This window comes from Miscanthus floridulus, chromosome 1, assembly GCF_019320115.1.
Source record: "Miscanthus floridulus cultivar M001 chromosome 1, ASM1932011v1, whole genome shotgun sequence".
NCBI lineage: Eukaryota > Viridiplantae > Streptophyta > Magnoliopsida > Poales > Poaceae > Miscanthus > Miscanthus floridulus.
The window spans coordinates 91,053,043-91,124,635 of NC_089580.1; the positions used below are offsets into that span (position 1 = coordinate 91,053,043).

The window sequence follows — 71,593 nt, forward strand, 5'->3', positions numbered from 1 at the left end:
CCAATACAAACAAAACTGTGGGTCCATACCTTGAACCGTCAGTGTAAATTCATTTTCACTTGTTGTTTTCTTAAATTTATCGTCAGTAAAAATACATGATTTCTACTGACGGTAGCCTTAAGAAAACAGTCAGTAAAAATATATTTATAGTGGCGGTTTTATAACCTAACGCCACTACAAATAATTTGAAACAAGCGCCGAACATAAAAAAAAATTAAGTACTAAAATTCGATTTTTTCAAATGACCTTGGATGAAGAAATGACTAAAATAAACGTTGTAGATCTCGTAAAGTTATAGAACTTTGTTGTTTACAACTTTTTTATTTGAAATCATTTTATGTTTCAAAAAATTATTTAAAATTTATTTTTTAAATAGTTAAGAACTCTGATATCCTTTTTAATCTCTAGCTAAAACTTGTAATTAGTCTTTCTCTCTCATATTAACTTTAAATTACTTGATTTTTTCCTAAAATTTTATAAAATCATGCTCTATCAATTTATTGTGTTCTTACATCTAATATTTCGATCATCTTTTCTTTTTAACATTTCAAAATTTGAGTTTCAAAAATAACAACTTCAAACAACATTTTGAAACATCAAATGATTTCAGCTAAAGAAGTCATTAACATAAAAGTTGTAGAACTCATTAAGATCTATAACTTTTATTTTGGTTATTTTTTAATCCGACAAAACAGTAGTAAACATTGTTCACAAATGATATATCTTTTGTATAGTTTCTTAAACTATGCGAGAGATTCATGAATTTGTAAACGATGTATACTATCATTTTGTCGGATGAAGAAATAACAAAAATAAAAGTAGTAGACCTTGATGAGTTCTACAACTTTGTTGTTGATGACTTTTGTAGCTCAAATCATTTGCGGTTAAAAAATCTTGTTTGAAGTTGTTATTTTTTGAAATTCAAAATTTATTTTTTTCAAACCAAGTCACATGAAAAGATGACCAAAATAAAAGTTGTAGATCTCAATGAGCTCTAGAACTTTGTAGTTAACGACTTTTTCATTTGAAATCATTTTATTACGGAAAATTACATTTAAATTTTTTAAATTTGAATTTTAAATTTTTTAAAGGACCTCGGATTAAGAAACAACAAAAACGAAAGTTGTAGAACTTAAAAAGTTATACAACTTTGTAGTTGACAACCTTTTCATTTAAAATCATTCTATCAAGGAAAACTATGTTTGAATTTCTAAAATTTGAAATTTGAATTTTTCAAACGACCTCGGATGGAGAAACAACCAAAACAAAAGTCGTAGATCTCGAAAAGTTATGCAACTTTGTACTCCCTCCGTTTCTTAATATAAGCCATATAGTTTTTAGTACCAATATTAACGCACGGCTTGGGGAAGAATGTGAGACCGAGGGAAAAAAAGAAAATTAGGTCATTTTTTCTCTCCCAATCAGATTGCTTCCTAAATCTAGGAGATTAGTTGGGGCATGTGCTATGTACGGTGAGAAGATTTCCAAACTAATCGGCGTGGGAACTGATACATACCTATATTTTGAAATTTTCTTTAGAAATCTATATGGCTTATACTAAGGAACGGAGGGAGTAGTTGACAACTTTTAAATTTGAATTCATTTAAGGTCTCAAACAATCAATTTAAACTCGGTTGAGCATAATACGACGAGAAAAAAAATCCATTATAGACACATGTGAGTGTAAGGTGCAGTGGTTAGGGCAGTATCGCGCGAGGAAGAGGTCGCAGGTTCGAATCCAACCAGCTGCGAAGCGCGCGAAAAATCGTTTCTAGTGGCGGTAGCTTAAGAAAACATCCAGTAAAAATGTATTTATAGTGACGGTTTTATTAAAAAACAATCCGTGTAAATCATTTGCAGTGACGGTTCTCTAAAAGACGTTCGTGAAATTTACGATTTCCACTAGCCTTTGGCACTTGCGGTGAATAAAAATACCAGTAAAAATAGGTTTAGAACCGCCGGTACTAATATTCAATGTACTGGAGCAAGCTGCTGCTGAGCTTTGCCGCGGACAATTCTTTTCATCGCGGACATCCTGCGTGAGGAGGCGATGGAAATGGGCTTCAGCGTCACTCGTCGCAAGGTGGGCGGCGGCTCAGGTGGCCCTCGCGGGAAGGCGGGCAACAGGTTCGACGGTGTGTTGAGTCGGGCAGCCCGTGGCCCTTCCGGCAAGGCGAGCAGTAGCTCCGGCATCCTGCGCGGCGCAGAGAGCAGTGCCTCCTATCGAAGACTGCACAGACCTATCGTGGCGGCTCCATGAAGATTACCCAAACAAATATTTAACAGACGGAAGATACTACAGTCGTATTCTAGTGCACAGGATATACACCTGAAAACGAATTACTGGTGAATAAAATTACAAAGCTGTCAAACAGGGACTAAGAGTCCTTTTCTAATAAAAGAATATTCCATGTTGGTAAAAGAAGTCGTTTTGAACAACGACACGGTCTCCAAAACATAACTTTGACTTGTTATTTTTATAGAATTATTTATTAAAAAGCGATATATGTATATTTATATGAAAGTATTTTTCAAGACAAATCTATCCATATGGTTTTCATATTTCTAAAATCAATAACTTAAAAGTTATTCATGATTTATATTCTCAATGTTTGACTTAAACCTCGTCCAAAACGACTTCTTTTACCAACTCGAAGGGAGTATAACATTCGGGTCTCCAGCATTCATAAATGAATGACTGTGTAATCATTTACAACAAACTCATGGTGCTTAGACAATACTTTACCATATAATGATACCAAGTTAAGGTGAAGAACAAAGAAACAAGACTTAAGTCCCTACCTTAATCTGACTTTACTATCGAAACCTGTTGCACAATTCCAACATTATGGCCTCCAGCAAACAAAAATGCCTTCCCCTAGTGAAGAGTGAAGACCACATGCAAAATACCTTGTACAAGAGGTTGACCGCCCAAGAGGCTAGAGTTACATAAACCCATCGGTCATAAACCCATCGGTCATTGACGTTACATAAACCCATCGGTCATAAACCCATCGGTCATTGACGTTACATAAACCCATCGGTCATTGACGTTACATAAACCCACAGCAAGCGACGCCTCCAAGGAGAAAAACGGCGAAAGATGTTGACGTCACTTGCCTTAAACTGTGAGTCAAGGTTTTCACCTAGAGATAAGTGGATATGAGGGTTGTGGAGTTTCATGACAACACCTCCAAGAAGGGAAATGACATCAAATGACATCGCCATTGTTGAGACCGATAGGACTGTCGACGGTAAAAAAGTCATAGTTTTACACTTCGAAAACACCGCTAACATACCTCGGAATAAAAGGAAATGAGCATATTTTATTAAATAACAAGTTTCACATGTATGTAATTGGAGTGTTTCTCAACAGGACTTAGCTATTTTGAGAAATTGGGGCCACCCTAGGGTGTCAGCCAACCACCCATGTGGGCCCCACTACCCCAATCCTACCGGAAGTGAAGAAACATACTCTCAAGTGTCCTCAATCATTGGATGCAATGTGTGTTTTCTTTGGACGACGCACATGCATCTCACATGGATTAAAGGGCCCATCAAAGCAACTTCTCACAACACCAAGTGACCAAGCACGGTGGAAAACATCCCATGAAAGGTGGACGACCCCCCCCCCCCCCATGGTCGCCCATCGCCTTTGACCATCCTCCATGCAAACAAGCACACCTACGAGAGACTTTTTTTTGTCTATAATCTCTAAATTTACTATAATTATTGAGGATTCCTAGTATATAATATGCAACCTTATGGCTTCTTTGAATACCCCCAATCCCCCATGATGATTGGGAGGGGAAATAAACTAATTTCCCTCTTAATCCCCTTTAATCCTCTATTTGGCCCCTTGTCTCCGCCCCTGTGGCCATCTATGACCTCATGGTTGTGCTGCTCCCTGGTGGCCCTTTGAGGCTGCTGCTGCTTGAGCCTTGAGCTGGCCATATAGAGGAACAAGGAGATACCAGTTACTAGCCTTGGTCTACGAGGCTAGGCCTGTGGATCCCTGGCATGACCGAAACTTCATTGGCTTTGTAGAGGGAAGGGAGGCAACCCAGTGTGGATTTGGATGATAGTTCCATGGTTGAGGTGATTGGGGACGTGTAACGTAGGAAGTCGAGTAGCATGTGGGAAGAGACCACACGCGCGAGAACACTGAGCGAAGCATGTGAATAGCGGAGGACCAGGCGGATATTGCAACCTCGCTTTCTCTGGCGACCGAAAACTGGAGGATATACACAACTAGAGGTACAATAGAATTCTGGTTACAGAAGTTGTTGGACCATGATTTCTTTCTCAAAGTCTTCAAACCAGGTAGTGCGAGACAGGGGCGGACACACTAGGGGGGGCTGCCGCGTCTATAGCCCCCTTGGGCCTAATTAACGGGGACTAGGTACTCAGAGCCTAGCCCAAAAACTCCAGTAACCTAGCTTCAGCCCCCGCTGCTCGCGACTGTGAGTCACCCCGAAGCCCTGCACCCCCGCCCCTCTACGGTCGGCTTCCTCTCTCTGCCTAGCACCCTCCGCCGACCAGCTGCCCGCCTGCCCCCATGCCGACGCGCCCCTGCCTCAGCCCTCCGGAGTCCGGCCTCCATGGCTCCTCCTTTGGCCCAGCGCCCCAACCTGCATCTGCTGAGGCCCAGCGGGCAGGGGGAAGTGTCTGTGAGTTCCCGATGAAGTGGTGGAAATTGAAGGACTCCCTCTCCTAACCTGATCTTTCTTATATTAAGCATCCCATCAAAATCTTGGATGAAAAAGAGAGAGTCACTAGGAACAAAGTGGTGAAATTCTGTAAGGTCCAATGTCAAAATCATTCAGAGGACGAAGCAACTTAGGGAACATGAGAGTTATATTCTGGAGCATTATCCCTATCTCCTCTCTAGTTCACCAAGGTAAATATGTAAATTGAAATTTATTTCTTATCTCTTTCCCACACTAGGCACACACATAAATCTCGGGATGAGATTTTGTTTAAGGGGGTAGAGCTGTAACACCCTCGGTGTTACACCCTAAACAAACCACTAAACCCCGTCATGAGCATCATGTTTATGTGATAATGCATGTGATAGAATGTGTAGACAAACTTCTTGTAACTTAAAATGATCAATAAAAATGTTAAACGAATGTTGATTCCATAACTCATATGTATCAAGTGGGGTTTAAAACTAATTTTTATTGAACAAAAATGCTATAGAATATATATGTGGCGCTTAAATAAAGTTTGGAATATGAACTTTGTGGATGACAATGAAATACTTGCTGTAAAAAAATAACATTGCTAGCCAACATTTATAATAGCCTAGAAATACAACTTGGAATCAAATTCAGCTCATAGACTTAGAAGATTTTTAAGTATATAGATAGCTAGACAATGTCATGTTTGGCAATTTATTTTGCGAAACCTGGGTTAAGAAAAGGTGGTATGTTTTAGCTCGGTTTGGTAGCCTCATATGCCATCTTCAGCATGGTGAAGATGGTTTAGGTCCAGAAGCAACCGTTTAGTTGTTATAAGCGTTTTAAATTTCATGCACGGCACGTCCTTGGGTTAGTTCACCAGGTGAATGCGGTCACCACGCCTCGGGGGTGCGACGTCGCCATGCCGGCTCGCTCTATGTGCGCACGTGTTCGGCTGCTCTGGCCTAGCTATGGCATGGCCGCCACTAGCCTCTGGCATGTGGAACCGCTGCTGCTGCTTGCGCAACCAAGCGGTACTGCCATCGGCCTCGCCGCGCTACCGTACTATCGATCCGCCCCACGCCACAACGCAGCTGCTGCCGGTGCCGTCGCCTCGCCGTCATGTCCGTGCCTCCCTCTACACCTCTGCGCCGCTGCCGGCCTAGTTTGATGCCGCCACTGCCACGCGAATGTGGTGGAGCTCACCGTCGTCTTGCCATTTATGGCGCTGCGTCGCGCTGGTCCATAGTGCCTATGCGTGGGCCTCCACGATCACGCAGACCGCATCTCGCCAAGGCGAGGCTGAGCCGAGCCCACCTGCCATGCCCCATCTCTCTCTTTCTCTCTTTCTCCCTCTGTTGTCACCATCGAGCCGCGCCATCAAATTACCTAGTGAGCGATCACCTCCATCCAATTCAGTGCATCCATGGTTTCAACATCACGTCCTCTCACTACTCAACCCCAGCCTGCCTTGAACCATGCAAGGCCAAGCTCCAATTTGGAGTTTTTCCGACCACCGTGCCATTAAGGCCGCGCTCGGCCATGGTCGAGGGCAACCCTCCTACCGCCCATCCCAAACGAATTTACCTGCACCACTAGCATCGCCTTGACTCCCTCTCCACCCTACGTGCCTTAGCCGAACTGCTACCGCCTCCCCGTCGTCGCTGACATGACCGTGCCGCCACGGTGCGCTGTCGCACGGCTTAGCCACATGTGGCCACGGTAGCCTCCTAATGCTTGCGTGCTAACCAATTAGGTCTGTAGCTGCCCCAGCTCCCCAGAACAGTGGCACCACTGTTGCGGATGGCCGCGCACCGCTGCAGCCTTCCCCTAGCAAGACATATCACCCGCACCGCCGCTTAGCGTAGCTGCTCGGGTCAGAGATGTCAACCGGCCCGTTAGGTGGGCCGGTGCATGTCCTAGGTGGCCGGCGCGGCCGCGCTATGTCGCCGTCGTCACGCCGCCATGCGTTGAGTCGCCGGGGGTGCGCGTGGGGGAGTTTCAGGAAAGTCAGGGGCTTAAGTTTGAAGATTTGAGAGAGGGGAAAATAGTATTGGGGCTTAGGTGTGATTCAGAAGAAAATCAGGGACTCTTTTACAAAAATGCCAGCACGTGCGGGCTTCCCCGCCGTGGGCCGGCGTCGTGTGTGCCGCGGAAGCGGGCCGCTGTGCGCGCCGTGTCGCTTGGGCCGCGCGTATGGGCCGCGCGGGAGATTCGCTTTTCATTTTCATATGGAATTAGAAATAGTTTTCTAATTTAATTTTTGAGCTGATCTTTGGTAATTAATATAAAATCATGTAGGGTTCCTAAAATTATGCTCTATCTGTTGGTGTATTTAGTTCATGTTTATATGTGTTGACATTAGGGGCTATTAAATCATTTGAGGATGCTTAATAATATTAAGTTAATTATTGTAGGAATTTTTATGGTAAATTGGTGATAGCTTTAGTCCTGAAATTTTTACAGTAGCTTCATTATATTATTATGTGCTCACTGTAATTTTTGTAGCTTTAGAATAGACTAAGCATTAGGGTACTTAAATGCTCTTTGTTTCAATATACAATAAATCGTTAGTAGAAATAAAGATATATCCTTTATTTGTAAAGCTAGGTATTTGTTAGTTGAACCCAACACTTTGCTTGGTAAAGATGATAGTTAGTTTACTACCTTAGTCATTAGAGCTAGCTTAGTAGCTTAGTATGCGTATTCTTAGTTTAAGAGTTGTTGTTGCCGAAATGCTAAGTATTGCATCATCATCGCATGCTTGTAGAGAATAAGTTGGTGGAGATAGTGACCGCAGACGATCGTGAGTTCGAGGAGATCGTCGAGGAGTACGAGGAGGAGATTCTCGTGCAGCAGGAGGTCCCGGAGCCACCACCTGACTGACTCGGCTGACACCGCGTCTACCCAAGGCAAGCCCCGATGCATAACCCTTATATTTGATAATCACTGGATATATATATGTGATATGCATTTACGTTACAGGAATTTTATGGAAACCACATGCATAGATATATCTGTCCTATGAGTCTTACTAGTGCAAGTTCGAGTAGCTACTATGCTTAGGTTTTCGGTAGCGTGAGTAACCTGTCGTTACTCACAATAGGTGATTATTATAATTACTCTCATGATAAAAATGATGAAAGGAAAATGGAGACCGGATAGGGATATGGTAGGGGTATTGGTGGGTGTAATGAGTTGTGTCCCGCGGCCACGGGGTTTAGCTTGGTTATACTGTTTTCTCCTGTTCGTGTCGATTGAGGACCGTTTGTTGTTGTGGATGGTAGTCAGGCTACAGACTTATTATCTTGAGCACATACTTGCTTATGGGAGTGGGAAAGCTCGTTACACTTGTCGTGGGTTCCGGCTCTTTCCGAAACGACTGATTGGAGACGGGGAAAGGTGGAGGTCTAAGCACCATATTGAGACCGGGTCTCAAGGGTGGGGGCTTGGAGTCCAAGTTTGGACGGAGACCTGGACCCCGTGACAGGAGTAGAATGGGTTGATCTTGTTTGTGCCGGGGTACAAACGGGGCATGTGTTTCGAGGTACCCAGTTGTGAAACATTGGTTCGCGAATCGCCGTTTCTGTGAGACGGTACGACTTGGCTATGGTCTAGCACCATAGTAAGAATTGGAAGATGAAATATGGTGAAATGATTCTGACTACTTAACCCTTGCTTTAAAGTAGAACATGTGCTTACCAAGAATGGTTAGCTAGTGAAGTAATCATGACTGCTAATAATACGTGACTGTAAGGATGAACTATTAGTAATGCTTTCCACAAACAAAAAGAGAACAACAAACCCATATTGCCTATCATATCCTTGAGAGTTGGAGAACTATTCCCACTAATCGGATAAGTCTTGCGAGTACATTGTGTACTTAGGGTTTATTTTATCCTTGTTGTAGGTGCAGCTTGAGGAGTGACTCTTGTGTGGATGATTCTTCTGATGGGCACAGATGGATTCTTGTATTGTTTTCGCTAGACGTTTATTTTCATTCCGCTGTTTAATTATCGCACTCTGAACTCTGGTATTGTAATAAATAATTTCTAAGAAATCTTGTTGTATGAAATGGACTAAGTTTTGTAAGCTCGTATTCATTATTGGATTTTGGATGTAAAACGTGAATTGTTTTGAGTTCTCCCTTGAGGTGTGCTCGACGGAACTGTCCGAGGTAGCTCACTTTCGAGGTGTTTAGTGTCTAGTGGAAGACGAGCGCTTCCGAAAACGTGTTATTTCGGACGGTTCTGCCGCACCAGCTCCTCTCTGGCTCTCTCTCCTATCTCCTTACTCCTTAGTGAGGTAATGTACTGGGATACTAGTGATTCAGTTTTCTAGCGATTTCACTTTGCAATATTTCATATTGTATAGGGCATAATAATAGACTACAATGAAATTTGTTTTGAAGCGCTTTCAATGGCTAGTATGATTTCTAGCCTTTTATTATTTAGCGCCCTTGGTCTATAAGAAAACGCTCGTCTAAGTAGTGCTGGGCACGTCGCGAGGAAGCCGGACGATCTGAGCAAGGCAGACGAGGCAAAGTGGAGTTGGTCCCCAAAGCATGCGTCGTGGACAGAAGCAAGCCACACGCAGGTTCGTGACCGGGCCTTCTCTCGCAAGTACTAGTGGTGGGAACGCTGGGGAATTGGAAAATTAAATTGCTGGAGGCATGTGGCGCGAAACATCAACGTGTCAAAATTGGGTCGCTGTCTGCTTTTGGGCTGATGGAGGAGGTCTTCGTGGACCTGCTCTAGATGATCTCTTCGTATGTTTTGTAGCGCCTGCTAGGTGGTTGCAAATAAATAAGGTTGAGAAGAAGCCATGCATTCTTCGCAGTCCTTAATTTAATTTTGTTCCATGCATGTGTTCTTTCATATACGGAGTAGAGTAGAATTATATAACTCATGATGCTTTTTTTTTTCTGATGATATTTGTGACTGTAGACGTATACTCGTATACACCTTGTCAACGGCAGGACATTGTATAATATAATCAAATGTCTCGGCTTTTTCCCGAATCAGAGACGCACATAAACATACATTACATGTATGCACACTCACCGCTTCAATCCTAGGACAAATAGAGAAAATTACGAACACATGTTTTAATTTAAAATTTAAATTCGATGAGGAGGTAGGAACCCAACCAGCCGATCTGCACTCAATTTGAAGATCTAGATTATTCTCTCTCTTTTAAGATGCTTATTCTTAGACTCTATTCAAACTTGAAAGATTTCAAGTAAATCACTGTTCAATGCTTCTTGGAAAATAAAAGGAATCTTTTTTTTTTGTGTGTGGTGGAAGTAAGGTAATTACTTCAAATCAACATAATCGGGATCTACCGGAATGAGAAACCATATACTCCCTCTGTCCCGGTATGAATGACGTTCTAGCACTGCATTGAAGTGTCCAGGTTCAGATATTTATCCATGCATGTGGACATAGCCACGATCTTGGTTTAGAGAATCTTTATTACACCTCGTTGAAGACTAAAACGACTTGGAGTATGTCTTTTCATCTCTACGCTTTTTCTGTTTAATTCAAAACACATAACAACAAACAATCCACCTATAACTATGTCTAGTAATAACAAATAGAGTATATATGTTCTGGCTACTACGCAACATACAGAGTTTACATCTACGGAGATCTCCATTTCCCCACCGCCTGAGTTCAGCTTCTTCAGCACAGCATCCTCTAGCTAGCTAACGCCGAGGGTTTCTGAGATCACAGCGCGAGCGTGAGATGGTCGCGTGGGTCACCGGGCCGGCGGTACGGCTCCGCGCGGGCGGCGACCCTGCCCTTGCGCTTCTCCATGAACCGCTGCAACGACGCCTTCCTGGCCACGGGTAGGTCGGCGACCACCGAGGAGAGCGGCGGCTGCTCCGTGCCTCCCCGCCGCGCCGCCGCCGCGGCGAGCCGCAGCAGGTCGGCCGCCTTGTCCGCCGTGACATCGTCGAGCACCAGCGCCCGCCCGCCGTACACGATGGTCAGCTGCGCCGCCGCCGTTTCCGGCTCCTCCTCCTGGTCCACATCGGCGCCCGGCATGAGGGGCAGGGGCCGCACCGCCGGCGGCCGCGCGCGCGTCCTCTCGGCCTCCGCCGCCTTGACGTACTGGCTCAGCGCGCCGCACGCCGCCGCGAACCGGCTGGTCGTCGTCGTCGCAGCTGTGTTGTTTCCTGTGCCTCCTGAAGGTGCTGCCGCCGCCGCCATTGCAGGCGATGACCTGCTCTCGAGAATGGAGGAGAAGGAGGATTGATGGAAATTTTGTTCTGGCTTGGACCTTGGTTAGCTGGTCTGAGAGGTCTTGTTTTTATAGCTAGGATAGGAAGGAAGAAACGTACGAGGAGTGTGGGTGGGTCGTCGGCACGAAAAACACGTGAAAGCTGTGGCAGGCAACGAGGTGGGAGCACAACGACCGGGCCAGCCGGTTGACGGCGCCCGGCGCAAGTGGTCGTGCCTGAGGCATGAGGCGGTGAGGTGGGGACTTGCAAATTGCCATGCCATTGCCATCGAACTGGTTGGTGTGAAAATGGATTTGGATACTTATCTAATCATAATACATGAATATTACTATTTGCTACTTTATCGTAAATTGTACTCCCTCCGTTTCAAATTATAACGCTTTGACTTTTTTGGTTCATCTATTTTACCATGTGTCTAGACATATTATTATATCTAGATGCATAACAAAATGAATATAAAAAAAAGTCAAAGCGACTCATAATTTGGATCGGAGAGAGTACATCATTTTGTTTTTTAATATAGATATATAGTATTATATTTATATTTTGGTATACAGTCGAAGCTATGTATTTATGAAAAAACGACTTACAATTTAGAATATATATCTTTTATCGAATACACATTCAGATCTAATAAATATCTTCTGATACTGATACAAATCAGGTAACATAAATTGGATTTGCATTCAAATATTCATTTAACGGTAAACAAGTTATTTAATTAGACATTTGAAAGTTAAGTATGCTAAACTATATACATATAAACTATAACAAAAATATATTGTTAGTGATAGTAATTATATAAATATAATTCAGTTGTGTGGGGCAAATGCTCTAGCTCCGGCACTGCAAGATCACAAACCTGCCTCTTTCCCATATAGAATCACATACTACTGTAGAAACGAATTTAGCAACGTCTATCTCTAGAAAATTGATTTTTAGAGACGCTGGGCTTTCTAGACGTCTCTAGAAATGCTCTTTAAATTTAGAAGTGGATGGCAGGCCAAACCGTCTATACAAATGAATATTAGAGACGGTTGACAATTTAGGATGTCTCTAAAAATAGGTACCGCATAGCAAAGTTCATAACTTTTACAAATCAAGTTTGATGAAGACAAACTTTATATCAAAGTTGTAGTACATGAAGAGATCTACAACTTTAAAGTTGACTACTTTTCCATTTCAAATCGTTTAAGGTCTGAAATTTATGTTTTAAGTTTTCAAATTTTGAAATTTATTTTTAAAAAATTTCCATACTACCTCGGATGGAGAAATCACCTAAACCAAAGTTGTAGTACTTGAAAACATATGAAACTTTGTAGTTAACTACTTTCTTATTTGGAATTCTGTTTTAAGGCCAATGCAACACTACCCGTTGCAGCGCAGGCCACCGAGGACCGTTGCCAACCTGGCCATTGCAAAGAGGCATCCCAACCGCAGCTCCTTCGTAGACGACCTTACTCGGTCACCCCCCAGATGCCGAATCACCTCCGAGACGTGCATGCAAGCTAGTCGGCGCATGTCCGCCAGCGCAAGGATGACCAGTCGCTGAGCAACCCCCTTGGCACACCAAAAGAAAATCGTTGTTGGAATCTAGACCTTTGCTAACACCCTCATAGGGTGAGTGTCAAGCTAAGGCACCTAGACCCACATAGTAGAGAGGGGTGGGAGTAAGAGATACAGTTTTGGTGAGTGGGAGAACCATCTAGTTCTTGTCCCTTGAGCTATATTATAGAGGAGGTGGGAGGAGGCAAACTTCCTCCCTACCCTTTTGATTTACAAATTACATGGAGGTCCATGCCCCCTTATTGATTGGGCCTTGACCCTTTTCACATGGAAGAAGTAGGCCGTAGGCTTAGCCACCCTTATCCCCAACAATGGCCTCGACACCGAGAGAAAGCCGTCCCATTCCTACACAACCAACATTTATGTCTTGGTCTGTTGCGGCACCAATAGCACCGCACTGCAGCACACCACCTATCGGTGCAGAAAGTGACCAACACGTAAATATTTATAGTTTTGTTGTATGTTGTGATCGGATGTGGCCTAGCACTCAATGACATAGGGTTTACACTATTTCAGGCAACGTGCCCTACGTCTAGTTTGAGTCGGTCGATGACTTTATTTCTGAGCCCAGGTGCTCGAAGTTTGCTGTGGGGTTACAAACGGAAGGAAGAAAGATGGGGGGTGCAAGAGGTCCGATCGGACTTTGGTCTGAAGGGCCGAGAGTGATGGGAGCTCCGCTATGTGCTAAGTGTTTGAACGTTTGTTGTTCGTTCGGATCCTTATTTGTTCGGATGGTGTGTGTTGTTCGAGTTGTTGTGGACTGATTCTCCCCCTTTGGGAGAAAGTGCATCCCCTTTTATAGATGAAGAGCATAGCCTTATGTCGACAAAAGATGCTCAACAGTCCTCCGAGGGGTATCCCATGAAGGTAGATTGATTGGTGGATGTGCGCGTAATCAGGAACCGGATGGTGACACAAGGTGCAGAGACAACGATTTAGACAGGTTTAGGCCATCTGATCGACGTAATACCCTACGTCATATGTCTTTGGTGTATTGTATGATATGTATGTAGCTGTCGACTAGGGGTTCCTGCCTCTCCTTATATACTTTGGAGGGGTAGGGTTATAAGGAAAGTATCCTATTTGGTACTATACAATATTTTATGGTGCACGTCGACCAATGCCGTGCATGCCTTGATCTTGTGGGCTGGGCCACCTCTAAAGGTGCGGCCCATGTCTTGTCTGGTGGATATCGAGGGCCATACCCCCATAGCTAGTCCCTGAGCCTGATAGTAGGTGACGTAGTCAAGTGGTGCCAGGGTGAGAAAGTAGAAGAAAGGCAGAAGACCGGCCGAGCAGGCAACCAGTCCACGAGTAGAGCCCTGAATTGAAAAGCACACATTCACCGCAAGGTGAAGTGTGCCCACTTAGTCTCTGATCCTGCTGGAAGATAAAGAATGAATCTTGTAGCAGGGTTAAAGAAAAAGAAGTCTAAAAGCTTGACGACATCGTCTGACATGCGCGTATCAAGACCCCAGACGTGATGCCCAAGATCAGCACCCTAATTCAAACAGCATGGAGCAGCTTGATAGCACACCGATGAGGCATACCAAGATCTAACCATCAAGGGAGTCCCCAGCATAGCTGGCGACATCCGACCACCGAGGAATTCTCGGCGTAGCTGGCGATGTCCGAGCACCGAGGAGTCCCCGGCGTAGCTAGCGATGTCTGAGCACCAAGGAGTCCTCGGCGTAGATGGCGATGTCTAAGCACCGAGGAGCCCCCGATGTAGCTGGTGAGGTCCGAGCACCGAGGAGTCCCCGGCGTAGCTGGCGACGTCTGAGCATCGAGGAGTCCCCGACATAGCTGGCGATATTCGAGCACCGAGGAGTGTCCGACGTAGCTGGTGATGTTCGAGCACCGAGGAGTCCCTGGCGTAGCTGGCAATGTCCGGGCACCAAGGAGTCCTGGGCATAGCTGGCGACGTCCGAGCACCGAGGAGTCCCCGGTGTAGCTGGCGATGTCCGAGCATCGAAGAGTTCCCGATGTAGCTAGCGATGTCCAAGCACTAAGGAGTCCCCGGCGTAGCTGGCGATGTCCGAGCACCGAGGAGTCCCCGGTGTAGCTAGCGATGTCTGAGCACCGAGGAGTCCCCCGTGTAGCTAGCGATGTCCGAGCACCGAGGAGTCTCCGACGTAGCTGGCGATGTCCACAAGGTGAAGTGGGGTGAAGTGTGCCCACTTAGTCCCTGAGCATGAAGAATCCGAGCACTAAGGAGTAACCGATGTAGCTGGCGATGTCCGAGCACCGAGAAGTTCCCAGCGTATCTGGTGATGTTCGAGCACCGAGGAGCCCCAGCGTAGCTGGCAATGAAACAAGAGCGACGAACAGTTTGGTCAACTGGTCGGCGACGAAGTGAGCATTGAGTGGAAGCGACCGACGAACAGTATGATCAACTGGTCAGTGATGAAGTCCATGAACCTAGCAGTCCAACCAGTTGATCGGTGGAGAAGTCTAAGCACTAGGTGGTCCGATCACCTAGACGATGATCCTGCAATACAAATATGTAGAACGGGTAGTACATAATGTAAAAATATATGAACTCTGGAGAAAAATCAGCAATGGCGATGAAATAGCATATGTAGCTCGGCGATCAGTTGGTGTGAAGATGTATTTATATATAATATAAACCATCCAACCAGTTAGTGTGTAGCTGAGTCTCTAGCCCTAGCTAGCCCGTTAACCATAACACGGAGCACGGAGCCCGTGTGCATGTAGGAAGAACAAAGCGTCGCTAAGGAGCCGTTGTCGATCATCCATAATGCAGAGGGCAGATGCTCGTGCACGTGTAGGGAGGAGTCAGAGATAGGGCTATCTCTGGGGACATCCGAGCATCAACATGACTGTTCGGGGGTTTAGAAAATCGTTTTGGAGAGCAAACATGGAGAAAACGGCTCGGAGAAACATTATGGCGATATACGGAGATTGAAGAATATTTAGAAAAATATCAAAGCGTGACTTAGCTTTAGACAGAACATCTTGTCGGTGGCATATGGCGTTATCTGGTAGGCATTGACGAAGTTGCCCAGCGCTTGAGCTTTTCGAACTGTCGTCATGGCAGCGGTCGCGGTCGTCACGGCGCTGTTCTTCGCGGCGATCATCATTGCGTGTGGCATGGCTCGCTTGATGGCTCGGGCGGCTCGCTTGATGGCTCGGACAACTCGCTTGGCAGCTCACTTGATGGAGTCGAACGGAAACCACTATTGGACTTGGACTCGGAACTGCTTTTCCTTGAAGCATTGATCCACTGTATTTGGAGATTGGATTTGATGGAATAGGGAAGCATAAGCAAGAATGGAAAAATTATGCCTTGCATGCCTGACGTAAATATCTTTATTATTTCCTTAATTAGATTTCTTGCATGGCATCTTCTTCACGTCATGGTGATGTAGACCACGCATAATTTGCTTGCTTGCATGTCCGACGGAAGCTTTGCATGGCGGTGTAGACCGATTCTCACGTGCGCAATCGGGCGATGAACTCGTCGACCACCAGTCAAGGTCCGACTTGTAGATGGATTTGATGACGGCTACCGCGCACGATGTTGAACGTCGTCGCTGATTCATCGTAGATGTTGTTGAAGGAGGTCATCACAGCAGATGAGTTGCCGCAAATGATGTTGGTCTTGAGGTACGCCATCTGGTTCGCTATGGATCAGCACGCACACCCCTACCTGGTGTGCCAATTGTCGACAAAAGATGCTCAGCAGTCCTCCGAGGGGTATCCCACGAAGGTAGATTGATCGGTGGAGGTGCGCGTAATCAGGAACCGGATGGTGACACAAGGCACAGAGACAGCGATTTAGACAGGTTCGGGCCGTCTGATCGACGTAATACCCTACATCCTGTGTCTTTAGTGTATTATATGATATATATGTAGCTATCGACTAGGGGACCCCTGCCTCTCCTTATATACTCTAGAGGGGTAGGGTTACAAAGAAAGTATCCTATTTGGTACTATATAATATTCTGTGGTGCATGTTGACCAGTGCCGTGCACGCCTTGATCTTGTGGGCTGGACCACCTCTGAAGGTGCGGCCTATGTCTTGTCTTGTGGATACTGGGGGCCATATCCCCACACCTTACAAGAGAGAGAGAGAGTGTGTGTACGTATGCTAACTCTTGTTGCCCACGCCGTCGGGTACAAGATGATTGTAGGCGCCCATAACACTGTTAATGTCAGATACATGTGGGAGGTTGCGTCATCTTCTTCCAATATGGCATATGTCGGTGCCTGCTACACTATTGATACCTAGAGGCATGCAAGGGGTTTTACTGTGTTCGTTTGGTATCAGAGTTGGTGGGCGCCCACAACACTGTAGGGCAAATGTCAGCGCCCGTAACACTGCTCGGGTTCTGACATGTCTGGAAGGTTGCAGGGCACTCTTTTGACATGTTTGGTTGGTACTATCCTGCAGGTGTATAGGGTATGGTCCTTGGTATTGCGGTTGACTTGAGTGTCCTATTTTACCTGCTCTGCCCATTACCTGGTCCTTACCAAGCAGGCATCCTCGGTCGGTCAGTTCCTGTTGGCTCCGACTGCGCCAGTCAGAGAAGAGCTGTAAGTAGAGGTTCAATGTATCCCCGATCGGAGACACGGGTCAGAGTCGAAAGCGTTGTTTGGCTAGGTCTTCCGGTTGGAGAGGCGGGCTGGAGTCAGAAATGAGACCTTCTGGTCAGAGAGGCGGGCCAGAGTTAGAAGCAGTCACTGTTCCTCCTTGGCTAGGCCTTCCGGTCGAAGATTAGATTGTCCTTTTGGCCTGTCTTTAGATTTTTTAGGCTAGCCCAGGAGTTGTGCATTGTTCACAACGTTGTCTGCTGGGCCGAGCCTTTGCTAGGAAGCCGGTGCATGAGGGACCCTGGATTTATGAACCCGATAGGACCCTGAGCCCCCGAGCGATTCGGGTAGAATTATTTGGGGGATTTTTGTCTTGATGGCGGGTGTGCATGAACGCACCCGTGGTGTAGCCCCCGAGCTCCTAGGTGATTCGGGTAGAATTGTCTAGTTTTTTTTCATGTTGCTTGTGGAGGAATTTTTTATTTCGTCAGCGGGTGCGCGCGAGAGCACCCACGGGTGTAGCCCCCGAGCCCCTGGGCAATTTGGGTAGAATCACCTGGGGGTTTTTCTCAGTGGGCGTGAGTGTGTGGACTTTGGTGGGCGTAACCTCCCTTTTCTAGTTTCTGATCCATTATTTCTAGGAGCATGGTCCCAGGCGTTTGGTCATGGCTGAGGGATTGGGCGAGATGGAGTCTCGTCTACCGGGGCGTCGAGCGTGCCGAGGGTTTGGGAAAATCGAAGTCATGGATCCAGGGATCAGGCGAGTTGGAGTTGCTAACCAAGGCGTTGGGTGTGCCAAGAGATCGGACGAGATGGACTCGTAGATTAGGCGTCGGGCACTACCAAGGCAGTTTAGGGATCGGGCGAGACAGACTCGTGGATCCTGGCATCGGGGGTAGCCGAGGCAGTTTAGGGATTGAACGAGATGGACTCATGGATCTTGGTGTTCGGCGCACCGAGGCAGTTTAGGGATCGGACGAGAGGGACTCGTGGATCCTGGCATCGGGCATTGCCAAGGTAGTTTAAGGATTGGACAAGACGGACTCGCGGATCCTAGCATCAGGCGCAGTCGAGGCAGTTTTGGGATCGGACGAGAGGGGCTTGCAGATCCTAGCGGTGGGCGCTGCCGAGGCAGTTTAGGGATCGAATGAGAGGGACTCATGGATCCTAGCATCGGGTGTAGCCAAGGTAGTTTATGGATCGGACAAGAGGGACTCATGGATCCTGGTGTCGGGCACTGCTGAGGTAGTTTAGGGATCGGATGAGACAGACTCATGGATCCTAGCGTCGGGCACATCCAATGCAGTTTAGGGATCGGACGAGAGGGACTCATGGATCCTGGTGTCGGGCGCAACTGAGGTAGTTTTGGGATCGAGCGAGATGGACTCGTGGATCCTGGCGTCAGACGCAGCTGAGGCATTGGGCATCTTGAGCCCCTGAGCCCCATTAGGCTTGGTAGGTGTCGGTTGAGTTTCATGTGTTACCCCGTCCGTAGTTTCTCACAACTAGAGGGGTTGAGCTAACGTCGCTTGCCTCGATGGCTCGAGTGACACGCTCGGTGAGCTCACTAATGGGCATGTTCGAGTGAAGTCTGGGTCCATCGTTCATGACGGGGTCGGCATAGCCCTCATGTGGCACTCCACTGCTCCTTAACCCACAACCCGGTAGATGCCTAGGTCATTCTAGAGACCAACCTAGGTGGCCCACTGGCCTCCCCTCGATGGAGATTCTGTGGGCATGGCTAGAGGTTAGGATCAAACGAGAAAGTTGAGATGACCCTGTCTGCTTTAGGGCTACTAAGCGAGGGCCGCTCAAGGCTTATCTATGTTTTCTCCCCTAGCTCTATTTGACGTGAGGCAGCCTTGAGCCCTTCGTGGGCTAGCCTTCGAATCCCGATCGGTCGTTGCTCATGTTGAATGAGGCAACTGTTGCCTCATGACGCAACATGGAGCATTGTGATGCATTTAACTGTATATGCAATGCTCTAGATGTATGGAATGAATGAATACTTGTATGAATGATAGTAGATGAATGAATGAATCATATAAAGAAATAGTGGGATTCGGTAATGTTACCTTGATGACTCGAGTGATGGGGTTTGAGGAGCTCCAATAAAAAATGTCTGACCTGGATCCGCGCTCGTCGTTCGTGATGGAGTCGGCATGGCCCACATGGGGTATCCCTCTGCTCCTTACCTGTCTCTCGTCGTTCTCCTGAGACATCTGATCGACTCAAGAAGCCCGTTGGTCTCTCCTGGGTAGAGATCCTGTAGTTTAGGCCTTTCCAAGTCCCGCCTGGGAAGGCCACCTACGCGTAGTTGCACCTTGTTTTCTTGCTCCCAGCATGCGGTAGTGGTGGGCATACCTAGGCCACATCCCTTCTAACCAGGCGTCGCTCCGTCGGGCAGGGTGCATCCCATCGATTAGGGCACGTCCCATCGTATCCCATCCGCATTGAATGGAGGAAGGGAGAGGGTTTTTTGCCCCCATCGTTTCACCTTTCCCCAATCGCTGCACCTTTCCCAACTGTTGTGCCTCCTTCTTTAAGTAGGGGAAGGAAGAGGGCTTTCGTTCCATTCCTTCACCTATTCCTCATCTGCTGCCTCTTCTCCTTCTTCCTTCTCGCCAAGAGCATTTGAGTGCCACGGCGGTTCCTAGGAGAGAAATGGAGAGTGCGAGGGAGAGGAGAAAACTCATAGATCCATTCATGAATCCAGAGCACAATGTCGAGCTAGAGGTCATCTGTAGTGAGGGAGTCAGTGCTGGCTGCCTTCACCGAGAAGGGTGTTCTGCCGCCAAAGGAGGTGGCACACTAGAGGGCTCCTGCGGGGGAGGATTTCCCATGACCTCGGGATGGCAAGGTTGTCTCCTTCCTCGCCTTCCATGAGCATGGGTTAGGATACCCCACGCACTAGTTCCTACATGGGCTTCTCAATGAGTGGGGCCTAGAGCTATAGCACCTCAATCTGACTGGGGTGCTGCACATCATCGGATTCATCACCGTGTGCGAGGCATTCCTCGGGATGGAGCCACACGTGGATTTCTTTCGGCAAATCTTCTCTAGGCGAGCATTGTCGAAGGGGAAGCCGCTCAGGGTCACATCGGTGGGGGGCTTCGCGCTGTAGAAGAAACCGAGTGCATCGGGCTCGTTCCCCGTGTACACCCCCTGTGATTCGAATTGAGGGTGGCATGGGGAATAGTTCTACATTAGGAACCCAGCAAAGGCGCTGTTCCTGCCTTTTACCGGCAAGAGGCTAGAGAGGCAGGAGAGCTGGTCATGGGGCCCCACCAACCTGTAGAAGAAGCTAGAATTTATCGAGGCGGAGCTCAAGAAGCTGGTGCGGCACAACCTTGATGGGGTGCAGGTGTTCCACATCTTCTTCCATCGTTGGGTCACTCCACTAGCAGAGAGGATGCGGCTGATGTGGATGTACAGTGGCCCGATGGACCCTAACCGTGCGTTGTCGTAGGAGCTGGCGAATGACGAGGTCTAGAGTCATCTTAATCGGGTGCTGCAGCTAAGGCCTAAAGAGACCCTTGATGGAAAGCCCAGAGCTCTCAATGCCGTGAAGCAGTCCAATCTGGTATGCTCCCCTCTCTTTACTTCCATGTTCTTTTCCCTTTTTGCTCTCCCATATCTTGATTTTGAGTCATCTGTTTCGTAGGGACTTGGAGTTTACAAGTCCCGGCCACACCTTTTGAAGGGCCCAGAGGGCACGGCTCGACAAGCCACCCTAAAGGAGGTGGCAGATGCCAAGAAGAAGAAGAGAGCTGAGGAGGCTTGGAGGAACTACCAGAAGGAGCCGGATATCGCCCGGTGTGTGTAGGCTCGGGAGAATAGGAGTGATGTTGAGGCAGAGCTCGAGTTAGAGGACCCCTTGGAGGTGGGTGACAACATGATCTCCTCCGAGGAGGAGGGAGACCTAGGAGGTTGTGACTTTGGTGGCATGCCGTGAGCCTGCAGCCGTGTCAGCTGGTGGTGAGCGAGAGGTAGAGAGGCGCGGCGACATTCCCACGTCGAGGAAGCATGCCATGAGCGCGGATGCTGTCGATGAATGGGAGGCGAAGTAGATGCGGTCGCCGTGCCCTTCGGAGGCGTCGCTGACCTTGTCGCCACCTGCTCTGGGCGTGGTGGAGCATGCTAGGCGGTCGGAGGAGCGGACTCATACCCGTCAATCTTCGTGGCCGGCACCGGCGCGTGACCCGCAATCGGGGGACGCCTCGCTGGCTGCTTCGGTCGGTGGGCCTTGAGCTAGCGGTCGTGGTGACGCGTGGGCTGAGTGGGAGCTGGTTGGGTTGACTCCCCCGGGTTGAAGTGAGGGGGTGTGGGTCATGGCCCAGGAGTGGTCCCCGCCCGGTGGGCCCATTGCCGTTGGGTCAGGGCTTCAGAGCCCTATCGCTTTCGTCCTGGTATGCCTTCTTTGTTTCTTTTCGATCTCGCTGTTGAGTTTTTTGGAGTGTGGCTGACCTGTACTTTTTTGATAGTGGTCGGATGCTGATAGGGCTGAGCATCGCCCCAACTTCTAGTTTTGCTTTTGTGATGGAATTACTTTGTTCGGGGAAGCTTGTCTCGTCCGTTCCTTATTTTTACCTTAGCATAACTTTGTTTTTTATTCCTTCTTTTTTGCACCTACCCGTTCATCCCATAGGCTGTAATGTTAAGAGCCCAGGCATGGCCCGCGAGGCTCAGCTGCTCATAACCGTAGATAGAGGCGGGGTGCGATCGGTCGGAATATTTAAAGCAAAGTTATGTAAGGTAATTAAAGGAATGGACTACCCTTTCATTTGGGAAAAATGTATTTATCATATGATAGTAAAAAACAGAGGTGGCATCGCACCCCTGTGGAGCCCCCGAGCGACCTAGGCCGAAAGTGTTTGGGCCAGGGTGCTTTATAGGAGCAAACATAAAGTGAAAAGATGGTAAGACCGAATTTTTAAGGGAAGAAACGATGTGACTGGTCGATGTTCCAAGTGTTGGTGAGAACGTCGCTGTTGTCATCCTTCAGTCGGTAGGCGCCCGGTCAGATCACCTTGGTCGCCATATAGGGACCTTCAGTCATCCATATCCTTGCCCGCCATGCCCCCTTTCTTGGCTGCTGCCTCCTTGCCTCTTCCTTCCTTCGGCCCGCTGGCCTATCACAAAAAGCGCTTGAGGAGCTCGCAGTCCTTGTAGAGGTGTTTGATGGGGTAGGCGTGGTTGGTGCACGGGCTCTCCATGAGCACATTGAAGTGGTCAGGGAGGCCCTACAGGGGCTGCTTGCTCGTGTGATCAGCCACGGCGACCAACACGGAGTTGGCCGGTCGATGCCGATCTTTCTTGTTCTTTTTGCCCCTCTGCGTGGAGGGGCCCTCATCCTAATCCTCATGCTTGGCCTTGCCCTTGTCCTGGCCTCCGTTGAAGATGCTCCGACTACCTCCTCACCAGAGGCATGGTTCGTGGCGACGTCGAGCAGGTCACGGGTGGTACGGGGCTTTAGGCAGCCAAGCTTGTGGACTAGGGACTCGTAGGTTGTCCCAGAGAGGAATACGTTGATGACGTCCGTGTCAACGACATCAGGAAGGGAGTTGCACCGCTTTGAGAACCTACGGATGTAATCCCGTAGGTACTCGTTGCGCTCATGTTGGCAGCTCTTGAGGTCCTAGGAGCTCCTAGGGCAGACATACGTCCCCTAGAAGTTCCCGACGAAGACCCTCTTAAGGTCCGCCCAGTCGTGGATGCTATCATGTGGGAGGAATTTGAGCCATGCTTGAACATGTTCCCCTACGTAGATGGGGAGGTACTGAATGATGAAATGGTCATCATCCACTCCTCCGGCTCGGCAGGCGAGCTAGAAATCTTCAAGCCATATACTAGGGTTCGTCTCCCTAGTGTACTTGGTGATGTTGGTGGGTGGCCAGAAGCGCTGTAGGAACGACGCTCTCTATATGCGTCAGCCAAAGGCCTAGGGTCCAGGGCCATCTGGGCTAGGACTCTAGTCATCCGGTCAGCGACCATGCCTGGGGTGTGTTTCACCTCTCACTGTGATGGTCCAGCCGAAGTCTGTGTCGCCTGCCCTCATGGCTGCCTGATGGATGTTATCATCATGCCAGGATTGACGCTGGTTGCTGATGATGCTGCGAGCATCTTGGTTTGCCCTAAGCCACTCATGCATAGGAGGTCGGTGCGGAGCAAGCGCCAGGTCAGGCCAAGGCACAGCTGTGGCCTCTTGTGCCACGCTCGGCGGCTGTAGCGGTGAGCAGATGGAGTGATTCGTCTGGTGCGTCCCCACTCCCCTGGTGGGAAGAGAGGCCACGAGCCGGTGTCGTGATGTGGAGCTCTCCGCCTATTGAACAGCGGCGATTTCCACCAGGGTCTAGAGGTTTCAGTGGATCGCCTGTTCCTAGGGGCCATTTGGCTCGGGAAGGTTGCGTAGAAGCATTGCAGCGGCGGCGATGTTCTGGCCAGCCCAAGCGAACTGTGGGGGATCGTTCCCCCATCCATGATGTTGCGCTAGACCTGGTGGGCGTGACCTCGGGCACCGCTCGCTGGGTTACATGCACGGGGCGCAGCGTGGTGCGCCGAGCGCACCGACGCAGGTGGCGGCTAGTTCTACCGCCGTTGTTGTAGTTCCTCGCCGTGCTCTCATGCGAGCGTGAGGGCCCCCGCATGAAGGTCCGGAGGGGTGTGAGTCTGCAAGGACTCTACTACCACCAGCGGCTGTCTCGAAGCGTCCGCCATAGCGCACTCCCAGGATGGACGATGGCTAGGTGCCACATCACCGATGCTAGAGCCCTCGCTCTCAACCTCATCATCTAGGAGTTCGTGAAAAGTGGTGGGAGCATAGCTCGTTATTCCCACGAATTCGGATGTGAGAGGGGGTGGCGCCAGCATGCTTTGGAGCCCCCAAGCGTACGCATCCGCAGGGGACGCGAGGCCATAGGGGAACTAGTCATATGGTGGTTGCGGTGCGAACAATGCGGTTCCTCCGGATAATCAGTAGAAGATAGTAAATATAGAGTAAATAATAGCATGTACATTAGTCACAGCAGGGTTTGAGTAGAGCGTTTGCTCAGAATGAAGCGTAGGTGCCTCGTCGTTGAAGTCATCGGGTGTCCTAGAGCCTATGGAGGGTGCCCCTCCGACGGGTGCAGGGATGGGTGGTTCCTCGCGGAGGTGAAGCGTGCCGAGCCGAACGGCGATGAAGTCCAGGCTTCCGAAGAGGAAGGTCAAGGATGGCTCGAAGATGGGAGGCCCCCACATCCCAACAGGTTGGAGTGCGGGGAACTCTAGTGAGCCAAAGCGAGTCGTATCGCTTGAGCCTGCCATGGCGGAAAGATGGGTCATCCGATGACCAAAAAGCGTGAACGTACAACGTCCTCCCCATGGATGGCGCCAATTGTCCGTGCAGAAAGTGACCAATATGTAAATATTTATAGTTTTGCCATATATTGTGATCGGATGTGGCCTAGCACTCAACGACACAGGGTTTATACTGGTTCAGGCAACGTACCGTACGTCTAGTTTGAGTCGGTCGATGACTTTATTCCTGAGCCTAGGTACTCAAAGTTTGCTGTGAGGTTACAAATGGAAGGGAGAAAGATGGGGGGGGGGGTGTAAGAGGTCCGGTCAGACTCTAATCTAAAGGACCGAGAGTGACGGGAGTTTCGCTATGTGCTAAGTGTTCGAACATTTGTTGTTCGTTTGGATCCTTAGTCGTTTGGATCATGTGTGTTGTTCGAGTTGTTGTGGACTGATTCTCCCCCTTTGGGAGAAAGCGCATCCCCATTTATAGATGAAGGGGATGGCCTTACAAGAGAGAGAGTGTATGTGTGTACGTATGCTAAGTCTTGTTTCCCACGTCATCAGGTACAAGATGATTGTAGGCGCCTATAACATTATTAATGTCACATGCATGTGGGAGGTTGCATCGTCTTCTTCCGGTATGGCAGATGTCGGTGCCAGCTACACTGTTGATGTCCGGAGGCATGTAAGGGGTTTTTCCGTGTTCGTCTGGTATGGGAGTTGGCGGGCGCCCACAACACTGTAGGGAAAATGTCGGTGCCCGTAACACTGCTTGGGTTCTGACATGCCTGGAAGGTTGTAGGGCACTCTTCTGATATGTCCTGTTGGTACTGTCCTGTAGGTGTACATGGTATGGTCCTTGGTATTGCGGTTGACTTGAGTGTCCTATTTTACCTGCTCCGCCCGTTACCTGGTCCTTACCGAGCGGGCGTCCCTAGTCGATTGGTCCTAGTCGGCTCCGACTACGCCAGTCGGAGAAGAGATGTAAGCAGAGGTTCAGTGTATCCCCGATCGAAGACACGGGTCAGAGTCGGAAGCGTTGTTTGGCCAGGTCTTCTGGTTGGAGAGGCGGGCTGGAGTCAGAAACGAGACCTTCTGGTCGGAGAGGCGGGTCAGAGTCGGAAGCGGGCGTCGTTCCTCCTTGGTTAGACTTTCTGGTCAGAGATTGGATTGTCATTTTGGTCTGTCTTTAGGTTTTTTGGGCCGGCCCAGGAGTTACGCGTTGTTCACAACGTCGTCTACTGGACCGAGCTTTTATTAGAAAGCCGATCCCTGAGGGACCCCAGGTTTATGAACTCGACACCACCAAAACCACACCGCCGAGGTGCCCGGTCGCCATGTTTACATGTCGCCCGCAGTCGTGCCCAGCTGTCGTGCCACCTGCAATAACATCAATGCACCTAGGCCACCATGTCTGCACGGCGTCCACAGTGGCATTTGCATGCGCGTCGCACCACCCACGATCGAGCCTACCGCCCTAGCTTCGCACAGCAATGCATACGAGATAGGTTGTGACACCGCCGACCTCGTGGATGGAGGTGGGCTGTGGCTGCGCCAGATGAACATCGTAGGCCGTCAATCACCGCGCCGACACTACCAACCGCGTAGAGTCCATCCCTGGACTGACACCTCTAGCAACACCGCGGCGGGGCGCAGCCACACCGCTACCTCCTGTAGATAGCAAGCCCATGCCACCGCTACCGCCCCCATGCTGCACCGGTAAGATCTAAGGATTTTCGAGAACGCAATAGACAAATCTAATGACGACGGCCTTGGATCCGGCCAAGTATGACAGAGCCAATCCATCGGCCTACCTCCACGAAGCCTTCGATTCGCTAAAGAAAACACTGTCACCTGCCTTGTAGGCCTTGTCGCCTTCCCAGCAGCCTCACCGGCCTCCCACAAAAGCGACGATAAAGAGCGCTCTTTGGGGAAGGCTTGCTGTGCCGCAGAATGGGGCCGCCTGAGTTGCCCAGGCAGACGACGTGGCAGTAGCAGAGTTCTTTGAGTTTTTTGCTCTCTTTGCTTTGATATCTATTAATCGTGGCATTAGTTTTTTTTTAACATAGACATTTACCTATTTCTATTTATAAATTTGAAATAATAAAAATATTTTATTTTTGGGTTAATTTGGTGACCACCCAGCCACCGGATTGAAACAGGGGTTTCGTTTTTCTTTTTTTTTTACATAATTTGTTTTCTTTATAAAAAGGTTAGGTCAATATTCATCCCTATAAAAAAAAAGAGTTAGTGCGTTTTTTTGTTGTAAGCCGCAACACGGCATGCCACAACTGATGGAAGCAACGGAAACTAAAGGTGTTGTTTGGTTTGTTACAAACTTATGGTAGCCACATGTAGTTTATTTTTCTACCGAACCTTAGGCGCATGATTTCTCCGCCACGAGGTGCGGCGCCGCCACAGCATGGCGTGGTTGCCAACGGCTGGGAACCAAACAGCGACCATCTGCCAGCACGTCTAGATCACAGGACCGGGTGGGGAGAACATTAACGGCAGTCCGCCACGAGACGTGCCGGCCAATTCCGGGCACACGCTTAACTTGTCGCACGAAAGCACTATGAGCAGCAAACCAGAATTGCTTGAGCATGTGGTTGGCCTCAAAACAAAAAAAAGTCAGCATGTTGCGCACATGAAAATTTTAACAGGCCGGTGTGTCTCATGATCGACACCAAGACGTTTCGCAACTACGCCCAGCTTGACGTACGGTACAGGCTCAGCTCGCCGCACGCCCACGCGAACCGGGCGGTGGTCGTGGATGCAGAATTTTTTTTTTTTAATTTTAACACTTTTTGAAAACTAATTTTAAATCTAAAACGGTCGAGTTTTTTAACTAACACTTTTGGCCGCGCCTATTGCCCTGGCGTAGCCGAATGCCTGTGTCACGCCATGCATGGTGACGCGGTAGCGACCGGAATTGCTGACCGGTGACGTGGTAGGGCTCTGCCGCGCCACCGATCTTGGCGCGACAGTGTCGTGCCCTGATCCGTGGCACGGCAGAGCCGAATAAAACCCCTGCGGCCAGTCCCACTGCCCGAGCAGCAAGGCCACCTAGCCGCCGCGCCCGCGTCCACCCGCGCCAACCCACCGCCGAGTACGCCGACCGCCGCGCCACGAACGCCGGCAGCCCGCCCCCCGCCCGACCCTCCATTGTCGCCTCCCTCCCTTCCCTTCCATTCCCCGGCCACCTCCCTCCCTACTCGTCCTCATTCAAGGTAATGACGCACATTTTATCTTCGTTTGAATGGTGGATAGAATATTATGAATGGGAATTAAGGTTAGGAGGAAAATTATATTTGGGAACTATGGTCTATGGTTTGAAGGAAGATATTAGTTTGATTTTGTCAATGTTAATGTTAATTATTTAGTTAGATGTATGTTTACCATGTATTTTTTTTGTTGCTATAATTATCGGTTATATTATTTTAGTTGCATTGCAAATGATTATACTTTACATTAATTTGCATTGTTTTGATTGATGTTTAATTTGAACCGTTTTATTAGATGGAAGACATGTTTTGGGAGCAGTTATGACGAAAATGGGGTCGTCCTAGAGAATTGTACCCCGACGAGTCTAGCGAAGATGCCCCCGTCCCTCCTGAACTCCCTATCACTAACTGTGACTGTGGTCGTCCGACCGACGTGTTTCAATCGCGACATCTAGACACAGCGGCTCGTTGCTTCTACACGTGCAGTCATTTTAATATAAGTAATTGTTTCTGTATGTTTTTTTCTTCATTTGTATTACTAGGTTACTAATATTTTATTGGAATTTTGTTGTGTAGGCCCATGAGAGGTGCTTTTTCTTTTAGTGGATCGACGGTGCATACAAGTTTGACCCTAGGTACCTCCTTTTCGACGTTTGGTGGAGAGAGCGACATCCACGAGAGCACTTCGCGCGGTGGGTTCCACCTCCCCCTAACCCCCTCCAATGATGGCTACGGAGAAACACTTAGTCGTAGTTAGATGACTCGAGGAACCTCCTTTATGCTATTGCGGAGATCGAGTCGTGATAAACCCTTATAATACGTTGGAGTTTGTGTGTCCAAACAAGCATGAAGTAAGTGCAAAGTATATGTGTTGAAATGTTGAGCTATATGTGTCATGTACTAATGTCACGTTATTTAGGTGTATTCAATAGCAAAGTGTCATTTCAAGGAGAACAAATGGCCCAAAGAATATCCAAAAGCAAAGCAAAAGAAGAAAGAAAGGTTAATTTACAAAGCACCGCCAGTCAAGTGTGAATGTGGTGTTAAATCCAACTACGGTCTAGTCCCTTCGGAGCTTGGAATATGCCATTATTGCGGCCATATGATTGACTATGATGAGGTTGGTTATTTTTGTGGTAACCATGAAATCGTATTTTATTTCTTTTGCTAAGACATATATGATATAATTTATCATTTGAACAGAGCACTAGAAATGTAGGTGGGAATATTATGATGGTCAAGCTAAGTTCTTGGATGAACTGAAGAGGAAGCAAGTAATTGCACGAAAGAGGGGATATGGACCTAACTATGCCAACCTTTTCGTTCAACATCACAAAGACAAGATGCGTGAGTTTGCTAGACAACGCGGTATTTGTAACCCGATCGACGTTTGGCTTGTCAAATGGGGATTGGAGAGACATATGCCATTAGAGGAGGAGAGGGCAAGGAAGGAGGCAAGGGAGGAGACAAGAGTACAGATATAGGTCTTGAACGAGCATGTTGTTTCATTATGTGCTAGTGAGTGCTTGGAAGCCTTTTTTTTCATTGCTTGATTTTAAATGTTATATAGTCGCATTGCTAACTGATTGCATTTTATACATGAAGGGATTGGATGCAGCAAGGACCATGTTGCAGAGGTGGCTTGTGTAGGGTACAAGGAAAAGAAGTTAGATGAGCACAGAAAGCGAGCTGGTCGCACCGTTGAATCACCGATTGTGTTGTTTGATGAGTGGGGACGAGGATAAGGACGACACTGTCAGACTTAGCGAGCTCATCGCTCTAGCAGAGGTGGGCTTACAGGCGGATGAGGTTGAAGACGACACTGGTAGACTGAGCGAGCTCATTGCTCTAGCAGAGGCGGGCTTGCAAGCGAGGAGGCTGAGGACGACACTAGCAGACTGAGTGAGCTCATCACTCTAGCAGAGGCAGGCTTACAGGCGGAGGAGGATGATGACGTGTTCCTCACTCCGGCTGCAGAGGCCGCAGATGAAGCGGAAACCGCTTACTACAGGCAAAAGGCAGATCAGGGCAATGTAGGTGAGCCTAGCCACAACAACAGGGTTGTGGTTTAGGATTGATACTCGGATGACGAGTTGCTTACTCAGTATGTTTCTAACTGAGGGTTTTTTATTACGCCGTCTGTTAGTTCCATGCTTTATTAATGATCAATGTAGCTATGTAGTAGAAATTTCATTGTGTTGTCTTATATTCCATTTGAACTACTGATGTATTGTACCCATGTATCATATACTTGGATTACCCATGATCGATCTTAAGTGATCACATCTATTTGTTTCATGCGTTCAAAATTTCTAAAATGAACGTAATTGGGTGAAATTATCTCGAATACAGCGCCGTAGCCCACTGGTTCGGCCGCGCCATAGCCCAGGTTTTGCCATGCCAGAGTCCATGGCAAGTGACACGCCATAGACCACGGCGTGATAGTGACGCAGACAGGCAACATCCAACTTCAATTGAGTTATTGTCAGTGCTGTACAAAACTACAAGTGTTGCCGCGACCGTGCGCAAGTTGAAACGAACATGAAGCAAATAAATGGACGACAAGTTGCCACATAACATTTTCATTGGTTTATGAGTTTGCAACGTAATGAACTAAGTCCCAGGAATGTAAGATGGAAGAAGGGGGTCGTCGTACTCCACCTCAAGAAGGGGGTACAACTGGTGCGGCGTGGGAGAGGCCATCCTGTTACAAATTGATAAACAAAGGGTTAGAGTATTCAAATTAACAATATTCAAATTAATATTATGTAGCATTGCAAAATTTAAACTACTTGTTATGCAATACGAACACAATATGAAATCACTTGCTGCCCTCGTCTTCTATGTCGGCTAGCTTTGTGACCAAATTGTTTGCAAACAGAGCAAAGATTCCTGCCACGGGTCTCGTTGAAGTCTCCCCCACCATACATGTCTTCGTCGTACCCTCTCATAGCGTCTATGTCCCCCTTGAGTCGCTTCTTCTTCCTCCTACCCTTCCCTACCTTCATTAAATTCGGATGCAGCACGTAGTCATAACCATTATAAGGTGGCCACTGTGTCAGGTCAAGGTATGGCTCGAAGCTCATCTCCCAAATACTAACGGTGTTCGAACAGAGATACAAGGGTGACATATATGGCAGATCCTCATAGTTGTGCCAGCGAACCCTGCAGGCCGTGATCATATGAGAGCATGGGGCATGCATGATCTGAGGGACGTTGCAACTGCACTCTACCTTTTCAAGATCAACTCGGTAGTTTTGTCCACCATAACGTTCGCCTCCCAAACTTGTGCCACCCTTGCCACGTACACTAAAGATATGGCGACGGGTCCATACAGCTCGGCGGTATGCTGCTTGGCCAATTCCTTGGGCTCCTTCAAATGTTCAGCTCCGGCCTTTTCAAAACGCTCCTACTCAGCTATATTCCTCTACGCAAGTTCTCACCTCTTCACAAAATATTCGTTGCACACATGAAAGGAGAACTCAACAATTCCAAACATAAGCAACGATCGAACTCCGGTGAATATATGGTTGAAGGACTCCGAGGAGTTAGTAGTCATGATGCCATACCTGAAATCCCCCTCATCATATGCTAACGCCCACTGAGCCTTCTATTCCATCTACGCCTCTAACCAGGCCTTTCCCGCTGCATTTACCATCTTGTCTAGTCTTTCTTTGTCTCCTTGAACTGGTGCTCTGTACGTACACAACATAGAGCCTTTACCTTGTCACATACCTCCTGCTTCCACGGATGTTGCTAGAAATTAGCGGTAAAGTGTCTCATGCACCATCTATGTACTAGAGGTGGGAACCCATCTATATGCTCAGCTGCAGCATTAAGAAGCCTTACATGACGGTCCGAGATCAAACATATAGTGCGAGTTGGGCCAAGCACTTGCACATGTAGAACCCACATGAACCATGACCACGATTCATTGTTCTCTTCCTCTGCCAAAGCAAAAGCCATGGGTACTATCTGGTCCTCGGGATCAATAGCAGCAGCCATCATCAAGGTGCCCCTGTACTTTCGTGTCAGGAAAGTGCCATCAACAAGTACAACTGGCCGACAAAACTGGAATGCATGTTCCGTTTGCGTGAACGACCAGAACACACGATAGAGGACATGCCTCAATGAGTTCTGAAAAACACCCCTCCGGTGTCCATAACCCATTTCAAGTTAGGGTTGTAGTAATGCATTGCACATAAGATACGAGGCACCCTATTGTACGCTTCCTCCCAAGTACCCCATCGAATCGCCAAAGCAATTTGCTTGGCATGCCAAGCCTTTCCATACGTCACATCGTACTTAACGAATCTAGATATGGACTATTGTAAAGAAGATGCCGAGATGTCGTTATTGTTATCAACGAGCCCCAATATACGATGGGCAAGGTAACGTGCAGTGAGCTGCTGATGATTTTCCTTCCCCTATTGTCTAGGCAAGTGTGGGGTTCGACAACTTTAGTTATCCTCTACTTACCATCACTCTGTCTCTTTTGTGCATTTAACCTCCATATACAATCGTTTTTGCATATCACGTGGTACCTCAACTCCTGGTCTGAATGAGTGACGGTGTACGGCCTATGGTGGTACACAGCATAGTCCTAAAAGAAGAGTTTCATCTCTGACATTATGTTGAATATCATCCCCTTCCTAAGGGTTTCTTTCTCATGGTTGTACAATGAATTCCTACACATCTGAAGACCGGTGTCACAAACTGCCATATCAGTCATGCTGACATCCCTATAGTTCAAAACAACCATAAAAGGTACGTTCTTAGACCTTATTTGTTCAAGCTCAGTCGCTGTGTAAGGTAGTGGTGGAACATACTGCTACGCTTCGCTAATTCTAGCCCATGAATCATAGGGGGTATCATCTGCAGCCAAATATGTAACTAGTCTACCCTAAGCCTGGACACCATGCAAAACCTCAGTTGGTACTGGTAATGGCATAGTATGAACCGATACTGGCATGGCATCAGCCGGTGTTGACATAACATCTGTACCTCCTTGGTCATCATCAGAATCGTCTGAATCACTGCTAACTACATCACCGATCCTATCCTCCTCCTGCTCCTCCTCTTCCCGTTCGAAATCATTCACATCGAAGTCATTGCTTATACAACCTACCGCAGTTGAATGAAACTGCTCCTGCGTCAACTGACCGTCCAAATCCATGTTATCCTGAGTTGCTTTCCCTTCGACCCCTAATTCTTGGTCATTGCCTACAAAACCATCAATGGACGGGTCATCCTGAACACCCTGCATCCTATATCCATTCTTCACTACCACCTCGGCCACGGGCACATTGAAACCTTAGAGAACCCTAGTGTAGCGGGACCAGTAAACAGGGTCGCGCAAGGGTATAAGGATATAGTGTGCCCTAGTCTTTTCAATATTAAACATCTCCTTCAGTGTGAAATCACCGCCAAACTTTGAATTCAAATGGACACAAAGGTTGTTGAAGTTAGGAGGTTCATCAAACCATTCTAATTCTTCTTCCATATCCTCAAGCATACTATCTTCTCTCATAACACTTTCTCCATACAAAACTCTAACACAACAATCCATCTGTAAAAGTATTTCAAAAAACTTCATCAAGTCGTCGAAATCATCGTACGTAATGTCCATAGTAATATTAATACATATTCTAACTATAACTATACTAACTAATCTAATATTAACATCTATACAAAGCTAACTACAACAACTAATTAGACTAAATCCAATATATAACTAGACTCAATAACTATACTAACTAAACTACATAACTTTACTACCTATACTAACTTACTATATTAACTATACTAAATAAACTAACTTTACTAACTATACTAACTATACTAAATATACTTTAATAATTTTACTAACTTTATTAACTATACTAACTATATTAGGAGAGTACCTCGCTGCAGCGTGCTAGACCGGGCTAGGAGGCGTGGACGCAGGCCTCGGTGGGCAGCCGTCGTGCGTAGCCGAAGGGGGTGGCGTGCGGGCGTGGTGGCCGTGCCGTGCTCGGCGGCGGGCTGGCTGGCGCGGCCGGACGCGGGCGCAGCAGCCAGGCGGCATTGCTGCGCTGCTCGGGCAACGGCGGCTGCTCGGCCACTGGCGGACGCGGGACGCGGCGAGGGTTTTATTCGGCAGTGCCGCGCCATGGATAAGGGCGCGGCAGTGCCGCGCCAAGATCGGTGACGCGGCAGAGCCCTGCCACGACACTGGTCAGCGATTCCGGTCGCGCCACGTCAGCCCGCTACCGCGCCACCATGCATGACGCGGCATATGCATTTGGCCGCATAAGGGCAATAAGCGCAGCCAAAAGTGTTAGTTTTTTTAAATCCAACCATGTTAGATTTAAAATTAGTTTTAAAAAATATTAAAATAAAAAATTCTCGATGCACTACTCAAGGCGACGTGTGCCGTCTCGAACCGCGTGCCGTCTTGAACCGGGCGCCGCCGACGCAACCATCGTAAGGCCTTGTTTAGTTCCAAAAAGTTTTCTCAAAAAGTGCTACAGTAGTCATCACATCGAATCTTGCGATACGTGCATGGAGCATTAAATGTAGACGAAAAAGACTAACTGCACAGTTTGATTGAAAATCACGAGACGAACATTTTGAGCCTAATTAGTCTATAATTAAATACTAATTGTTAAATAAAAACGAAAATATTACAGTAACTAAAATCTCAAACTTCACACAACTAAATAAGGCCTAAGTTCGTTCCTCAACTCGTTCTAGACCCGCTGGCACGTGCATGATTGTGTGAGATGATTCAAGCTACAGCCAGCTAGTACGCCTACTAACCTACATTATTACCTATTCGCTTATTCTTCGACTCGATCCAGTGATGGGCCTCGTTAGTAACGTTGAAAAAACAAAATAAAACATGACAAGAGAAAAATACTATTTTGACTGAAAAAATAAACTAAAAAATATGGATTATAAGAGAAACAAGCAGGGCCAATAAGCTATCTCCAGCGAAAGATCTATTGTGAAACCCAAACCTAAAATAGGTCTTCAACACAATACCTATAGCCTCCAACAGAGTACTTATATGAAAAACCTATTTTAGGTGCCGAGAGAGGCATAACCTAAATTTGAGTATCCTCTCTTCTGAAGATCCATTTGTAAAAATAATTGTCTTTTGGGTCTTGTTGTTGGAGAAGACTAAAAATATATATTGAACTCTTTGTTTGTATCGCTATCTAAAAGACAAATATGTCTTATATTTAGGGACGTGGTTGTTGAAGACCGTCTTAAAAAAAAAAACTGGCATGTGGGGTGGAGCTTGGGGAACAACCTGTCAGATCAGTGCTAAGGACTCTGTGCGACGTGGATCTGCAACTGTAGGGTCTGTTTAGTTTCTAAAAAATTTTGCATAGTATCTGTCACATCAAATCTCGCGGCACATACATGGAGTACTAAATGTAGATGAAAAAAAATTAATTACACAGTTAGGTGAGAAATCACGAGACGAAACTTTCAAACCTAATTAGTCCATAATTAAATATTAATTATCAAATACAAACGAAATAGCCAAAACCTAAAATTTTTTCGATCTAAACGCGCCCAAAGGAATTCAAGTTTGCTCAGGCTTTCATTCAGTACGCCCATGTTTACTAGTTTCTCTGTACATCCCACTCTTCCTGTAATCCTACTGTACGATTTTTTTTTCTTTTCCGAAAAGTACTCTATCAACGAATTAGAAATTGGGCACCAACAGGAATCAGAGCGCGAGCTTGAGGTGGTCAGGGCAGGCGTCGCTGGCGTCCGGTCGCCGATACGGCTCCGCGCGCGCGGCGACCCGGACCTTGCGCTTCTCCATGAACCGCTGCAGCGACGCCGTCCTCGCGACTGGCAGCAGGTCGTCGGCGGCCGCAGAGGCGGAGACCTGCCCGCCGCCGCGCTTGGCACCGGCGGTCGCCTCTGTTCCTGCACCTTCTTGCGCTGCTGCTGCGCCGCCGGCAGCGAGGAGAAGCAGGCCCGCCGCCTTGTCCACCGGGACGTCGTCGAGCACCAGCACGCGCCCTCCGTACACGATGGTCATCATCTGCGCCGGCGCCGGCGCCGCTTGAGCCAGGTGGTCCAGGCCGTCGTCGGGGCTGCAGGCGTCGGAGACGTCGGCGCCCGGCATCAGCAGGAGGGGGCGCACTGGCACGGCTGCCGGCCTCGCGTGCGCGTGCTTCCTCTCGGCTTCGGCCGCCTTCACGTACTGGCTGAGCGCCCCGCACGCCGCCGCGAACCGGCTTGTCGCCGCAGCGGCGCCGCCCGTGCCTACTGGAGTTAAAGCTGCTGCCGCCATCACCGGTGATGAGCTGCTGCCTGCCGCTGCCTTGGGTTGGGAGTTGGGACCTTGCTTTGCTTCCCGGTTTCGTGAGGAGGAATTCTTTGGTTTGGCTTGGGCTTTTGGGTTGGGAGCTCGATTTTATAGGTGGGACTGGAAGCGAGGAATCGTCGGGGACATGGGTGTGAAACCGCGCGCGCGGCGCGGTGGGTCGTCGGCACGAACAACACGTGAAAGTTGCGGTGGGAGCAGCATAAATAAAAGTATAAAACTACCAGCCGGTGGACAGCGGCATGCACAAGTGGTGCAGTGGACGACTTGGCCGACTGGCCGTGGTCCCCGTGCTGGGACCGTCGGACATTTGCAGTTGCAGGCAGATTATCACAGAGGTACCTCACAAACAGTGCCAGATGCACGATGCGGGATAAGGGGACTAAAACAATAGAGATGTTAATTTACATAAAGATTTAATGGTGAAATCAAGCTTTTTACTACAGTGATTAGACTTAAAGCCCCCCTTGGGATCCGCCGCTGCTCACAAATCACAATCATCATCACATACGTCGTGCCGCAGCCGCACCGTACAATTACATATACTTGCCATACATCACTCTTGCCAAGCCAATATAAAATTTTGGCCAAAAAAAAAAAACAAGCCAATATAAGGTAAGGGGCTGTTTGCTTCCCAGCCACACCTCGCCACAGCAGCAGGTTAGGCAGCCATGCCCATACGGGACAGTGTTTGGTTGATTATTAACCTTAGGCTCCCACAGCTTTTAATGCAGTTAATGCAGTAGTGACTCTCGCCACAAGTGTGGCGCTGGTTTTTTTCGCCTCCGCCACAACCCGCCACAATTTGGCGTGGCATATCTCGGCTGGAACCAAGCAGCCCCTAAAAAAGCACGTGGTTTCGAATTTTGATACTATGAAATTTATCCATTGTACTCCCACCACTCTCGCTTCTCGAGGTGTTAAATATTCTTTATTTAGACTAAATACATATAAAAATTATTAATGTTTATAATGCGTAATAAATATCATTAGATAATATATTTTTATAATAAATGTAATTGGAGAATGTAGACAATGTCTTCTATAAACTTAGTCAAACATAATTTTTTTTGACTCCTCGTGAAGTGAGATCTATATTCTTTTTGAATAGACGGAGTACCTTGAAATAAGACATCGTCTTTCAAAGCCTCTGGCTTAGAGTTTTTTTTCCCATCACAATGAGTCAAAAAGAAAAACAAGTCTAGTTTCCCCTACCTTTTCCTATAGCTTGGTTCATTTAGGAATATGCTTGGTTAGCACAACTCTAACTCAAAGTTTTATGGTAGATATATATGTAGTTTCAAAGCCAAATTAAAGATGTTTAAGTACATAAATGATTCATATTGATGCATGCCTTGGACCATTGTCGTACCTCTAGCCCAAAGAGTTATTAGACTCAGTTTTGAGAAATTCATGAATCTTTTGGAGCTAGAAATTTACTAAACATGGAACTACAAGTTAGTATAAATTTCGAATGCTTGCATACTTGACGTACGCATACCTAGACATACGTTTTGCATTTTCTTTTTCATAAAGGAGTGTTCATTTTTCTTTTGTTGTTCGTGGTAAAGGAGCGTGGCCTTTTTGAATTGAATGATGGAAGGAACGTGTCTTTATATACTCTGTTTGAAATCGATCGGAGGCACTAGCTAACTGTAGTACGTAGAAGAAGACGAGTAAATTAAAACAGCTGCGTGGAAAAGAGGCGGACTACTCGACTAGCAACACAATTACACAACCCAGTTGAACTCGGGCTGACCACACACCCCCACAGAAAAAGTTCACCGGTTTGACGGTTTCGTTCCTGGATTTTTGTTTGGATTGGAAAAAGACGAAGGCGACCCGCAAGCCTGCACGTGCGAAGTTAGGCCGACGGAGGGAGGAATGGAAGGAGGATGCGTGCGTGCTGCTGTCTCACGCGATGTGCCGGCCCGCGGGGCACACGATCGATTGACCTCCGCCAGCCCGACCGCGCACCGCCGCGCTAAAGTAAATTCAACGGTAAGCCAGGAGAAGCGGCCGGTACGGTGCATGTGCAGCGGGAAGCTCCGACAGAGTTTCAGGCGTGTCACATGTGCGAGGGACGGGACCAGTGGGCACCATTTCATTTCTTCTTTCGTAAGAAATTGTAACCCTAAACCTCTTCCTAATCCTTGGTTTTTAGAAAGATGTGAAAAAATTCATCTCCAACGACCCTTAATACAACCTCCTAATATTTTAGGAGTCAAGAAAAATCTCCATCATCCGCGTAACTTTACAGGCCGCAGACTCGCGCGTATCTCCATGGCGCAAAGGTCGCGACGTTTTCTTTCTTCCCGCGCCCTTCCTTTGCCGCGGTTTCCTTCGTCGCGCCATTGTTCTTCATTGAGCGCAGAGGATCTTCACCGTCGCCCACCAAGGAAGAGGTAAAAACTCCATCGATCTACTGCTCTGTTATGGTATTTTGCCGTTCGTTGGTCTTATCCACGCCGCCGCCTCCAGGATTGGCCGTCGCCGCCGCCGGGATTGGCCGCGTGCTGTTTCTCTGTGAGATGCCCAGGCCGCGTGCTGTGTCTCTGTGCCACGTCCTGGCCGCCTGCCTCTCTGCCTGTGTTACGTGAATTTGGTTTCTTCGCTCCGTTCGCGTGCCCTTAAATCCGGCTTGATCCGTTTCTTCGCCCCGTTCGCGTGCCCTTAAATCCGGCTTAATCCGTTTCTTTTTTCATCCGGAACAATATTTTCTTCTCATAAATTTCTCCAGAATTCCTTCAAACCATCCAAATTCCTCCAGAACCATATCATCCCAACCGGGCCTTCCTAGCTTGTCTTGGTGGCCGGCAGGCAGCAGTTTTTTTTTGTTTTTTTGTTGCATTGGACTACTTGCCCGCATGGTGCTATGGTACTCCTTGCCTGCATGGTACTGTGCTCTGCTGCTCTGCTGATGGCCAGCTGCTGCTCCTACTAGATGGCCGGCTAGGAGCTAGCGAGTTACGGCGGTGGCAGGGAGGTCGTGGCGTGAGAAAGGGTTCGGCGTGCCCCTGTGCACTCCCGCGACAAAAAAAAAAAAAAAAAAATTATTAGAAACTCTTGTAGATGTTTTTTTTCTCTCAATATCTTTTCAGAAGTTGCAAAACTACACTGTTTTTAGAAGGAAAAAATAGAAAACTCTTGAGATGCTCTAGTAGAGTTTTTCCTCTGTACAATCGACTCTTCTTACACTTACATACAGTACGCTACGAACACCTATAGTAGTAGTAGTAATAACAGGCTGTATCAGAGCGTGAGAGCTAGATGGTCCGGGATCGACGACGCCGCCGCGGCGGCGGCGGCATCCGCCGGACGGCTGTATGGCGAACCGCGCTTGGCGACCCGGCCCTTGCGCTTCTCCATGAACTGACGCAGCGACGCCTTCCTCGCCATGGGCAGCAGGTCATCATTTCGCAGCACCCGTGGCGCGGCGCCTTGTTGCGCGGCGGCCGCGAGCCGGAGCAGCGCGGCGGCCTTGTCCGCGGGGACGTCGTCGAGCACCACCACCCGGCCGCCGTACGAGATGGTCAGCTGCTCGCGCTCGGCGCCTGATCCGCCTCCTCGGGGCTCGGGCTCCTCCTCTTGCGTGGTGGATAGGTCCGCGCCGGGCATCAGAGGGAGTACCGCTACTACCGTGCCCGCCGCCGCTGGCCGCGGCTGCTCCACCGTCGTCGTCGCCACCGCTGATGCCGCTTTCACGTACCGGCTCAGCACGTCGCACGCCGCCGCGAACCGGGCGCCGTGGCCCTGGACGCTCCCCGCCGTTGCCATTATCTTGGGTTTCTTTGCTTCGCGCTGTGTAATTAGGCGAGCTTTTGCTGCTTCTTGATCCTGTCGCGCTGGGCCTGGGAATTGGGACGGAGGAGTTGTATGTGACGGATGGTTTCGGGAGGAGATTTTTATATAGACGGGTGGGGGGAGTGGGAACGACGGAATCGCGCGGTGCGTGCCGTGTGAAACCGTGGTTTTGGGTCCTCACCTGTTTCTGCCACGACCAACACGTGATGGTTTGGGAGGCTGATTGCTGCGCTGCCTGAATGGCGCGCCGCTATGTTTAGGAAATCGGACGTGCTGGTTCTGGTTGGTTGCCGTGGGTGCTCCGCTCTGTGTCTTGATGGTTTTATGCGTGGCTCCGCTCTGTGGATAGGTATTGTACTATGATGATATTTTCTTTGCTATATATATATATATAATTTTTTTTATGATGTTTCTCATCACTTTGAGCACATCCTCGGCCCACTGGAAAAGGGAGCACTACCGGAAACCGGCGATTTGCCGAGTGCCGAGGCTTTGCCGAGTGTATTTTATCGGGCACTCGGCAAATACCGTGTTTGCCGAGTGCCAAATAAAATACACTCGGCAAACAAAAACACACGGCAAAATACGTCTTTGCCGAGTGTTTTTTTCTGGCACTCGGCAAAGAAGCTTTTTGCCGTGTGCATTTTTTTTTTTGCCCTCGGCAAATCATTTTTTCGAAGCAATTTTTGAGGCCCTAAATGAATTCAAATGAAAAACTTTTCAACTACAAAGTTGTATAACTTCTCAAGATCTACAAAGTTTATTTTGGTCATTTCTTCATTTGACAAAGCGACAATAACGTTGTTCATAAAATCTACATATCTCATATCTCTCATATTAATTTCATGAAAGTAGAAGATACATATATAAGATTTGTGAACAATGTTACTACCACTACGTCGGATGAACAAATGACCAAAATAAACTTTATAGATCTTGATAAGTTATGAAATTTTGTAGTTGGCAACATTTTGATTTGAAATCATCTTGTCATGCAAAAACGACGTTTGAATTTGAAAATTTTAAAATTTGAATTTTTCAAACGACCTCGGATGAAAAAACTTCCTAAATGAAAATTGTAGATCTCCAAAAGTTATGAAACTATGTAGTTGACAACTTTTTGATTTGAAATCATCTTATCATGCAAAACTATGTTTGAATCTCTCAAATTTAAAATTCAAAATTTTCAAACGACCTCGGATGGAAAAACTTACTAAATGAAAATTGTAGATCTCAAAAAGTTATGAAACTTTGTAGTTGACCACTTTTTGATTTGAATTCATTTAGGGTCTCAAACAAGCAATTTACTCTCAGTTTGCCGAGTGCCTTTTTTCTAGCACTCGGCAAAGCCGTATTTTGCCGAGTGCCCATATTTTGGCACTCGGCAAAGAGGTATTTTGCCGTGTGCATTTTTTTGGCCCTCGGCAAATCAGTTTTTCGAATCAATTTTTGAGGCCCTAAATGAATTCAAATGAAAAACTTTTCAACTACAAAGTTGTATAACTTCTCAAGATCTACAATGTTTATTTTGGTCATTTCTTCATTTGACAAAGCGACAATAACGTTGTTCATAAAATATACATCTCTCATATTAATTTCATGAAAATAGAAGAGAGATATATATGATTTGTGAACAATGTTACTACCACTATATCGGATGAACAAATGACCAAAATAAACTTTGTAGATCTTGAGAAGTTATGAAATTTTGTAGTTGGCAACATTTTGATTTGAAATCATTTTTCATGCAAAAACGACGTTTGAATTTGAAAATTTGAAAATTTGAATTTTTCAAACGACCTCGGATGAAAAAACTTCCTAAATGAAAATTGTAGATCTCCAAAAGTTATGAAACTATGTAGTTGACAACTTTTTGATTTGAAATCATCTTATCATGCAAAACTACGTTTGAATCTCTCAAATTTAAAATTCAAATTTTTCAAACGACCTCGGATGGAAAAACTTACTAAATGAAAATTGTAGATCTCAAAAAGTTATGAAACTTTGTAGTTGACCACTTTTTGATTTGAATTCATTTAGGGTCTCAAATAAGCAATTTACACTCGGTTTAGTATAATATATTGGGAAGTAAAACGGAATCTAGACACAAGTGACAGTGTGGTGTAGTGGTAGAGGAGGTTTGTGCGCAGCGGGAGGTCTTGGGTTCGAATCCCGTCGGCCGCGTAGCCGTGAAATTTACGCGAAAAAAGCCGGAGATGGATGGGCGCCGACCGGTGGGGGCCTCCACCAATTAAAAAAAAATTTCATTTTTTTTTGGGTAAAAATTCCCATTTTTTTCGGCTTTTTTTTCGGTTCGAACTTTGCCGAGTGTCGGCACTCGGCAAAGGCTTTGCCGAGTGCCCGACAAAAGACACTCGGCAAAGACGTCTTTGCCGACTCTTTTTTTGCCGAGTGCTCTTTGCCGAGTGCAGCACTCGGCAAAGCCTTTGCCGAGTGCAAATTGGGCTTTGCCGAGTGCCCCTGGCACTCGGCAAATTCACTGAGTCCGGTAGTGAGAAGCTTGACACGGTGGTTCCGCGAGAACACCTCTAAAAGAGATGAGTCGTTTTTTTCTATTTCAAAGTAAATCAATTCCTATAAATCATCCTGCAAGTCAAACTATGACTAATTTTATAGGAATGAATAGTAATATCTATGACACCAAATAAGGACATTATGAAAATATACATGTTATTGCATATCTATCTATGCTAGCTAATTTATTGTCATAAATATTAGTACTCTACGGATCGAACTGAAATAACTTATAAAGTTCATTTAATTTGGAATAGAGGGAGTGCCTTATCTAGCTCCTGGTGAAGCAAGTTGTTGGAGAGAGTGAATAAATTAATTAATTTAAAAGATACTAATAATTCTAGAGTAACGTGAACAAAGCTAAACTTAATGGCAGTAAGTTGGACCTTTCCTATTTACAAAATGGCACCAAAATACCTAAAATAAATAAGAAATTTAACCCAAATTTAAAACATCTTTCTAGAAGATGGTGTGACAATAATCGCCCTGTTCGTTTGGCTTATAAACCGTACTTTTTCAGCTAACGAATAGTTTTTTTCTCTCACAACAAATCCGTCATCAGTACTTTCAGCCATGACAATCGGACAAATAAGGTTCAAAAGAAGGCATCTAGTGTGTCTAGCGATTTCTTTCGTGGATGACGCCCAATGTCCGTATTGCCCTGAACTGCCAATTAATAAACTCTCGATTTTCTGATTAACGCCCTTGTTCTTGAGACATGGCATTTTTTTTTGTCTCCCTTACCTTGTATATAAAAACTGAACTGAACTGAACCACACGCAAACTTCCACCATATTCTACTGAAATGTTAGCTATATTCCAGACTAGCTCCGACATTCTTTAAGTTTAACATGTTATAAACATGATGAAATACGAACTTTTGCTTGCGTGTCGTCATCGAAAGAGCTGTTAACAAAGAACACACAGCGTATATTTATGGACTTCGTAGTAGTGTGTCAAAGTCAATGCCAAGTGTGACATTTCTACTTTGGCCAATAACAATCGTTCAAAAAAAAGGGCAACTTGCATTCATCATATATAATTATAATTTCCTACAGGCTACAGAGCTAAGCTGAACTTTCCTATATATACACTACACGCCAATACGACGTCGTCGACGCGGAAAGTGAAGTCCAGTACGCGGCGGCGACGGCGAGATGGCGACGCCGACGCCGACGCAGGCATCAGCACGCGCACCCTCCTGGAGCACCAAGGCCGAGCCAGGAGGACCCCGCGTCTTGTTCGCCCGCCTGCAGGTTCCGTCGTTCCTCGTTGGACGACGCCGGGGCCGGGCGGGCGGCGGCGTAGGGCGCGCGCGCGACGAGCCTGTCCCGCCTCTTCTCCATGAACCGCTGCAGCGACGCCTTCCTCGTCACTGGGATGTCGGTGGTCGTCGTCACTCCGGCTCCGGGCAGGTCTGGCCGTGGCCGCTCGGCGACGAGCACCAGCTCGGCCACCCTGTACGAGGGGAAGTCGTCGAACACCACCGCGCGGTCGCCGTACATGATCGTCAGCTGCGCCAGTTGCGTCGCCTCGGCCTCGGGCTCCTCCTCCCTGACGTCCGGCTTGACGTCGGCGCCCGGCATCAGCAGCATCGTCGTAGGCGGCGCCGTGGTAGGAGCCGCTGCCGCCGCCATCGTCATCTTGCCAGCGGTTGCGGCCTCCGCCTTCTTGACGCACCGGCTGAGCACGCCGCACGCCACGTCGAACTGCCGCCGGCCGCTGAAACCCACAGGCGGTGCCATCTCGATCGTGACCCCAAGAAGAACAACCACCGAATAAGAATTGCGACTGAGACTGTGTGTGCGCACGTTGGTATTGCCTTCCAATTCCATTCGGCTGAACGCCTCGACAGTTATATAGGCAAATTGGCGGAGACCTCGATCGTGTGGCGATCCCTGCGGGTGGCATGGGGTGGTTCCGCTCCATCCGCACGACGCCACGACGAGAACGTGGCGACATGAAAGGTGGAGGCGGAGGCCGCCGCATATTTTAGTCGGCCACACGACTCACACATGTATGACGGGGCGTGCTATGAGGCTATTTTTTTTTTTATCTGTCTAGTCAAAACTCGCGTGATTTGAAGCCACCCATCACCCAAGTGACAGATGGCTTGAAAACACTCGAATGGACAAAACAAAAAGAATCGAGTGTTTTGAAGCCAGCCATCACCCGAATTTCAAAACCACAGGATCTACATCTAAGGGACCAGATTATAAACAAATTAACAGATAATATTTTTTAAATGCAAATTAAATAAATACAAATGCAAAACCATAGAAAAAAATACACATTGCATGGGAAAAAATGCAGATAATTTCTATGAAAGGCAAATTGGAAGAAATCCAAATAAATCAAATCAAACATACAAAAAAAGAAGATTGCAGATAATTTGTATGAAAGGCAAATTGGAAGAAATTCACATAAATCAAATCAAACATAAAAAAGAAGATTGCAGATAATTTCTATGAAAGACAAATTGGAAGAAATTCAAAATAAATCAAACCAAACATACAAAAAAGAAGATTGCAGATAATTTCTATGAAACGCAAATTGAAAGAAATTCAAATAAACAAATCAAACATACATATAGAAAAAGGCAAAAAAAAAAGATCAGATAATTGTTCGAGTAATTTTGGCCGTGCGCGCACCGCGTTTTTTTGGCGGTTTCGGTTCGTTTCCGCGCGCGGGTGCGCCTCCGCTGTCGCCCATAGTTAGCTTTCCTTGCTTTCGGCACGGGTATCACAACTCCAGCAAGCTGGCACGGGCACGTCTGGACCTCTCTCTGTTACGCGCACAAACACACCTTAAATGCGAGGGTTGGCGAACACTCAAACCGGAGACCAGCGCAAATTGTTATCATGAATTGTGTATCTATAGTCGATGGAACTTGTCTATCGGGTTTCTAAGTCTCCAATCTATCACGGGTTTTTGTATTTTTTTATTTTAAATTATTTATGATAAGTAGGTTCTTGTATTTTTGAACCTTGAGGGCTTACACTTGGTAGACGTGTTAGGGTACCTTTCTTATACTCATCGCATATGTTAAGATTTTAGGAGATTATTAGTTAAGATTTGTTGTTCAGTCGGCACCGTTAGAGGAAGTACATTGGTGATGGGATTGTCTGACCTTTCTTTTGGAACCAAGGGTGCAAATGTCTTTTTACGTTTGAGATAGCAACACCTAAAAATCCTAGTGCACATCTAGAGAGAACTTGTGTATATTTTTATAAGTGGTTTTTGCCCTTAGTTTTTAAGTGACTAAATTCACCCCTCATCTTCCACGGCACGGTCCCCTTGAGTCGAATGTAAAGGTTATTATGCGGAATGCATGTCACATAAGTACTTAGAAACTCTACAAGACATGTTGGCTTTTATAGGCGATTTTTTCATGACAACTGTGCTAATTGTCAATCAGAACATTTTGTTTATAATGGTTTCCAACAGTTAGTTCACCTTAATGACGAAAATATATCGTGTGTCATTGATGCCAACCCAAAAATCATCATATCATATTTGTGATGATCATTATGACAATTCTTGTCTATCATAATTGTCATCCAAAATACTTCGATGTCATGACACAATAGCATCTTCTATATAAAAAAGTGTCTCCATAATTTATATTTTGATATGTAGTTTTCATATTTTCTAAATTTATCACCTTGTTTGATGCATCCATCTCACATCTCAATTTTTTTTGTGATAGAAGACATAAATAAATCAATGTATTTTTTCTCAAGTATTTAATTTTTTTATCAATATTTGGTTAAATAGTTGTAATAGTTCAAATAAAAACAAGCTTAAGAGAACTATTGTTATACGGCAACCACATTTTTCCCTTTCCTTTTTTTTCCATTGTTTTGTCCCTCATGTTTATGCATGCAATAATCCTTGGTCATGTGATAAAAGTTGCAAGAAAAAATATTTAAATCATTTGTCAAATATTTTGGGCACCAAACTATTTGATAAAATTCCCATAATGTCTTAATCAAGTTTGAACTAAGTTCAGCTTCTTTTGGATTTGCAAAGTTCTAAAAAATGAAAAAGAACTTATATCCCTATCTTGGCCTAGACTGGTTTCCTTCCGTGGCCCATCTTTTTCCCTCTTCGGGTTGCCTAACCCGCTCCTTGTCTTTTTATTTCTTCATAGGCCGGCAACTCCTCCCCTCTAGCCTGCCAATGGCCGAAGTCAGCCCACCTGTCCTTTCCGATTGATCTTCCTCCAGACTGTCCTCCTCTTGCATCGGAGTATACAATTTTTCCGCCACCTAGTCGCTCGGGCTCTCGGGAAACTTCTCCTCTTGTTCCCTACTACAGGTCAGAAGGGCGGCGGAGCGTCGATCTCTCTCTCGACGTCGATCTCGCCGGCTCCTCCTCGCATCCGGTGATCGTTCTAGTGCCGGAGGTGTGGAGGAGCCGCTGGATCGATGGCCGGTGTACATACCTTAAGCCTTGTTAGCTAGTTTAGGGTTAGGGTTCTCCGCTTTATCGACGGCGGTGCAAAGATTAGTAGGTCCAGGTGGTGCTTGCAGGGTGGAGGTGGCACTGTGTCCATGGAATAAGCTTCTTCTTCGGATCCTTGTCCTCCTCGCTGGTGCGTGCTCCGGTGCCAACGAAGAGCTGCAGAGGTGTGAGTTCGCTGCATCCAGAGACCTGGCTGCTCCAGATCTCATCAGGTTCTCTTCTTGTCCCTCCCTCGTCTCCGTCGGCGTTTGCACCGGTGATGCTGGCTTCTCCGGCGGGAGCCTTAGGAGGTATGTCTACCAACGTGCCAAGAAATCAGATTGGATTTTGTTTTCCACATGTTCTGGTGGTTTAGTTCGCCTTCGGGTTGTGTCGTCGTCCTGTGAGCCGGGGTTGCTGGCGGTTCTTGAGGAGCCAGATTCCTTGTCTCCCGGCGATGCGATGGCCGGTGGCCATCTTCTTCAGCCAGGGCGTTCAGCGATTATAGAGCATGTCGATGTGTTCGGTGTGCTGCTCTTGGTGGCAACGAAAAATGTTTCTTCGTCGGGATGGAGGTCGGCTTCAAGTTGCAAATATGGTGTGTCCTCTCCATCCTTTGGTGCGATGGGAGCGCGCCATGTGGCTGCTCCAACCGCTGGCGGCCAACACGACCGGGAGAATCTTGCAAGGACTAAGCTGTATCTTTTCTTTCCTTCAAGGATGTCTTTGTAAGAACTGAAATATAAACATTCAGATTTATATGTGAAATATAAACCCCGTTAAAAAAAAGACTGTCCTCTTCGTACGTACGTGAAAGACCATCACCACAGCATCTCCTCACTCTCTTGCGCTATCATGGTCCCACCTTGCAGCAGATCGAGAAAGTGTGGCCAAAGCATGTCCGGATCCTCTGCACCTAGAGCTCGTACCCTCTCTCTCCCTCTCTTCCCTTAGACGTTGACTAGCATCAAGGGACTTCGTTTGCAGTGGCGGAGGGTGAAGAAAATTGAAGGGGTCAATTTTTTTAAAGTCAACTACAGTTGATACAAAAATGAAATTTCAAATGGATTTTCGTCACCCCCTTCTTTTCCCCAAGGCCCTGTTCGACTTACCTCATATTTGGTTTATTCGGCTTCTTTTTTCAGCCGCAACAATATTTTTTTCTCACAATAATTCAGCCAGAACAGTGTTTTCCAGCCAGTTTCAGCCAAGTTTTAGACCAGCGAATGAGGCCAAACAGTCGAACGGATAGTTTCTAGACGCACCATTACTACATAATCATGAATGTAGTCAATTTGATTGCTAATCTAGCATAATCATATCAAATTATTTGCAACAACTGTGAAAAAAATTGGGATCCAAGAAACACAACCTGTAGCAGGCTAGCAGCAAGAGGCGGAGGCGCGGAGATCTGCAAGACGACGACGGGCACCACGACGACGTGCCGCAACCTTCAAATTGGTGAGTGTATTACTCGGCTGTTGGCCGCCTAGGCGGTAGCATTCGCATTCAGAGATGCGAGCGCTGAATCAGTTCGATCGGGCGGAAGACGATGGTCGGCCACCTTGTTGCTGGCTTGCTGTCCACGCGACCACGCCCCACCAAGCCTTTTTTTATTGGTACAACTTTAGACGCACAAACCACGCACTCCACACTTACACCATATGCGCACAAACGGGTGCGAGTCCGTACATACACTGCTACAGATTTACTTATTACTATCGCCACTTTCACTGCCTTAGCGATAGAAACGACTGTGTTACGCTTTCACTACCGGTTGGACTGATAGTGAGGCCTCCTGAGGAAGAAAACTGACAGTTGAAACTTTTACCACCGACGGTTTAACAATAGATGCGGTAGTGGTATTTTTTCAGTCGTATGAAAAGCCGAGCCGACTGGGATACGTGTTATGACCGTCGGCTCTACATGACTGTTTGGTCTTTCGGCGGTGAAGTCAGCGCGAATTATTTTCCAACTACCCACGACACAGTTGCATCATCATTACTTGCACTTCTTCATCTTCAAGGTTGGCCTACTTAATCAGGGTCTGGATGCACATCTTGGGTTCAATCCACACACTCGTGAGCTTATGTATCTTTCCTCATCGCCAAGAAGTGCTTCGTCTTCATCCTTGCACCTCTCACGGCCTTCGTCCTCCTGACCGTGAGAGGTGCAAGATGGAGATAAAGCACCTCACAGGGTGTTTGGAGAAGGCCTTCAAGATTGGGTGCTTTAGATTCAATAACCTTGCTGCCTATGAGGATTGAGTTGTAGATTTGCATCCCTCGATCCTCAGAGGTAGCAAGACTACGAAATATAAAGCACCTCACTGAGATGCTGGTGCAAGTTTTGCGAGGTGCTGCCAATAAATAGGAGCTTGACCTTGATGATTGCAGATCTTCTTACAGATCTTGTGTTAACAGAAGATCTGCAATCATCTGGTTCTCTCCTGTTCAAGAGCTCCATACTTGATTAGGGTGCTTTAAGTTTGCGAGGTGCTCATTTTTCAAGATTGAGTGCTTATATTCTATCTTGCAGCTCTCACGGTCAAGAAGCAGATCACATCCCTTGACCGTGAGGGTTGCAAGATGGAAGGTAGAGCACCTCACCGAGAGTGAAGTTTTACGATGTGCTGCGTCGTTTCTTAGATTTCATAAAACGATCCATACATCTCAATGCAAGACGTAATACCTACTGTCAGGTTCCAAGGTATTGCATTGAGATGTATGGATCGTTGTGTCCACTAGGGGACCCCTGCCTCTCCTAATATACTCTAGAGGGGCAGGGTTACAAGGAAAGTAGCCTATTTGATACTATACAATATCTTGCGGTGGACGCTGAGCAGCGCCGTGTATGCCTTGATCTTGTGGGCTGGGCCACCTCTGATGTTGTAGCCCATGTCTTGTCTTGTGGATACCGGGGGCCATACCCCCACAGCTAGTCCCCGAGCCTGACAGTAGGTGACGTAGTCATGTGGTGCCAGGGTCAGAAAGTAGAAGACCAGCCGAGCAGGCAGTTAGTCCCCGAGTGTAGCCACGAGATGAGAAAAGCGCACATTCACCGTAAGGTGAAGTGTGCCCACTTAGTCTCCGAGCCTGCTGGAAGATAAAGAATGAATCTTGTAGCAGGGTCAAAGAAAAAGAAGTCTGAAAGCTTGCTGATGTCGTCTGACATGCACGTATCAAGACCCCAGACGTGCTGCCCAAGATCAGCACCCTTATCTAAATAGTATGGAGCAGCTTGATAGCACACCGATGAGACGTAGCAAGATCTGAGCACCGAGGAGTCCCCGGTGTAGCTGGCGATGTCCGAGCACCGAGGAGCGAGGAGTCCCTGGTGTCGCTGGCGACGATCGAGCACCGAGGAGCGAGGAGTCCCCGGCGTCGCTGGTGATGACCGAGCACCGAGGAACAAAGAGTCCCCGGCGTCGCTGGCGATGACCGAGCACCGAGCACCGAGGAGCGAGGAGTCCCCGGCGTCGCTGGCAATGTCCGAGCACCGAGGAGCGAGGAGTCCCCGGTGATGACCGAGTGCCGAGGAGCGAGGAGTCCCTGGCGTCGTTGGCGATGATCGAGCACCGAGGAGCGAGGAGTCCCCGGTGTCGCTGGCAATGTCTGAGCATCGAGGAGCGAGGAGTCCCCAGCGTCGCTGGCGATGACCGAACACCGAGGAGCGAGGAGTCCCCGGCGTCGCTGGCGATGTCCGAGCACCGAGGAGCGAGGAGTCCCCGGTGTCGCTGACAATGACCGAGCACCGAGGAGCGAGGAGTCCCCAGCATCGCTAGCGATGACCAAGCACCGAGGAGTGAGGAGTCCCCGGCGTCGTTGGTGATGTCCGAGCACCTAGGAGTCCCCGGCATAGGCAGCGATGTCCGAGCACCGAGGAGTCCCCGGCAAAGCTAGCGAGGTCCGAGCACCGAGGAGTCTCCGGCGTAGCTAGCAATATCCAAGCACTGAGGAGCGAGGAGTCCTCGGCATCGCTGGTGATGACCGAGCACCGAGGAGCGAGGAGTCACCAGCGTCGCTGGCGATGTCCGAGCACCGAGGAGTCCCCGGCGTAGCTAGCGATGTCCGAGCACCGAGGAGTCCCCGGCGTAGCTGGCGACATCTGTGTGGTGAAGTGTGCCCACTTAGTCCTCGAGCACGAAGAAACCAAGTGCCGAGGAGTCCCCGGCATAGCTAGCAATGAAGCACGAGCAACGAATAGTCTGGTCACCTGGTCGGCGGCAAAGTGAACATTGAGTAGAAGCGACTGGCGAACAGTCCGATCAACTGGTCAGCGACAAAGTCTATGAACTAAGCGGTGCGACCAGTTGATCGGTGGAGAAGTCTGAGCACTAGGTGGTCCGATCACCTGGACGATGACCCTACAATACAAACACATAGAACAGGTAGTACATGATGTAAAAATATATGAACTCCGGAGAAAAAAACAGCGTATGTAGCTTGGCGATCAGTTGGAGCGAAGATGTATTTAATATAAATCGCCCGAACAGTTAGTGTGTAGCTAAGTCTCCAGCCCTAGCTAGCATGTTAACCTTAATGCGGAGCGCGGAGCCCATGCACGTGTAGGAGGAACAAGCATCGCTAAGGAGCCGCTGCCGACCACCCATAACATAGAGGACAGACGCTCGTTCACATGTAGGGAGGAGCCAGAGATAGGGCCGTCTCTGGAGGCATCCGAGCATCAACAGGATTGTTTGGGGGTTCGGAAAATCATTTGGAGAGCAAACATGGAGAAAACGGCTCATAGAAATGTCATGGCGATATACGAAGATTGGAGAATATTTAGGAAAATATTAAAGCGTGACTTAGCTTTAGACAGAACGTCTGGTCAGCGACATATAGCGTTATCTGGTCAGTGTGAGGATGGACGTCTTCAACCTTGTTGATGAATTTGCCCCTTAGGGCATCTTGGAAGGTGGCGGCGACGTTGGTGAACCCGAAAGGTAGGGCCGTAACCCATGGAGTTTCCTAAGTAGCCTCTAATAGATTTGATCGATGGATGCGATCAGATCATCATTGTTGATCTGCCTCCTCTGGTAGCAAGGAAGTGGGTAGCGAGTTGTTGATGAAGGCGACCTCAGAGGCGGTTCCGAGATCGGATCTGCAGTCGCAGGGGCAGATGTAGCCAGCGATGAATCGTCGTCGTGGACCAGCATGGATCTCCACGAGATTGATGACGAGAACACACTGTTGATTTGAGGTCCATCTAGCTCGCCATGGATCAAGCGCACTCCCCTACCTAGCATGCCAACTATCGATAAAAGATGCTCGGTAGTCCACTGAGGGGTATCCCACGATGATAGATTTGTCGTAGAGGTAAGCGAGATCAGGAGCGAGATGATAATACAAGCACCAAGACATAAGATTTAGACAGGTTCGGCCGTCAGTATGAGGTAATACCTACATCCTGTGTTCTGATGTATTGCATTGAGATGTATAGATCATTGTGTCCACTAGGGGGCCCCTGCCTCTCCTAATATACTCTAGAGGGGTAGGGTTACAAGGAAAGTAGCCTATTTGGTACTATACAATATCTTGCGGTGCACGTCGAGCAGCGCCGTGCATGCCTTGATCTTGTGGGTTGGGCCATCTCTGATGGTGCGGCCCATGTCTTGTCTTGTGGATATCGGGGGCCATACCCCCACACCGTCGTATGGCATGGATCTGTTATCGCGTAGAACTCAATGAAAAATACGTAAAGAAGTACTGCTGGAGTATTTAATTTGGGCCGATGCTTGATAGCCGAGTCTCATCGGCTCAAAATAGCTGACACCTAGAGTATTGCCTTTAGAACAAAAAATAACAATAAAAGATATAGGATCAAAAATAACATTTAAATAGTAGATTGTTTACTTATAGCTTATAAGACCCTAAATATAATCTATGGTCCTAAGAAAACATTGTTTACAACATCTTGTGCATGGATGGTCACTGCGATAGCCTCGGCAGCATTAGTGAAATCTCCAATCAAGTTCTCTTGATCTTCTAGCCGATCAGTGTCTGGAAAACTAGGTTCCAGGTGACGGAGCTCATGCCCTGAACGCAGTTGCGCTACAGCAAGAGCGGCACTAGCACCATAGAGGACACCATGAGTTGCCACTTCTCTGGCACGAACCGGGATATCCTGCACGCAATCTTCAAGAGAAACACCCCTGGCATTGACTGCTGCAATTACGCCAAGTGCTGCACATTGGAGAGTCTTGTGGCGATTCTCTAGGTCGATCTCTCAGCGACGAGCCTCCTCGATCTCACGACGAGAAGCAGCCAACGGTTCCTCAAGATCTAATGAAAATGAAGGGTTACCAGATAAAGTCACGAATAAAAAAGCAAAGACTCTTCAAAGAAATTTTACCTGCTGCCCTAGCATGAACTTCATCAGCCCTCATCTGAGCAATATTGGTCTCTTCTTCAGATGCAGAGAGGGCTATTTTAATGGCATCGAGACATTGCTCGAGCTGACCTACCTCAAGCGTGGCTTTAAAATACAGGTTTTTGCCCTCCCTCCTTTCACGGATAAGATTCTAGATATCCTGACCTGACTCGGAGGACGAAGATGAAGATACCATGGACCTAGCAAGATGTACAATCCATTATTGTCCAACCTCCACCAGAGTTGGCCGATGTACTGCAGCATGAGAGGTAGCCCTGTATATTCAAAGGATTAATGCAAGGTAGCCGTAGAGATAAGAAATCATTCCCTCTCACCCTTGGCAACGAAGAGGGACATGAAGGCGTGGAGGTGGATCCATGGCTTCTGGAGTTTCCTCCCTTGGACACTTGCCGTGAGCCATTATTCAGAAGAAGACTGGAAGGAGAAAAGCGAAGAAGAAAGTCACAACACAACAAATGAACACAAGTGTATTCCTTCTACTCCGCCTTGCCTTCAAATTTATAGCCCCAGGGGACCTCTATAGTGGGTTCATCGAGTTACGCGTAAGAATGGGGGACATGTGTTCACACCAAAAATTGTTACTCCCTCCGTCCAAAAAAGAATGCAATTCTCGCTTCCCGAGGAGTCAAGGGATTCCAACTTTGACCAAAATTACACATAAAATACTAACATTTATAATCTAAAACAAATATCAACAGATTAATGACAGAATATATTTTCATAATAAGTCTTTTTTTGGGACGAAGGTAGTAAGATGCACAGGAAGCCCAAAAGTTAGGGAAGCGTGCGTGAGTGTTGAATGTCGTCCCAACTTCCAACACCGTCCCCAACATTTGTTACGCCAGAAACCATCGTATACCTCATCTTTCCTGATGCGTGCTTCCTAGATCACGCATCTTAACTGCACTGAGTCTAGGTGCATCTTCAAGGTGAGTGTTGAATGTCCCAACTTTCAACAACCTCCCCACCACTTGTTATGCCGGGAACCGTCGTATACCTCGTCTTCCCTGATGCGTGCTCCCTAGATCACGCATCTTAAACTATATTGAGTCTAGGTGCATCTTCAAGGTTGGCCTATTTAAGCCGGGTCTGGGTGCACTTAGTCTCTCACCCTTCCCCTTGCCTCCCCTCCCGCTATTCGCCGTTAGGTGCTAACATCTTCTTGTTGTAACCTACAAAAATAATGTTCATAATATTTTGTTCGTTTCTAACGTTCAATTTCCATATGACACGCCAGTCATGAGGTGCTATGTACCATCTTCTTTAAGACCCAATCACCACCGCCTATAGCCTTCACCGTCGATATCGTCAAAATTTGCAAGCCAGTGCGAGACTCCCGCACGTTGTTAGAATTTTTGGCGCATTTGTAGTTAGCTTACAAAGGCTGCTACCCACCCAGCAGCCACCCAATCCGTCTCCTCCTCAAGTACTGCTATTCCTCACTACTCATTGGCGTGCAAGCTGCCACTCATCGCCGACAAGCTAGTGCTCCGCACCGGTACGCCTCACCGGCATGCCCACACAGATCTACCGGTGACTAGGCTGGTACTCATCACTGCCGTGGCCGCTCGAGATCACTGCCGCAATATCTAAAGGCAAGGGTAATGCTTTATCGCACTTCCCTTATCCATGTTTCTTGGCTTTTTATTCACCTCTCATCTCATTTGAGTACAAATCAAGCTTCCATCTGATCATTAAGGAGCTCATGAGCACATCCCCACTGGTGCTCCTACTCTGATTTAGGCAATAGCGCTACCGCTTCCATCACTGGCCCCACTCCACCACATCCTAGTCAAGATGGAGAAGGAGGTCACCAACAAGAGGAACGAAGTAGACATCCTCATAGATGATGTCTTGGTCTTTATCCTCCGTCGCCTCATCGCCCGCACCTTGTGCAGCTACAAGTGTGTGTGTCGCTCCTGGTACCGCCTCATCTTTGAATCCGAGCACCATACGGAGCTGCCCCAGTTTGTTGCTGGATTCATGTATGGCATCTAGAAAGTGAAAGCTCTAGTTTGGTTTTGGTGAATTGATGAAACCCTAAGTGCTAACCTAGTTTATCAAGTGATCATGAGATAGGTAGCATATTCTAAGTGGTGAAGCAAATGAAGATCATGACATGATGATGATGATGATGGTGATGATCAAGTGATTGGACTTGAAAAGAAGAAAGAGGAAAACAAAAGATTCAAGGCAAAGTTATAAATGGTAGGAGCCATTTTTGTTTTAGTGATCGAGACACTTAGTGAGTGTGATCACATTTAGGATCGATGGCTGTATTATTAAGAGGGGTGAAACTCATATCAAAATGCAGTTATCAAAGTGTCACTGGATGCTCTAACTCATTGCATATGTATTTAGGATCTAGTGGAGTGCTAACACCCTTGAAAATGTTTGTGAAAAATATGCTAACACGCATGTGCACAAGGTGATACACTTGGTGGTTGGCACAATTGAGCAAGGGTAAGAAACTTCACTGATGCTCTATACAAAAAAGACAGGATTTCATAGAGTGACCGGATGCTGGGTCACTTTGTGACCGGATGCTGGATGAGTGCGTCCGGTCCTGCTGACGTGGCAGCGCATAAAGGAGACAGTGTGTGTCCGGACGTTGGGTGAGTCTAGTTGGGCTTGATCGGACGTGTCCGGTCGTGAGTGGAGGCTTACTGGAAATGACCGGACACTGGGGTCCTGCATCCGGTCATGATCTAACTGACGCATCCGGTCGTAGGTAGAACCTTACTGGAAGTGACCGGACGTTGGGGTCCTGCATCCGGTCATGGCACTATGCTGCATCCGGTCATCACTTGACCATTGGGATCGAGCGCTCAGTATTTGAAGAGAGGGATGACATGGCAGCCATCCATTGACCGGATGCTGGCAGGGTGTGTCTGGTAGATCTGATCGGAGCATCCGGTCATCCCGTGTTGTGCCCAGTGAAGGGGTACAATGACTCTATTTCATGGGGGCTTCTATTTAAACCCCATGGCCGGCTCAAGCTCACTCTCTTGGCCATTTGCATTGACATAGCAATCTTGTGAGCTTAGCCAAAGCCCTCCCACTCATCTCCATCATAGATTCAATATCTTTGTGAGATTGGGAGAGAATCTAAGTGCATGGCTTGAGTGTTTGCATCTAGAGGCACTTGGTGTTCATGTTTCGCTATAGGATTCGCTTGTTACTCTTGGTGGTTGCCGCTACCTAAATGGCTTGGAGCAGCGAGGATCGTCGAGCGGAGGTTGGTGATTGTCTCTGGCTCCGATCGTGGTGATTGTGAGGGGTTCTTGACCTTTCCATGGTAGAGAGCCAAATGGTACTATAGTGAATTGCTCATGGCTTGTGTGATCCTCATCTTGTGTTGGTTGTGCGGCACCCTATTGAGGGTTTGGCGTGTGATGCCAATTAGCGCGTGAACCTCCAAGTGAGTGAATCACCACAATGAGGACTAGCTTGCCGGCAAGCAAGTGAACCTCGGTAAAAAATTATTGTGTCATCATTTGATTCTAAGGTGATTGGTCTTCACTGGTTTTCATTCTTGTGATAGATTGGTTTATTCCTCGATATGGCGGTATAACTATCTTGCTCTCTCTCTATACATTACCGCAAACTAGTTATCAAGCTCTTTAGTGTAGCTAGTTGTGAGAGCTTGTTAGTTTGGTTAGTGTGGCTCTTTAGTTAGCCTTTGAGAGCACACTAACTTAGTGTAGTGCCATAGTCATTGTGTGGTTAGAAACAATAGAAACTAGAATTATGGTTGGTGGCTTGCATTTTTAGTAGGCTAGCGCAACACTTGCTTCGCCTCATAATTGTCTAACCGGTTTGTTAAGTGTTATTATAGAAATTTTTAATAGGCTATTCACCCCCCTCTAGCCATTAGGACCTTTCAGAAAGGCAAATGCCGATTCGCCAGCTTCACCGGTGAATACCCCTCCTTTTTCTTCTTGCCCTTCCCTATTCAGGATTTAGTCATCTCAGATTGCTGCAGAGGCCTCTTCCTCTACTAGTGTGTTGGGCTTTCGCTATGTTGTCTGCAATCCAATGACTAGCAAATCAATGGTACTACCGCATAGCAACCTTTGTTGTGATTCAGCTCGCTTGGGGTTCGATCCCACAATCTCCTCGCACTTCCATGTGGTAGAACTATGGGTAAAGTCACCTGGGGTGTTAGTTGTCAGCATCTACTCATCCAAAACTGGAGCATGGATGTGTAAAGAATCTGAATGGGAAGAGGATATTCTAGTATGCAAATTTTTAGGAACTGTGTTTCTTAATAGTTTTATGCACATGTTGGAGGTGTCCCACATAGTTGTTGTTGATATGGAGGGAAAGACATGGTGGAAAATTCTTAGGCCACCAGGTCCTGCAATGTCCATTCATGGAGATCAGGGTCAGTTGTATCTATGTATTGCTGATATTTTCAATATGTCTGACCTTTCAATTTGGATCTTTGAAGACTATGGTACTAGTAAATAGACATTGAAGCATACGGTGAATACGCTGCAACTATCTTGACTAAACAATATTGGACTCGGTTTCGAGGCTACCAATGCGGACTACAGAGTGATTGCAGTTCACTTAGAATGGAATTTGATTTTCCTTGTTGGGGAGGACAGAACACTGATGGCATATAACATGAGCCACAAAAAAGTTCATGTCCTCCCTACCCGGGTCTTCCGCTATCCTAAAAGTACCTAGAGTATTTATTTAAATGGACCTCACTATCTGTCTTATGTTTCCTTGTTCATAGAGTCATTAGCAGAGCAGTAAAGGTGCATATGCTGTATTTTGTTGTTAGAACATATCTTTGTTCATGTAGGGAGTTGTTTTGAGTCTATATATAGTACAATTTTGGCTTGGTAACTAAACCAATGGTATGTTAAATATTATTAATTCTGCTGTTTTGCGTTGTGCAAGTTTTGGAGTCTCTATGCTTTTGAACGATTTTCCTACAATGGCTATGGGAGGAAGAAGAGGGGTTCCATGCTGCATTGGTTACCAAGCTGATCAAGGAGTGCCAATCTGAAGGAGCGGAGCACATCCATCTCGTTTTAGTTACGTAAGTCTGTAGGGAGCAGAACCTTTATTATGCTATCTATGTACTGCTTATGTTAATTCATCGGTTGACACAGTTGTTATGTTAGTGTCGAGCATTGTTATTATAGCAAGTACTCTTCGTTGTGGACATGATGAATGACGTGTAATGATTATATCTGTATGGTGTGTGTTCAGTAAGTTATTAAGGCCTAGCTGAATTAGTAAATACAATATGCAAACCAGATACAATTCTATCACTGCCGTACCACTCGCCTTTGGTGAACCAGACGGCCATCACCACTGCTATTCGTATGATGCGACAGGGGTCAATAGTGCATCACTGCCAAATTGTTTAGTAACCCGACACCGACTAAAGGATCATCACGGGCAGATCATACTGCAATGCGACGGTGACCATGCCCTATGACCAGATGGTTCATACAGTGAAGCGACGGTGATGTTCGCCTCGACATAGGCGGGTCACGGTCCAATACGACGAAATAAGGATCTGATCGCGGACGGATCATAAGCTATGCGACGGTGTTAGTGCATACCCACATGTGTGTTGTGCTCCAATGCGACGGAAGTAAGGACCTTATCACGGACGGATGATAAGCCAATACGACGGTGTATTGTACACCGCAGACGGTTTTAGATAGGAACGGTGAGGACTATAAGTATCACTGCCGATAGCTTACTGCCGAGGCTGAAATTGGACTGCGATGTGGGTTACGACGCGGCTGTGAAAGTTGCGAGTGTAGTAGTGACACGCAAAGAAAAGATTGGGAGGCACGTCGCCTCCTGTGCGCGGGAAACACGCGCAGTACCACCGAACGCGCACGTGTGCGTGTACCCTAAAATTTCTAGAAAAAATCTAGAAAAGGTGCGATCACCAGGGTTTGAACTCTGGTGGGTAACGTCCCACTGACAGCCCTACCACTAGACTACAACCCATTCGCCCCGCCAAGCCTTTTGCGTGTGTGAGTGTTGGCTGATGGGTGGCTTTTTTTTGAGGGGATCCTGATGGGTGGCTTGTTTGCCTGTTTTAGAGTTCTACTAGGATGGAGGCATGGATAAGTACCGGGCCTTGTGAATTTCTAACAAGCCAGGGGGCTGGAGCCTAGTTTCGCTTCTACTGGGCACCGCCCCTGTCATTTGTATCAAAGAAGGTACGAGATTTTGACAAATTATATAAGATTAAGTTTCTTAATTCATCTCCATATTATCATCAAGCTAGTGGCCAAGCTGAGTCGAGCAATAAAACTTTGATCAAGATTATCAAAAAGAAAATTAAGGACAATCTCAGAAGGTGGCATGAAGTTTTATCTCAAGCTCTATGGACTCATCGTATATCTAGACATGGTGCTACTAAAGTGACTCCTTTCGAGCTAGTATATGGACAAGAAGTAAGTTTTTCGTTGAAGTGAATTTGGACTCATATAGATTGACAAAAAAAAATGATCTATCTGTTGTTATGTATCATGATATAACGGTGGACAACATTGACCAGGTGAATAACAAAAAGGATGCAAGCTTTGAAGGATATTAAGAGGGACAAAGCATGAATTGCCTTGGAATATAACAATAAAGTGAAGAAACAAGTCCTTCTATGTTGGAAATTTAGTGTAGAAAACTATTCTAGCACTTGGGATGAGGAGCAATGTTGGGGGATAACTTGCCCTTTAGGCATCCCCTTTTTACCCTCCGCCTTTTCTCCCCTCATTCCGAGTCTAGTTTTCGTTGTTTGCAAGAGTTTGGCCAAAAGGATCGGCGCATGACGAAGAGGCGAAGGGCCTGGCAGCATTACTAGGTTCATTTGCCCCTTTTCACCCTGTGATTACAATGATTGTTTTTGATTTGTTATATGCAGATTTCGTGTTTATAGGTTCTCTCCTAGTTTTCGGCGAGGGAGAAAACCCAAGGGATGGCAAAGGGGTGCGAAACGGGAAAAGGCAGGCGGGATCGAATGCTCTGAGCTAAGTCAGGCGAAAGAGGAGCCGAAGATAGGGTGGTCCTCAGCATCCTTCAGGCTAGAGCCCAGGCTAGCTCTATATATATTGGAGGATCACGACTGACTAAATAATCGAACAACCAATCGATCGAAAACACATTTATTTACCCCCTTTCTCCTTACCCTAGCTTTTGCAAGCCCTGCTGTTCGGCGCGTCTCTCACAAGATTTGACGGAAGTTTCAGGTGGCCTTGCCAACAGTAGGATAACCTCGACGTGCTCCTCTCTGATGGGTCTACGCGGGAGGTGTTCTTGAGCTTTTTGGGCGAAGAACGTGTATCAAATCAGGTCTACCGACCTAGTGGTGGGTCTTGCTGATCTCGGACGTCCTCGTGTGTGATAGGCCGTGTGTGGTCTCGGACGTGCTAGCTCTTGCTGGCTGGTTGTGACCCAATCGTCATCAACCCAAGCTTAATATAATAACATTTGTGTTTTGTGTATACGTCAACGAATCGGCAAATTGTACAATACAATCGGTAAAGACAACACGCGACGTCGTTCACTGAGAAAGGAGAAAAAACGGCCAGTTAACGGCAGCGACGTCGAGACGACAACGGAAGCTGCATGAGCCGTTGCTTTATCCTGGGATACCCAGCCTAAGCCATTTGTCAGCGTCTTTTTCCCGCTGCTCCTTGGGCACCGCCGCCGTCGCCGCCGGCGCGTGGGCAGGGGCGTACGGCTCACGCGTGCGAAGCCTGTCCCGCCTCTTCTCCATAACCCGCTGCAGCGTCGCCTTCCTCGCCACCTGTAGGTGGTCGGCCAGTCCACCGGGCATGTCTTGCCGAGCGGCGACGCGCATCACCTCCGCCGCCCTGTCCGCGCGGACGTCGTCGAACACCAGCACGCACCCGCCGTACACGATGGTTAGCTTTGCTGACGCTGGCGCCGGCGCCGGCGCCGGTGTCGGCGTTGGCACAGTGTCGTCGCTGACAACGTCGGCGCCCGGCATAAGAAGCATCGGGGACGCTGACGCAGCCTGCTGCTGTACCGCGGGACGAGAATGGGCTGCCGCGGTCTCGGCCCTGACGCACTGGCTCAGCACGCTGCACGCCACCGCGAACCGTCGCCGGCCGCTGCTGCAACCCGCTTCTGCCATTGGAGATGGAGCCATCTCGCTACCGCCTACCGCGGTCCACTGGTAAATTTCCGGAGTTGGTACGAATTTCTGTATGCACATTTGTGTTTGTTGATTTCCCCGGTACCGATCCTAGGATTTGAAGGGCTCTCTCGTGATCTCGTCGTAACGGTGCTTCTGGATCATGTATAAAATTTTATAATATATACATATTAATTTTACTTACAAAACAAAAGCAAATTCAATAACATATTTTTAATTTAACATGTCTGATAATTGTCGAGGAACAATGTAGATTAAGCAATATATTTATAGATGCATGATAATTATCGAGGAACAATATAGATTACAAAAACAATATATTCGTTTTCTTTTCTCGCCCATGACAAATGTTTCTTAGGTAACATTCTAAAATTCTAACACATAAATTAGAAGAAAAATATGACTATACAAATAATTAATTTGGATTAAAAATAAAAAGAAAAAAAAACCTTGAGCCCAAACAACTGATCGGTGATCGCAATTCATAAGAAGTCAAAAATCAAGATGTCGTCGTCGTCCTCGTGCGCCATGTCCGTGTCTCCGGTAGTCTACCTCTTCGCGGCGGCGCGGCTCGCCAGCTCCGCGTGTGTAAGGCGCACGTCGCGAACTCACGATCAGAGTGTGCTGTGTGCAGCGTAACTTCTCGCCTCCTCTCTACCTGAGGGCCGTGGGAAAAGGAAACTAGAAAATAAATGTTGATGTTGTCTTTTTTTTGGTCGTCTGACCAGTTCTATATCTCTCTTTTTATTAGTTTACTAATACTTAATAGACTATAAGATCTAGGGGTTTGTATATCTAGGCTTAGTTCCTCCTCCGTCCCGTTCCGTAGCACCTGGTGCCCTACCCTTAGCGCCGGCAATGGATTTCCACGGCGGCGGCTTTAATAGGCTGCCAGGGCAGGACAAACTGGCAAAGCAAGCAGCGTCCTCGTGGAGAGCGGAGGAGGATTTAGGATGATTCGGCGATCGGCACGGGGAAAAGGGTGGCCAAAAACCCAAAACGGTTGATGAGCTGTAGCAGTTGCCGAGTTGGGGCTGTGTGGTGTGGTGTGGTGACTGCCGAGCCCAGGCGTGCCGACGTGCCGTCAGTTTTTTATTTCTTTTGTTTCCCACGAGCGGCTTGAGCTGGGGAGCGGTGACCGCGCGTGTAGGCATTCCGCTGGGGGTGTGGGGGGTGGGTTTTGGCGGAGGAGAAAATAAACGCGTTTTGGCCGCGTGCGCGGAGCCTTTCGGCCGGTTCTGCACGTTCGCGCGGTCCTTTACAGGCGGCTGCCCGCCTTCCGCGCAGCGATGATATACTTGCGCACGCTGGCACGATACCTTGGGATCTGTTCGTGGGTGCAACACGAGAGTTTAATGGGAAAACCGTGTATCTCTATAGTTGGGGTGCATCTAGGAATTCAGATTCTTTTCCAATAAACATTGCAGATCTAAATTCTCCATAGAGATGTTTCCCTACTAAAACAATAAGAATTAGTGAAACCTTGGCTACCGGTTCAAATTCTCGCTGAAATGAACTAGAATAACCGAGAAACACCATTTTGGTGATTCTCATTCCTAGTTAAAACCTGTTAACTTTTGCCACTACCGGAAACGTCAAATTTGTCGAGTGTTTTTAGGTTTGCTGAGCGTATTCTCTCGGGCAATCGGCGAACAAGTTCTTTACCGAGTGCCGTGCTAAAAACACTCGGCAAAAAAAAAAAAAAACACTCGGCAAAGAGGAGGTTTGCCGAGTATAAAAAAACACTCGGCAAAGAGGGGGTTTATCGAGTGTTTTATTTTTTGCACTCGGCAAAGAAATAAAACCGTTTTTCTAGAAAAGAAGGAGAAGAAAAAAAATGAAAAAAACTTTATCAAGTACCCAGATCTAGGACACTCGGCAAAGAAAAAAAACCTACTTAATTAACGGGATCTACCCGTGCCCTCTCTGCTCCTCCCTCCCCAGATCTGCCCGCGCCCTCTCTCTCCTCCTCCCTCCCCAGATCGGCCCGCCCCCCTCTCTCCTCCTCCCTCCCCAGATCCGCCCGCCCCCCTCTCTCTCCTCCTCCCTCCCGGCGGATCTTCGGCACCGCCGCGCCCGCGCCCTCTCCCTCTCCTCCCCCCTCCCCAGATCCGCCCGCGCCCTCCCTCTCCTCCTCCCTCCCCAGATCCGCCTGCCCGCGCCCTCCCCTCCCCCTTCTTCTTCCCCGGCGGGCTCCCCTCCCCTCCCTTCTTCCCCCGCCGGCATGGAGGGCCAAGGCGAGCTCTAGGCCGACGGATCCACGGCGGGTGGTCCTCGCGACGGCGGCTGGCATTGGATCCGACGAGGAGGGCCAATGAGAGCTCCACGGCGGCGGATCCGCGATGGGTGGGCTTGCGACGGCGGCATGCGTCGGATCCGGCTGTTGGGGCTCGAATCCGGAGACGATGGGGTTGCGGCGGCCGTCATGGGTCTGAGGTAGGTCAGCTCTCCCCATCTCCCTCTCTTTTCCTCTCTTCATCTCCCTCACTCTCTCCCTCACCGGTGATCAGATCCACGACGGCGGCGGGCGGATCCGGCGGGGAGCTGCATCGTGGAGGCGGGCGGATCCGGCGGGGAGCAACAGCGTGGAGGCGGTGGATCCGGTGGGGAGGTGCCCTCCGATGGCGGATCCGGCAGGGAGGAGCGCACCGGCGGGCGGCGTGGTGGTGGCCGCCGGCGGGGCGTTGTGGTGGTGGTGGTGGTGGCTGGCGGCTATGGTGGTGGTGGTGGCCGGCGACTTGTTTTTTTTTCCCAAAAAATATTTGTTGAGTGTTTTTTTGGGGACTTGGCATAGTCTTTGTCGAGTGCCCGACGTTTGACACTCGGCAAATAGCTCTTTGTCGTTACAAACTTTGTCGAGTGTAACACTCGGTAAACGCTTTGCCGAGTGTTTTTGGGGCTGTATCCGGTAGTGTGCCTCGAGGAATACACTACGCTCGACTACTGACTGTGCATGCATGTGATAACTCTGAATTTACGCACCTGTGCTCTTGAGCTTTAAAAGGCCAAAAGTGTCTAAGCATAGGACATAACGGAATATTGCTTTGTTTTGTGAAAAGCAAAACATAAATAACTCCGAGAAACACTCAGCCCACAAGGTTGTTCGTTTGCAGGTTCTTACCTATCATAAACAAAGAACATTTGCTAAGAAAGGAGGACATAAATATATACCCAAATACATAAACAAAACTTGTTATTTTGAATTTAAATGATCGAATTTAGGTTTGCCTTATGAACTACAAAGCCATCAGATACCTCAATAATCAAATATTTATTAAATATCTTGAGAGCTCAGGCTCTGTATAAATCAAGTTGACGTCTTTTGTCTTCAATTTTAAATTGACAAAGGATGACCAATCCCATGTCAAAGGGAAAAATACAAAGAATGCAGTTACTGTTGATGCTCAGAATCAACACAGGAGTTGCTGATTACTTGATTGCCTCACTTTCGTAGAAACGCACATGACTAGTTTTTGGGCAAACTAGTAAAGGGATAAATTCTTCGATTACGGCGAAGAATAGAACCAGTTGTTTTATAAGCAAGAACAACAAAGGATGCTCCGATGACGCCGGAGCTCGCGGCTTGTTTACGGGAAACAAGCAAAGCATGACTACTGATCTAGATGCGAAAAGTAGAAGAAAGTAAAAGAACTTGATAATAACAGATTGGTTTTGTGTCAATTATGTATTCTCAATCAGCAATCACCCTTTATATTTACTAGTAAACATGCCCGTGCGTTGCAACGGGAGAAAAAAGCTATCAAATGTTTGACCTATTCGCTTCATCTTGTTGCACAACTGCAGTGGCCGCGCAAATTAATTTGTATAGGTGCTAGTTTTGATGTTGTGACTGTTTGCTGTAGCAATCATAAACGAACGAACTCGTCAATGGAAACAAGGATCGCAATGTTACATATCTATTTATATTTTATTTTTCTATAAAATTAAAAGCTATATTTATTTATGATGATCATGGTATCTATAACATAAATTAAAATTTGTAACAATATGGTAATGTCCTATGAATTCTGTGTGAATTAAAATACAACCTTGATAGATTTTTTCTTTCATTGTAAGGCACAAAATATTTACTCGCAAATAAATCATAACTTTAGTTTTCATACTATCCATGTATTGAGTTAGATATCAAGTTCCGTGACTTCTTTTTAGCAGCCATAAAAATATGTAATTTAATATATTGTTAAAGTCGGCAAGGCCTGTCGTGGTGTCTCGATTTCCACATGTCACCCTTGTTGAAAGTTGCACTGGTATATGCGGATATCATAGAGATTTGCAATGGTATGTGTGGACTACTTGGAGAAACATTTGTTTGATTAGATTAGGCGACAAACTCAAGATTTAGTTTAAGATATATGATTTGTTTGACCATCACCTAATTCATGTCACAATGATAATTATTCCTAATTAAATCCAACAACTCAGTTATAGAAATATTTATTTATTAAGTAAGGGTCAAAAGTTTATAGACCTGTAATACTGTATTTATTATTTATATAGTTTTTTTTATCTTTATAAGGAAAAGTTACTTCATCGTGAAATTAGAAACAAAAAAAACACAAAAAGGGCAGCACCCAAAGAAAAGTCACGGACGTCACCAGGAGGACAGGATACACTTTTCCTGAGACCTCATGTACGGAACCCAGCTTACGAGCGAAGAAAAAAAAAAGAGAAGGCAGCGGGAGAAGGAACAGAGACGGAAACGGAAAAGAAAAAAAAAAGATATGGACACAACACGGATTAATAGGTTGGAGGAAAAGGTAGAGGTGGCAGAAATTTTACCACTTTAGTATTAGGTATAGCTAAGGCGGCTGGACTTTTCATACAAGAATCTATCTCGGATGAGACCCAACAAATAAAAATCTCTAATTCTGATATGGGCCGCGGTAGAGTCCGTTCCTTCTTCGATGAGATGTGGCAGCTTCTCAACCATATTTAAGAGGTGATGAGACCTGACGTACTTCGATTATGAAGCATGTCCAACCACGGCATGCGTTCACATGCATCTTGTATAGTTATCTTGTTTTCGGCCTTGTTTAGTTCAGAAATTTTTTCTAAAAAGTGCTACAGTAGTTATCACATCGAATCTTACGATACGTGCATGAAGCATTAAATGTAGACGAAAAAAAACTAATTGCACAGTTTAGTTGGAAATCGCGAGACGAACGTTTTGAGCCTAATTAGTCCATAATTAAATACTAATTGCCAAATAAAAACGAAAATGCTACAGTAGCCAAATTTCTAAATTTCAACCAACTAAACATAGACTTCTTTTCCTTCACGCACGCATTCACCTGGAGATATGTTTCCTTACGTACACCCCGTGCCTCTCTGTTCTTGGCAAACAATAGCAGCCTACTCGTTTTGTCATAAACGATCATGGATTATTTACTGCTGACTGGTTTAGTGTGAAAGAAAAATATTATTCCAACCTATAATCCACGATTGTATATGAGCAAGCGAACATGCGGTAGAAGTCCGAAGCCACCCAAAGCTGCATGCATGCACCAGATGCATGTATGAGCACTTAAAGCAATAATCCAACACTAATCTTTACATTTATTTTATTCTTTGTCTCATCCTCTAAGTTAACTGATCAACACATTATTCACCAATTGAGTCAATTAATCAGCATGGGACCATGAACACACTATTTGTACCTGAATTAATCGAAGTGAAGCATCAGTCACCAAATCTTCTCAACAGTTAGATTTGGCTACTTAGCGTTATGACTTAGAGCCAAATCTGAGTGTCTTAACACATGCCCCCTGTATTTTTTGGAAAAGTTTGCGTGCCAAAAAATAGGCATCCTCTACTTTACGGTGTGGCTAGCGCCTAGACGTCTGGACGCTAGCCCATGTCCGGATGCCCTTGCCTGCCCATCCTGCACTTGTGCGTCCACACCTGTTGCTGTGCTCTTGGAGAGCCCACCTGCTGGTTATGTGAGACTTACGTGTTGTCCCAGCTGAACTGCAAGAGCTAGCTTTTTGCATGTTTGCTGATCGACTGTCTAATCTGGGTACAAACTGCTATGCATGTGGGTTTATGATTTAACACCTTCACATGGTGGGAATGATCGAAGCTATAGTGTTGCATGCTCATTGTGGTAGAACCGCATAATCTAACGCCTCACAGGAGTGCTCGTCTTCCATTAGACACTAAGCACTCGAGGGAGAACACCAAATTACTCAGTTCCGTCGGGCACACCCCAGGAGAGAACCCGAAAATCCACATTTTTGACCGTCAGGATCACAAATAAGAGAATAAAGCTTACATCATTCGTAACCATTTCTTACGTCACTTTTAATACAACATCAGAGTATAATATTTATTAATATAACAACGGAATGAAATCATATTATCAGAGTTATAAACAATTTACTTGACAGCGGAATAGAAACATGTGAACAGAGTTACAGCGAAACTAAACATCTATTAATGACATGATGAAGTATTGACATATAGACTACGGCAACAGATTATGAAACTTTCATTTATAAAAGTATATGGTGAGAGTTATAAATAACAACTACGATCGCAGCTTAAACAAATCCTCGCTGAGCCCACTAGGAGGAATCCACATACAAGAGTCAGCTTTAGCATCCACCTGTCACCTGCAACAGGGAGAATAAAACCCTGAGTACTTAATTGTACTCAGCAAGACTTACCTGACAGGAGAAAAGAAAAGACTCCAAGAATATGCAAGGCTATCTGGCTTATGGGTTTATTGCATTTGCAGGACGCATTACTAAGCATGCGTCCTTATATTCGATTTTTATTAATAGCCGTATTGGTTCATTAACTAACCCTTTTATGTAAGCACCTATGCTACTTTCAAGCAGGTGATAAGCAATCAGATTTCCTTTGTCCATCTTTCACCTTTCATCTTCAGTTCTTACTACGATGCTAAACCGTAGACAAGCCGTACCGGATCATCCGGCGATTCGCAAATCAATGTTCCCAGCTGGGTACCCCAGAAACACACACCCCGCTTGTACCCCAGGCACAAGCAGGACCAACCCATCACTCTCCTGTCTCGGGTGTCTAGGTCTCCGTCCAAACTTGGACTCCAAGCCCCCACATCCTGAGTCCCGGACTCCGTGTGGCGCAAGGACCTCCACCATCCCCGCCTCCAATCAGTTGGTCCGGAAAGAGCCAGATCCGCGACAAGAGAGCAACAAGTCTTCCAAGCGCCCATACACAAGTATGTGCTTGGGATAATAAGTCTGTGACCTGCCTAGAGTCTTATACAACGAATGGTCCTTAATCGACCAGACAGGGAACAATGGTGTAACCAAGATATGACCCACCTCCGCGGCGACACAACTTCTTACACCCACTAATACCCAAACCATATCCCTGCCCGGTCACCATTTTCCTTTCCACCATTTTATATATTCCAAGTGATAATCATATAGTAACATATTTCCTATGTCTCGCGAGTGACAGGCAATCACTCGACTTCTATCGAAGTCCTGTAGCATAGCATTCTACACGATCCTGTCATACTAGTAAGACTCATAGGGTAAAGATATATATGGAAGTGGGTTTCATTCAACTCCTTAAAACTTAATGCACAAATATAATTTAAACTACAAAAAAGTAGGGGTTATGCATAGGAGCTTGCCTAGGTAAGACATATTAAAAGTTAGTATTTGCATCTTCAGACCATCCACTATCAGCTGAATAACAAGCCCATCACATCTTCTCTTAGAGAGAATATCATTACACCATCTTCGGATTCCCAATCATCCTTCAATCGATCTGTTGAGCCATCATCGTACCTATATGATATGCAGCGATGTAATGCAAAGATGTAATTAATCAACTGCAATCGTGACTCGTAAAATACGACGTATGCCTCTCGAGTTAACGGGCTAATTCTAACGACGTCCGTACTTAAGCTACATATACACGTTGTCGGATAAGGCGTTATTTCCCAACAATAATTTTAGTTATATACACCAAGGTGTTTCTTTATTTTATTATATCAATTTAATCTTTATTCGCAATCGGATATCATTATCTATTTAGCAAACTAATTATTATTGAGCTACAAAAATTACAGTGAGTAGATAATAATATTAGTAGTTTACTGTCAAATTTTTAGAGTCAACACTATTACCGATTTATCCTGGAAATTCCTACAAGTTCATCTTTTAACAATATTAAGCATGTTAAAATGATTAGAGAAATCCTAAAAACACACCGAACCTATGCGAATAAAAATATACTATTAGATAGACCACGATTTTATAAACTCAACAAAACTAGTTTGACATTTTTATGATTTTTCTGTGATTTTCTACGAATTTTACAAGTTTACTTTTATAAGCTAATTTAGAAATTACCTCAAAATGAAAAAGGGCCGATGGCCCTAAACCAGCCCAGCAACCCAGGCGAATACGTGGCCCACAGGCGCGCACGCGGCCCAGGCGAGGCGCGTGGCCAGCCCACGCACGGGAGCCGGCCTAGGCACGGGCGCATGGCGGCTCAGTAGCGCGAGCAGGCCCAACGCGGGGCGGGCGCGAACGGTCCAAGACGGGCGCGCGGCCCAGCGCTCTGCAGTAGCCCAGTCGCGTCGCATTTTTGCAGAAAACCCCTTCTACGTCTGTCCAGTCGTGTCCAGTCGCCCGAACCCGATTTGCACTATTCAAATGAGTCGACTATTTCGCAGAAAACACCCTGCGTATTTCTATTTCTTGAATTTCTCACCTTCTCCTTCTTTCCCCAAAAGCAGCGGGCGGAATTGAGTCACCGGCCGGGGGCAAAATCCAGCCGCGCGCTCGTCGACGGCGGTGAGGAGGCGGCCACAAGGCTCGCCCGATGCCGGGCGCACTCACAGGAGGACGCGGCTTGGCCAGAGCTGGAACATGGCGCCCCGGCCACGCGCGCCGATGCATCGGGGCCGGGCGGCTCCGTGGCAAGAACACGCCAGCGGTGCAGAGGCGGTGCGGCTGCTCGGTGATGGGCAGCAAGGAGCTCCGACGCTAGAGGTGGAGCAACGTGAGGAAAATCGACGGCGCTAGGTGCAGACGCAGAGGCGGTGACCGAGCTTGGCACGGGCGGACCAGCGATGCGCCGTGGCCCGGCAGGCGGAGCTACGCTGGAGAGGAACGCCGAAGCAGTAGTCCAGCGTGGGCCGGGGTTGCGCGCGGACGGCGGCGTCGGCATGCAACGGTGCTGGCTAGGTGGCAGAGCAGCGTGCGCAGGGACGGGAGGCGAGGCAGTGGCTGCTGTCCAGAGCAAGCCATGGGGCTCGCTTGAGCTTGCGCCAGGGAGAGGCAGGACTGTGGTGGTGCGGCCACTGGGCAGAGGACGGCAGGTGCGGCCGAGGGGCTCCGCGGGGCTCGGCGTGGTGCTGTGCTCGGCACGGCCCTGTGCGGTGGTGGAGCGGTCCAGCGCGGTGGGGCACTGGCGCAGGGGAGCAGCGGCCTAGCGCAGGACCGGAACGCGGGTGGTTGCGGCTCGGTGCGAAGGCGGGAGCGGGGGGGGGGGGGGGCTTCGGCTTCGACGCTGCTCGACGGTAGCGGACCAGCACGAATAGGAGATGCAGCGATGGTGGCCCGAGGAAGTGCGCGGACCGGTGGAGCTCCAGGCTTGGCGGCTGCGGCGCACGGCAACGGGACGAGCAGCGTGCTGGCTCTGGTCCGGCGCGACAGAGGCGGTGGCCGAGCAGGTGCAATAGGAGCAGTGGCGAAGGGATGGGAGGAGCAGCGCTGCGGGCACAGAGAAGCAGCAGCCTGGCGTCCTCCAAAGCAAAGGAAAAAGGGGCAGCAACGAAGAAAAAGGGAGAAGGAGACGACGAGACGTAGGCAACGCCGTACGTGACCAGAGGACGGACGCGGAGACAGTGGCGTCAATGCGAGAGGACAGTAGAGGCAGAGAGCACGCCAAGAGGATGGACGGGGACAAGGAAGGGCCAGGCCAAGGCTTGGTGAGCCTCAACACGGCCAGCAGAGAAAAACAAAGAAGGGGACAGCAGTGGCAGGGAGACGTCCCGCCGATCAATTCGCTTGCTATTCCAAGGCCAACCACGACAGCCAACAGCGTGGACGATGCCGGTGCACGTCTAGGCAGGGAGTACTGGCGTAAAAGACAAGTATAGTCGAGGGAACGAGCAAGCGGGGAGGTAGGACTGACTCGGCCTAACTCTGCCATGACGCGACGTTAATAATTCGGATGACGGATTTATCCTAGGACAGGGAAAAACGGACCACCGTATTTAAGCGTCAGGACGGCTGCTGTCGCGGGTACGTTACTAATTTATCCTAGGGACTAAAACGAGTTTACACGTGAACGTAAATATGTCACTAGGCCAAAGCTGTTCAACCACGCGTACTT

The 71,593-nt window shown here is 47.4% G+C and overlaps 5 protein-coding genes across 5 annotated transcripts; all 5 read right to left on the reverse strand.

Moving 5' to 3' along the window:
* Positions 1–10,098: 10,098 nt before the first annotated feature.
* On the reverse strand, positions 10,099–10,955 carry LOC136489474 (protein TIFY 11e-like). The gene has a single exon (XM_066486097.1). The coding sequence runs from the start codon at positions 10,895–10,897 to the stop codon at positions 10,412–10,414; it is 486 nt and encodes a 161-aa protein (XP_066342194.1). The 5' UTR covers positions 10,898–10,955; the 3' UTR covers positions 10,099–10,411.
* A 24,072-nt stretch (positions 10,956–35,027) lies between these two features.
* LOC136489483 (protein TIFY 11e-like) lies at positions 35,028–35,948 on the reverse strand. The gene has a single exon (XM_066486105.1). It carries the CDS (start codon positions 35,854–35,856, stop codon positions 35,281–35,283), a length of 576 nt encoding a protein of 191 aa, XP_066342202.1. The 5' UTR covers positions 35,857–35,948; the 3' UTR covers positions 35,028–35,280.
* A 3,014-nt stretch (positions 35,949–38,962) lies between these two features.
* Positions 38,963–39,750, reverse strand: LOC136489493 (protein TIFY 11e-like). Its single transcript, XM_066486113.1, has one exon. The coding sequence runs from the start codon at positions 39,664–39,666 to the stop codon at positions 39,142–39,144; it is 525 nt and encodes a 174-aa protein (XP_066342210.1). The 5' UTR covers positions 39,667–39,750; the 3' UTR covers positions 38,963–39,141.
* Positions 39,751–43,166: 3,416 nt separating this feature from the next.
* LOC136489501 (protein TIFY 11b-like) lies at positions 43,167–44,142 on the reverse strand. Its single transcript, XM_066486118.1, has one exon. The coding sequence runs from the start codon at positions 44,061–44,063 to the stop codon at positions 43,413–43,415; it is 651 nt and encodes a 216-aa protein (XP_066342215.1). The 5' UTR covers positions 44,064–44,142; the 3' UTR covers positions 43,167–43,412.
* Positions 44,143–60,691: 16,549 nt separating this feature from the next.
* LOC136489510 (protein TIFY 11e-like) lies at positions 60,692–61,225 on the reverse strand. The gene has a single exon (XM_066486125.1). The coding sequence runs from the start codon at positions 61,223–61,225 to the stop codon at positions 60,692–60,694; it is 534 nt and encodes a 177-aa protein (XP_066342222.1).
* Between the last annotated feature and the right edge of the window lie 10,368 nt (positions 61,226–71,593).

Excerpts from the sequence above, each read along its gene's own strand:
- LOC136489474 (XM_066486097.1), bottom strand. The coding sequence starts at position 10,897 with ATGGCGGCGGCGGCAGCACCTTCAGGAGGCACAGGAAACAACACAGCT.
- LOC136489483 (XM_066486105.1), bottom strand. The coding sequence starts at position 35,856 with ATGGCGGCAGCAGCTTTAACTCCAGTAGGCACGGGCGGCGCCGCTGCG.
- LOC136489493 (XM_066486113.1), bottom strand. The coding sequence starts at position 39,666 with ATGGCAACGGCGGGGAGCGTCCAGGGCCACGGCGCCCGGTTCGCGGCG.
- LOC136489501 (XM_066486118.1), bottom strand. The coding sequence starts at position 44,063 with ATGGAATTGGAAGGCAATACCAACGTGCGCACACACAGTCTCAGTCGC.
- LOC136489510 (XM_066486125.1), bottom strand. The coding sequence starts at position 61,225 with ATGGCTCCATCTCCAATGGCAGAAGCGGGTTGCAGCAGCGGCCGGCGA.